The sequence below is a fragment of the Drosophila albomicans genome, chromosome 2L, assembly GCF_009650485.2.
Source record: "Drosophila albomicans strain 15112-1751.03 chromosome 2L, ASM965048v2, whole genome shotgun sequence".
NCBI lineage: Eukaryota > Metazoa > Arthropoda > Insecta > Diptera > Drosophilidae > Drosophila > Drosophila albomicans.
The window spans coordinates 3,084,266-3,154,094 of NC_047628.2; the positions used below are offsets into that span (position 1 = coordinate 3,084,266).

A 69,829-nucleotide genomic window follows, 5' to 3' on the forward strand; every position below is an offset into this window, starting at 1 on the left:
CCCATCTTTCATCGCAAACTGCAAACTAATGTGAAAGGAGAATTCAATTTTTCAATTATTCTCTTGTGAGACTTTTATTTCGCAGACAATAAATAAGCAGTAAAGCTATTTTTCGAAGCCAACTAATGAAACCTTTGGGAATCTTACTTGCTGAAATAATGAATTATTATAAATATGTAATTAAGAAAGCTTCTTTAAGATTGTTTCACTGTTACTTAAATTGTAGACTTTTTTCGTACTAACTTCTTGTAACATTAATTTGATTCGTAAAATCGGATGACAGAAACGTCAAAAACTATACAGATATATTTAACATTAACAACTATAACTGCACTTATATTATATTATTTATGATGATCTTCTTGTTGCGAAGAAAAAATTATTGACAGCAATCCTTTTCATTCATTTCCTAACGCCACTAACTTGTAATAAGCTTATGTTAAATATAACATTTGTAATTTTTAGTTAAGTTAAGTTTGTGTAACAGGTAGAATAATGCATTCCGACCCCAAAAAGTATATATATTTTTGATCAGAGTTAATAGTGCGCCCGTGTGATCTCAGATACTAGAAGAGATTGAACTATTATTATTTTTTCGACAACAATTGTTATATTAATATTTGCACGCGCATCAAGTTTGTTTCAAATTTGTGCCGCGCCCACTCCCGCCTCCACAAATCGAAAATTATCGAATAGAAATACTTTTGTATGGCAAAGAACACCTACTGCAGTCGGGCCTAAGTTGCTTTATTTGACAATCTGGTATATTTTATAGTATATATATATATATTTTGAATGTAGTACAGAATTGTAAGAGTGCTTACATAAATTTCTCGTATATCCTTAGGTTCAATTTGTATAATCTTTATTTACTTTATATTTATGTGCTGCTGACATAATTAATTTTCTGTTTATAATTTCTGATTTACTTAAGTTGCCCAGTTAGGTAACAGTGCACCTATCTTTGTTAGCATTTCGTTAGTATTTTAATAAAAAAAATAAAAAAGAAATAAAAAAAGAGTGCTCAAAAGGACTTATCCCAACTCCTTGCTCCGGTGCTAGTTTCAAAATTCTCTAATTGTACAATATAGATTTACACTTGCTTTATTGTAATAACTTGTATAATTAAAGATAAAATCATTTAAGCAGTTCCTCCTACTCAAATAGGGAATAAACCATTAATTAAGCCGATTAAATTGAACAGCATTTCATATTTTAGCCAATTAGGAAAACGAGCGTAGCAGATCATTGAAGCAGACAACGGGCGGCACTAATTGGCAGGCATTTAACACTTTCCCCTCCTCGATTGTCGAGTGGAAATTGGAGGCACTTTGCTTAATCATTGGCAGCTATATGATGCCAGCTGCGCTACTGCGACTGCGACTGCGACTACGACTGGAAGTGGAAATGGGACTCGGCCATGGAGATCATCATCATCAACATGAGCAGCGATCAACGAAAGGTGGAGGGAAAGGGGCAAGGAAAGAGTCAAGGAGGAGGAGGAGGAGAGGGGCAATGCTGTTCCCCCACGCGGCAGCCAATGCCTGATGATTAATTGCTCTGGAAATGTTTTGTTTTCATAAACAATTTTTTAATAGGCCCGCTCAGTTGTGTGTGCTAGAACCGGGGGTTGAGGGTCGGGGTTCACAACGGTGTGCGTGTGTGTGAGAGTGTGTGTGGGTGGGGTCAAAGAGTTAAATCGTTTCGAGTGTATCTATGCGCTTGTTTGGCTTAATGTGAATGACTCCGTTGACTCCTCGGCAGTTGTAGATGTAGATGTTGCTGTTGTGAAAGATGCTTTCATGTTTGGAATTTAAAAAGAGTTGATAAATCAAAATGTTTTGGAATAACATTAGACCGCCCCCCAAGACCAATTCAAGGCCCTGACAAATGTGCATTGCTTGAGGGCAAAAGGAAGGTGTTAATTGCCAGCAATCGACTGCAGAGAGCCAAAACTAACTCGACGCACTTTTGGTAATCATATTTCCTAGACACAAAGATAGACAATGAGAGAGAGAGATCGAATGAGAGCAAAGAAATTCTATAAATAAGAAAAAATAAAAATAACAGATCAGAGAAGGAAAAACATTTGAAGACATTCATTCAGGAGGGAGCAGAACGATGGAGGGGGAAGATTCGTTGCAGTGTCGCGTGGCGTGACAATAAAATTTATGAAATTTTCTGCTGCTCGACACATTTTCACATATTTTCAATTAGAAATAAAAAATGGTTTCAACAGGTGACAAAACAATTTTACGGCCGAGATCCATGGAAACCGCACGAATGCCGTTTAAGTGGATTAAGTACGGCACAACTAAAACGAAAACTAAAACTCAAACTGAAACGAAAAGGAAAATGAAAATGAAAACTAAAACGTTTATATCGCATATAGGTTGTAGATACATCGTTTGATGGCTTTTAAATTGCTGCTTCTAAAAAGCAGTCTGTGTATTTAGCTCGTAAATCTTTCGCTTTGCCGAGCTGCTCAAAATATTGTTGGCCATAAAAAACTATGCAAGTCAGGGTAATATAGCAAGGTATGTTTTCACAGCGATTGCATGCATCACAAGGACAAATGCACACTTATCTTTTGCAGAGGAACATCAGCGTTATGAATATGAAACAATTATATATTTATGAACATCATAACGATGCGATTTATGAGGTCATCTGCTTTTGTCTCTGCTCCTCGGCATAGCGGGATATTGTCTTTGTTTTCTTTCTTCTCTTCTAACAATAATACCTTTAGCAAAGTCTCTATCCAGGGGATAAGAATCTGTTTCACAGGCAACTGCATCTGACAGCTGTGTGGCAAGTCGCAGTTGATATCTGGGGTAGACACTTGAAATTCGAAATGAAATGTATTTTTTATACTTTTTCAATGAAAATATTTTAAATTTTTGAAACATTTTAAATAAATAAGCGTCCATAATAATAATTTAAATATTCAATATGGAATGCTATGTGTAATTTTGCATAATATTCTAATAACGCTATTTATTATCAGGTCCTAAAATAGAAATCTGGTGATATCCAAATAGTATAGAATATAGTTTGATGAATTAAAACTGAAATCTAGGCATGTTTTTGAATACCTCAAATTTTCGTGTCAATTGTATTGAAAATATTGAAAAATTCTTGCAAGATATAAAGTACTGTTAAGTTTACGTTATTTTAAAACAAAATAAAAAATATTTTCTAACTTATATAAAATTATTAGACTTGATTCTATGTTTTTAAATAAAAAATCTATATTAGACACATTCAATTTTAATTCAAATTCTAAATAATAATGTCCATTTATAGTCTAAGGCTAAAACAAATACTACTTGGATTAAATTGATCATTTAGTAGACACAGCATTGACTGTCTTTGAAGTTTCCACATGTAATGCAAAGAAACAGAAACGAATTCATTCGTATTCTAACATTTCAGTAGTTTATGTTTTGGTAGGATTTAAAATATTTTTTAAGAGCTATAAATTTGTCGATCACATTTTTGGCCTATTTGAAAGAAAGTCACGATGGACTATGGTAATTCAGGTGGTGCAGAATTCAACTGGAACTACAGCATGGGAGGGAATGGAGGAAGCGGCCAAGGCATGCCCATCTATCCCCAGGTGAGTTTATAGAAGTGATATTCGAGTTGGGAAATGATCACTAAGCTCCTCACGTGCAGATGGGTCAAATGGGGCAGATGGGTCAGGGACAGGGCTTCGATGGAGGACAACAGTGGTTGCACTCAAACCAGGCGAATCAGGGACAGAGCTATCAATCTGCAATGCCTCAAGGTCAGGCCTCGCCCAGTCCCTTCGATGATTACAACCAGTCAATGATGCGGTATACGAATCTCCCCAAGACAGAGGGGTAAGTGCAAACACACATTAGACTTATTTATACTTTTGCTTTGCTTCTTAGTGGCTCCATGGGCCAGCAGCAGCAGCACGGAGGTCAGGCGATGGGTATGAATGCCATGGGCAATAGCTATGGAGGCTATCCCGGCGGCATGTCTCGCAATGGTGAGTATCGGAATCTCGAGTATTACTTGCGATCTCATCTGGTCTCTGCAGGTCTTGGAAATCCTGGCGCTGGCATGGGGCAAGGTAGTACCAACAGCGGCTACGGTGGAAACTGGCAGTAATTACTTTCCCTGCCCCTTTTTTCTTTCCGTTTTCCAGTCGATATCCTAGATATTTCCACATCATATAGTCCCAATGGAATGCACCTCTATATTAAATAAAGACTCCTTCAATGGCAACTGTGTTTTCGCAATCGTTATTCAAACGCTGCCCTGTCCGGGTCGGAGGTCAGCTATTAACCTATAGTTTGCTGGGTGTTGTGACCCCTGTCAACGCGGATCTTGATAATCTGGGATGGCCAGAGGGAGGGATGGAGGGTGGGTGCAGAGGTGCATAAATTACATGCGCAATGCATTTGCATGTATAAATTATGATGATTCTATTAGTTAGCATGTCGTTTGGCAGCGCTGCCATAAATTACAGCGTTGCAACAACTGCATGAGCCACCGCCTGGGGCGCTATTAGCATGGAAGATGGTAGAGGGAGGGTAGAGGAGGGCCTGCTCTACTACACGTGTTCCCTGCCTCGCTCCACCACATCCACATCCACATCCTATGTACATCCGCCTCGCTTTTCCTAGCTCCCAAGAATTTTTTATTAATAAATTTCAAAAGCGCGAGAGCGCGCGTGTGTAATGATCTGTCGCTCTGGATCATGGTTGTGGATTAATGGTAAACCGAACGCATTTTTCATCGAACATTCGACTGCATTTCGTTTCATGGTTTTCGTTTTTCGTTTTTTTAGAACTCTTGTTTCAAATTTATGTCGCCCGCCATGCGGCATGCTCCATGTTCCATGTTTCACGCGCCTCGAGCTGCGCGCCGTGCGTCGAGTTCAGTCAACTGTCTGGTGGTTGCTCCAGTTATGAGACCATTTCGTTGTGCTCCAAAAATCATCGGCACCTCTCTCGCACCTCCTCCGGCCTTCTGTTGGTTCAGTTGGTTCCGCAAAACGTGCCTCACACCTTGTCTCACCTCGTCCCATTAATGCAAGTCACGTCCCCGGCAATTACATCCGTCAGATATGCAGAGGAATAGAGCAGTGTGAGTTGCTCCAAACTCTATTTTATACTCTAACAAAGGATTGGAATTCTAGTTAGACTCTTTATCGCAACTGGTTAAATATATTACAAATTTCTAATTTATAAGAGACAAATATATATGTATATATATGTATATCACATATTTTCCTAGGTAAATTTAATTGATCAAATTTTTTTTTAAATTATCTTTTGTACAAGAAAGATTTTTAAACAGCACAATGTTTTGAAATTTAGAATAGAAATATGTGCACAAACAGCAAAAATCTAGATTAAAAAGTAGACGGGAAAAATGGATTTATTTAATTAAAAAAAAATCTTGAATTACAATTTGTAGGTTGAAAAAAATCTTAAATCAAGATTTTTATTCTAAATTGGCAATTTAAGATTAAAATCTTTCTTCAAAAATGTTGTATTGTATATTGAAAAGAAGATGGTAAATCATTAAGGTTGTAAAAGTATTGAAATGCATTTTCAAAGTTTTCAACTCTTTTTCGAATCCTAAAAAAATTGTTTTTTGTTTTTCATAAATCCAAATTATATTAATAAACTAATACTTACATTTCATAAATTTCTACTATGTAAGAAATATTTTTCATAATAACTATATTGTCATGAAAAAATATAGAATAGATATGAATGACAAATAATAGAATAAAAATAAATAAATACCATTACCGTTTCCTACGGTAAGACTTTCCATGTAGAGTGTACAAATTCGTTAAGAGCTCTGAAGCTCTTGGACAACTACATAATTTGGTGTTGTCTTTGAACCCAAGTTTCCCGGTTGAATCAATGGGGCAAGGCGTGCAGCGGGGGCCTGAAAAAATCGTTGATTGTGTTGTTGGGTTCGTCTTGCCCTTTCACGTTGAAGTACTTGAAATCGCTTGGTGTTATTTTAATTTGTGTGTTTTTATATAGTATTTGTTGTGTTGGACTGTTTCTCAGGTTGTGCGTGTGCTTCTTTTAACGAATTTGGTTTCTATGCACTTATTTAATTGTGTTTTTATTTTTATTTTATATTTATTATGTGCTCTTCTCAGGTTTTGCCTTTCAAAGTGCCACATTTAAGGTAAAATGTATTTTTAATTTATTTTGTAGTCGCCTTTTGTCGCTTTATCGAGCTCATCGGGTTCGGGTTCAGGTTCGGATTCGGGTTCAGAGTCAGAGTCAGAGTCGTCATCGACGATAAGCACGCACCGCACATTTTTTTCTGTATTCAGTTTTCTGCTGGTTTTTGGCTTTTGAATTTTAATTGAGTTTTTATATTATTCGGTTTTAGTTTTGTTGAGCTGCCTCCATTGCGGCTACTTTTAGTGCCGTGTAATGAAGTTGGTTTTATGGGGCGGTACATTAACATTTTGAGCCAATGTAAGCGTAAGTAAACCTGAAGTAAACTGACCGTTAAACGGCGACTACTCGCATTGTCCTTACTTTAGGTACTTGGCTATAAAACTTCACTGATTTGCATCTAAGCCAAACAAACCTCTTCGAATCTGTTTTATAAATGAATAAATCTGAAATACATAAATACTATACACTATGTACATCTGTATACTTGACTGATGTAATTCGGTTTGATGATTTTCTGGCAAAAAAAAAGAAACGCGTCGGTGGTCTACAACATCAACACTTTGGTTAGCAAAACAAACAGTCGACAACAACTAGTAGTTATACAGCAGGGCAACAACAATGATTACTGCAACACCTGCCTCCCTGTTGCATGGATATAGTGTTGAAAAGGGCGTGGCACTTGGGACACCAACATCTACACGCTCACACACAACAAATGGCAAAAATGTGCAGCATTTGTAAAACATTTTTGTTAAAAACCGCAAAAATCAATTGACAATTCAAGCATCACCTGATATTCTATGTTAGAGTGTGTGTGTGTCATGAGTGTGTGTGTGTGTAATTGTGGCATAAATATGCAACTATTCTGGGTGGCAATTCTATTGAATGTAATTGTATCATAAAACATTCGACAAACCAACAATTCAGAACATTTGATCTATATTGTCTGCTAATGGCCAAGGAGAGGTATACTAAGGTCAACATTTTGGAGTTCTAACGAAGTCATTAACTATATATACCTATATTTTGAATAACTTCTTGCTTAAGCCCCGATAATATTTGGGGAAATTATTTTCTATCTTTTTTGCCACAGGGTAGCTTTCCAATGGGTTTCCCTTTTTATCCATGTATTTTTTTGTTGCCAAGTCTAAATTTACAAGTTGAAAATTGTTGAAAACTATAGCGCTAGCGCATTGACAACTCTATTGGCTGCCCACCCGTCACGACAAACTGCATTTATCACTCGGAAAAAAAGGCGGGTTCCGTCAAATCCCGTTGATAACGGCGGGTGGTTCCCTTTTGGCCAGCGATTAACCCGCAACTGCCGACGGAGTGGTGTCATTTTAAAGTTGCCATTAACACGCTATTGTTCGGGTTTTATGACCCAGTCCTAGTCCCAGTTGCAGTCGAAGTTCCACACCCGCAATGGGAGTCCCAATTCCTCCCCGCCCCTCACTCTCTCTGCTATTGTCCCTATCACTGACCCCTGACCGATCCAATTTCTTAACACCCGATTGATATGTCCGGTGGCTATTCTGAAATTAGATCCATCTCACGAATCAGAGGGTTGCAGTTTGCTTGCAGATAATGGTGGTCAGTGCGAAGGTTTTACTTTAAAATATCATTCGAATGCATCGATTGACAAAAATTCAATGAACCTAAATCACGGAAGAAACCTTTAAATCAACTTAATCATCTTAAAAAAGAATACTGCTTTGTCTAAGCTTGAGAAGTTAACGGCCAGATATTAATAATATCTAGTCCATAACTTTTATAAGTACAAGTAAAAAGTTTCCAAAATATATAATAATGTTGGAATTAATATAGTCAACTTTCCATAAGTTCAAAGGTACCTATAGATATGATAGGTCATAATATAATAACAATACAAGAAAATATAAAAATGTAAGTTTATAGTGGACAATATAAAATCTAAAATATTGATTTACATAGTTCGTGAATTCTTAATGTATTTATTTAAGTTCTATTTATTTGATATTTTTCATAGATGACTATTTTTGGAATTTCAATTATTGAAACTAGAAGTAATCTTAGTGTCTATCATTTCGAGTACCAGTTCTCTAGCCACATTTATGAAATCACCCTCTATGGACTTTTTTTGAAATTAGAAATTAAAAGCCAAATGCGTTCGTTACGCGAGTTCGTAGAAAACAATCAAGAAATATTTCAAATCATTTGCAGTCATTCACAATTTGAACAGGGTAAGAAGCGCATCAACATTATTTGTATTTTATCTTACGTATTGTTTTATTTTTTCCCAAAAAGGAAGCAATAACTGGGCGAAAAGGGAGCAATGCCAACAATTGAGCTAATTTCAAAATAAATTTTTAATCTCAGCCATCGGACAATGCGAACAACTGCAATCATCCTCCATCTGAGTATTTCCACCCACATGGATGTGTCAGTCTTGACGTGTCAACCCCGTCTGCGGGTCAGTGGTCAATAGTCAGGAGTCAGGGGTCAGCTGGCCATTGGTCTTCAGTTCATCCCCCTCTACTGGGCTCCCTTCCAGAAGCAAACAATAGAGAAATGTCAAAATTAACGAACGATTTTGGCGATTTAACGCTCAAAAATTCGAATGGAAAATGAAATGCGATGCGCCACAAGTAAGTGACGTCTGTGAGTGTGTGTGTATGTGTGTGTGTATGTGTGTGTGTATGTGTGTGTGTATGTGTGTGTGTGGAGAAAGGCGAGTCGTAAGCGGATTTGGAACGCCCACAACAATTTGTAACGGGGCAGTCAATGCGTGAGTGTGTGAGTGAGTGTTAGGTGCCATAGTTGAGGGACTAACTGCTGCAGCAGCCGCAGCAACAACAGCAGCAGCAGGCGGTCAACCCGAAGGGTTCAGACTCACAATTCATGTTCTGAGTTCCCATTTCCCAGTTTTCAGTTTCCAGTTCGACACGCGCCACTTTTCGAGCCTTTTTCAGAGTGATTCGCTTTGTTTGCCACTTTTATTGACGCCCAAATCCCAGACATAGTCATCAGTAGCCAGCCGGTCAGACAGTCTGTCGCTCTGTCCCTCAGTCCATTGAGGCTACTCCCGTCGGTCCGGTCAGCAAGGTGTTGCCATTGTGCCGATTCATTAGCACCTACGCCCCAGACATTGAACTAAGTTCTCTAAAGATCTGCGTCAGGGGAATAGGGATCACAAGGTTTTGTCACGCGCCAGGAACGTTCTTTCGTCCATTCGTCAGATGCATTGATAACAATTGGTTATTGTGTCGGTTTTACAGTCTGCACCAATTGTGAATTGCTTTAATTACTCTTGATTGAGTTTTATTTGGTTTTCACCATTTGCCACAAGCCATAGAAATAGCGTTCTCTGACATTGGATTCTAATTAAAAAGAGACAAGCTTAGTAGGCTATAAAGAATCAATTCCCACCCAAAGATAGACTGTACATAGATTTATAGGTAAAATTAGTATTTATTTTTTTGTATTAAATATGTATATCAAAATTTATGAAAAGTCTTATATATAATACTATTGAACATTAAAACAAAAGATAAATCCATAAAGAAAAAATAAATAAAAAATATAATTATACTTGAAATTTTGTTTAAAAAGAAATACTTTACTTAGATAAAACAAGTGAGAAATCTACAGTTTAGTGTGCTCGATTGGGAAATATCCGCTACCCATTTTCAATAAAAACAAATCATTGAGGTATTATATGTTATATTATTGTAAAGCAAAATAATATACGAAAATTACAAAAATATATAGAAGGCTACAATTGGTATTATTAATAAGAGTATATTAAGAGTATATTTAAAATATACCCTAAAGTGCACAATATGCTTGATAGTAAACTTTAATAGGGAGTCACCTAAACCATATTAAATTAAATGAAAATAATAAATAAATAAAACTAATTTAATGTTAGATTTAAATTTCAAATATAAGTTAAATAAATGTAACAATAATGAATATCGGTTGTAAACAATTAGAAGGACTGTGCTTAAACTGTTAATAAATTATTTGTAAAAAATTAAATGAACGGCGGAAACTCCAATTCACATAATCTTCAAGTTTCGCATGCAAGAAGCATGTTAATATTGCTTTTCCTATCCCGCCACAAGTTGTGAATACTCGATAACGGCTGATGGGCTCAGACAACCCTTTCGAGTCGTAAAGCAGAAAAGTGCATAAAGACGTCAAGCAATCTCATAAACAGAAAATAAAATCGAATCGAATCGAAACGAAACGAAACATATTCCGACTGGCCATATCTATGCATAAATTGTGTCACGTGGCATGAGTGCTCCAAACGAGGGCTGAGAATCGCATTGGGATTGAGATTGAGACGACACCGCAGAAGCTGCGCCAGCAAGGCATATCTTATTTCATAAGCAAATAAGATATAAAGTAAACTCAGAACTGAACCCTTCAAGCATGTTATTCTCTTCGGTTCCAAAAGGCAAATACTTGCATTGTACACATGTAGACAGAGTCAGGTATAGTTTAAGCCATGAATCGAAGAGAGACGCAGATAGCCTCGAAAATATACGAGTATATATATAAAGTAACATGCACGCAAAGTTTACGCAGATTTTGCCGCAACATCCTTTTGGCTGTGAAAAGCCAGCGCGGTTCGTCTGCCCAAAACCCCATCAAAATTCTGGCCGCAGAGCAAGCCGCATGGAACTTCGCCCCATCCACCCCACCATGTCCGCCTCCATTTCACGTACACATCCCTCGGGGGATTTTCCGCAGCCAAAGGGTTGCGCCTGCACCTTGACAAGACAGTTAGACGGTGGCGCGTTAGAAGGTTTAGGTTCGTACAGGGGGGACAGGGGCAGGGGAGACACGAGTTGACAAAAGATTTTGACTTTCGCCTTGTCGCAAGTTGCGCTAAAACTTCAACCAAAAATATTTTGACGGTAAACCGCCAAATTAAGGAGGGGTTCATGGCGACCCCGCCAACAATTCACTTTCTTGGTTTTCGTGATAATAAATACACGGAGCGAAAAAATTCTAGGGCTATGTTAAATCAGAGTTGACAGAGGAATATATACAAGGCACCTGATTTGCAGTCTTTGCACATACAACTAAAGTAATTGAAACAATAGGAAAGTATTGGCAAATCAATGTCAATAAGAGAAATAATTTTCTTTGTTACTTTGTTATGCTTAACTACTTAACTTTTATCACGGTTATATGAAGTAGGAGATGCTTCAGATATTTATCAAAATTAAAATAAACTCTGCGCGGGTAAATATTCCAGAATATATCTTGTATTTTACATATTGAAATTTGCAGATTGCTTGAAAAAGTTGATAAATAATATGAAGCATAAATAGCATAAATGACTTGTGTCATATCCATTGACATTAAAGCGATGCATACTTAGTAGCCTTTTTTTCAGTGTATGAGCCTTTCGTTGAACGAGCTTTGCTGCTGCTGCTGTTAAAGACATACATACATATGTATCTGTGCGTGCAACGCCATACAAGTTAATAAACTTGTCAAAAGCCACGAGGCAACGATGCGTGCGGCAGTCGCTATTGAAACTGTTGCAGCTACTTATTATTATTGCTATTGTTTGTTATTGTTTTTGTTGTTGTTGTAGTTGTGCTCTCTGTCAATGTTGTTGTTGTTGTTGTTGTTTTCCTTTCGCTGACCAGGGGCTGTGCACCTTTTGACCTCAGCCAGCTGTTAATCGATTTCCATGACCGGCGGCTGTCACCTGCGCAGTCAACAAAGGATTACACCGATGCAGACGTGAGCGAGAACGTAGACATCGATGTGGACGTGGATGTTGAAGTGCATCTGCGCAAAGGGGGAACTAAGGACTGGCCGACTAGTCTTCGCTGGAGGCGTTGGCTGTGACGCCTGCGCAGAGAGGAGAGTTGAGAGTCGCATAAAATTCAAATAAATTTCCAACTCGTTCGCTGGCATTGTGCGAGTTCCATTTTTCATTTGTTAGTTGGACATGGGTTTAGTATTCGGCAAACGAGGGGGTGAATGAGCATTAACATTCACGCTCACAGTTACAATCACACTCACACTTACTTACACAGACTTCAGTGGAGGGCTTCCTCTTCCTTTAGCAATTCACAATTTTATTTTCATTTTATTACACGAAACAAAGACAAATTACATAAAATATGTGCCCCGCACTGTTGCACCAACAGTTTCGCTGTATCTGTAGATCAGCCAATGTATTGTGTGCATCTGTGTGTGAGTATGTGTGTGTGTCTGTGTGAGTATCTGGCCCACACCTTGAGCTGCGTCTGCGTTTTTATGTAAATTGTGCCGTCGGCAAGCCAAAAACATCAGGCAAATACCCATTAACCAAGTCGAGAAAGAGTCAGAGACGCAGTCGAAGACGGAGACGGAGACGGAGACAGATATGGAGTCGGAGACGAAGACAGAGTTGGAGTCGTGTTGAGTTCATCGCGCCTGAAATTGCTAAAGGAAGTTGTTACTTTGTAATTAAAATTTGAGATTGATTAACTTATTGTTCGTGTGAGTTTTACAACCCGAAACTATTACCGACTATTTGATGGTTTGATTCAACTTCAGCCTTTGATGGCCTCTCAGTCAACGTGTCAGTCTTACTCCCAGTTCCAGTTCCCTTTCCAGACCCAGCCCAGCCCAGACGAGCCCCATTCACAGTCTCAGTCTCAGTACAAATAATTTCCCTCCTTCTATGCCCCTCAGAGATACTAAACATTTGCTCTCTTTGGGTTATTGAACTTTTCTTCGAATAGCCCAGATATCTAAGCTCAACTCAATCACTCCTGCGTCTAAGTTTCACCTTTAATTGTGCACAATTTATTGCTGGGCATTCGAATTTTAATTTGAATTAGAATTGAGTTGCTCACGTGAAAAGGTTGGTTCAACATCCCAGCTAACTATTTGTGTTTAACTGTCAATGAAAATAACTTTAGCTTATAAATAAACAAATGTATTAAATATCATAGCCAAGTCCTTAACTATTATTTTAATTTAACTTGAGGACGCTCCTTCAAAGCCTAAATTTAGCACAAAACTTAAAAGTTACATGAAAACACAATGCCGAATATTTAAATTTAAAGAAAATGTTTTTTTCAGCAAATTATAAATAAAATTAAATATAAAAATATAAATAGAATGGCAACATTTTCTCTTTTCGAAAATCATTTGTCTAAAAAGGACATTAGAGTTTCGGATCAGATTTCATTTCACAAACAGCAAAATGATGACCTTCAGTTCAAATGTTTGCGGTGTTTTTTTGAATGCATAACATAAAATCACTTAAGTTAAGAGCCTGAAGAGTGGGCGAGAAGCAGGGCATAAATCTCTAGATTTATTATTCATATGGTTGTATTTTTGTGGGATATGCTGCTCTCTTTTTGATGCGTTGCGTATTGATGTTAAAATTCAACTTCAATTCAATATTTCTTGACGACCTGTGGATGGGGTGAAATGGTGGAGGGAGGGTGTCAAGGGTGTCACGTACTGGCAGTATTATGGCAAATAAATGCTATTTCGACTGGCTGCCATTTGGGGGGAATATTATTGCAAAAAGGAAAACTTAAAAATTGATTTTCATCTGGAGAATGCCAAAGGAGCGGAATATAAAAGGATTCTTCATATCCTGCCTGCTGCTCAGAGTACACAAGAGTACCAACGGATTCAATTGGAATTGATTTTTGTACGTAAACATAAATAAAATATGAACACTACACACTCTCGATAGCGTGTGCATCTATGCCAAGTGTAATGGACGAACGTCCAGTTGGCACAGCAAATATTTTCACAGCGAACACTCCAAGGTGCCACCCCTTATCCCTCAGTCATCCTTCTCCCCTTCCTTGTGAGTGTTTGACTGTCCTCATCAGCAGTCCAGTGGCGAGCTGGTCAAATAAAGCCGTTAGTAAGTATTTCATAAGTCGCCAGCATAGAGATAGACATCGCAATGCGCGAGCGAAAGAGATGAAGTTAGTTCTGTGGGAGAATGAGAGAGAAAAATACCGACAGACGTTCATCCTGGCAGATAAGCAATAAGCCCTGAGCTGATGGACAGCCCAACTTTCATCCCGAGACGCGAACCTGGAATCTTGAGTCTTGAGTTGAGAGTCCAGAGCCTGGAGCATCCAGTTCCAAATTCATTGGCACACGTACACCTAATACAAACAAGGACATGAGCCCCGTTCGTGACTGAAAAGTTTTTCTGCACTCGATCCGGATGCGGATGAACTCCTCGTACTTTTTCTATTTTATTTCCATCATTTTTATTTTAACTGTGCGCTCTGGCGAGCACCGTCCGAAACTTTGCTTCAGATAAAAATTTCTTATTTATGGCTTAAGGTTCTCAACTCGAGAGCTTTCCTCCAAATTTGTTGTCCCACCCCAAATCTTCTTCACTTGGCGCTGCGCTTAAATGTAACCACAGTTGCTTAAAGCAAGGACTTCTAAATGAACTCCCACTTGGGATGGTCTGGCATTATTTTTGTAGAAGCATTAATTAACAAAAGCACACAAATATCAATATGTAGCTATTAAAGATAAAAGTTGAAAACAATAAAAAACTTTGATTGATTTGAAGCAATCAATTAAACATTTATATTTTAGTTTAATATTAGTTCTATATAAATAGCAATAGTGAAAGATATACCTTTCAACTTATAATAGAAACCGTTATGAAGAGGTTATATATAAAAATATTATACTAACATTTTAAAACAAAATTTAAGAAAGTAGCGCGCTTTGAAAATAAAAAAAGAAAAGAGCAATAAGAAAACTTCAGTTGAAACCATATTCCACAAAATATAATATATCGGAAAAATACTAAAATATACCAAAAGCTGGTACATCGATATTATATTGCCGGACTTGTATCCTATTCGTTTCGGGTATGTTCTATATTCTAGATAATATCTCAAAAAATACTAAAATATACCAAAAGCTATATTTGGTATATTGATATTGTATTGTCGTCCTTCTACCCTATGAGTTGCATGTATATAAATTTTACATTTGAATTGTAAAACATCATTTGAGAAAGTAGTATAATTATTAAAAAAAAAAATACATTCCAATGGATCTAAAAGTTCTCAATTAATGAATAGACATCTGAAAGGCCGCACTGTGATGGCTTATTTTTATTTCAATTTGTCACTATTAAAATACATATGTGTAAGTATATAAATGCCAGCACTTATTTTTGCGGGTATTTGTATATTGAATGTTGTGTGTAATTTTTGAAAGCGACTATAAAATACTTTCTTATAATTGCTTTTCGATTGCACTATTGAATAAATTCTTCAGCTCTTTTTTCAAGTTTTATTATAATTGAAATTGCCGGGCATCGATTAATGCCAACAAAAATAATTCAAATAAATTAAAATGCAATTAAATAAATCGAACCAACCAACCAACGAACGAACGAACGATCGACCGAACGACACCCGATGAGGTGGGATTTGCTGATGGCTGTCGTGAAAGTGGAGGGAGAGACGCTCGACGAAGGGTGAAGAATTGCAAAATTGTAGACGTGCAATATTTTTTATGTGCTGATTAAAAAACATTCCTTGGATATTGGCCAAAATATTCAGCAGCAGACAACGGTTCGAGCCATTTCATTTGCATTTGCATTTACAATGCATTTTTTTGGTTTTTTATAGCCGCAGCTGCTGCAAAAGTATCTGTATCTGTATCTGTATCTGTATCTGTATCTGTATCTGTATCTGTAAATGTATCTTTCACTGCGTCTGTATCTCTGCTCGTATCTGTATCATCGATTGGGATTGATGGCGCGGCAATTGTTCTTGTTTTGCTGTTTTCATTTAATGACAGCTCATTGGTCTCTGCGAAAATCAGTGAATCGAAAGGACGATAGCAGAGACGCAAGAGGGAAAATAGGGTGACGGAATCGAAAACGAAATCGCAATCGGAATCAGAATCGGGAGGGCCCTCAGCGCATCAGCTAGTGAGTCTGCAATTAAGTGTTAAAAATATAATTATTGCAACTACAGAATACAACAAAAGGCAATTGCACTCGTATGTGAGATTCTGTCAACAATTGATGAGTGAATCGAGAGTGTTACTTCGACTTACACTCTTAAGTGTGGATGCCACAAGAGCTGAGTGCTTTGGCATGCCCCAATGATTAAGCAGGCAAATTTCTGTGCGCATAAATCACTTGAAAGTGCGATTGGAAAAAATGTCTCACAGCACACACACACATACACAGTTTTCTCCCCATCGCGGCCAAAGAATTTTGTATTTTATTTTGTTCACATTGTATTCATCGACGCTGCCAGTAGCTAAATGTCATGAAGCAAATGCAATTACAACTAAATAATACATCTTATATTCGTTTCTAGGCAAAACTCATTGTTTTGTTTTGTTTTGTTTTTATATGTGTCCACTTTCATCAATTTCTATTCTAAATCATTGCCTTTTTTACATGTTGTTGACATTTTGGCATTTGGTAAACAAATGTCACACTTTGACAAGGTTCGTCTTTCGTCGAAATATTTTGAATAAAAAACATTGTATGCATTGATTAAACATAAGACCATTTTCCCTTTCTGTCTCTACATTAGGAATTTATTATTCAAATAGGTTCCAGCAAATAATGCACAATTTTCATTATTATTCATTATTCAAAGCGTTCCAATGGCTATGAAATTTAACAATTTTCGTATTCATAAACCTAAAAAAATGCATTTGAATTGTTTCACATTTTTGTGATTCATCAATTGCAATATAATTTTGACGATTCAACGTTTTTTTTACTGCATACAGAGTGAAAAAATTTAGATTAGAAAGTAAATTGGAAATCTTAAAGCCTGGAAATAAGATTTTTAAGTTGAAACAATCTTAAAAATATTTTTGTTAAATTTACGTTTTACGATTAAAAAATTGTATCTCAAGATTAGAATATTGCTTCAAGAATGTTTTATTATGAATAAAGCGAAATAATAACCTTCGAAAAACTAACGGAATGAAAATTTTGAGTTAAGTACTTCTGGTTATTTCTTGTGATATTGCTGTTAGTTTAGTAAGTAGAGATTTCGGGTTCTGGGTGTATCTAATAGTAAAAAGAAATTGGACAAACATAAATATTTTTGTTATAAATTATAAATAAAATAGTGTATAAATTATGTATCTAAATGTATAAAGAAATAGAGTATTTAGCCTTCTTGTTTGAATTTCTAGATTTTTCCATATATGAAACAAGTACTAAATAATTTTGATTTTCAAGAATGGCAATTGAGTTTTTTTTTTAATTTCGATCTGGATTTAAGAAAATAGTTTTGTTGATAGGGTAACAAAACGAAATATAAGATTAGGACTATAAAAATCAATAAAGTAAGAAAAGACTTTTTTCGAGCTTTGTTTTTTAAACTAGAGAATAAGTAATTGACATAAATTAAGATGAATCGTAGTTGCAAGTAGTATGCAAATGTATGGGTTTGGGAAGAGGTTGGGTTGAGGATGTAAAAAGAGGCAGCGAGAGGTGTCGACGTAACCACGTGTGTACCAAAAATGCGAGCTATCGAAATCGTTTACAGCTTTATGATGCATATTTGTGTACGAACAACTACTTAAGTGGTATAAGTACAGTGTACACATGCAAGTGTGCGTGTGAGTTTTTGTGCATGTGTGCTTGGGTAATATATTTTAATTTCGTTTTTTATTTCATTTTAGTTGGCAATAATCAACGAAGGCGCGCTTTGCATAACAATTACGAGCAGCAATGAAGCCGACGCGTCGCCTTCTCTCGCCTCGCAGCCCCCTCGCAGCCCAAACATTATTCTAATACCAAGTTGACTTACTCAAATACATTCATAGATACATATGTCAGACGCACGTTCGAATTAGCCCAATTTCGTGCGGGCAACAAAATATGTAAAAATGTTCATAAATGAAATGTGAACAAGTTTACTGTGTGCATGTGTGGGACTGAAGTGAGTACGAGCTATATACATTGCTTAGGTCTGGGTTCGGGTCTGGTATCTAGGTCTGACCATGGTGGGAATGGTGGCAATGCGCTCAACCGCTAACCGTCGCGATTAGCTACTCGAATTCGCGCACACGTACGGGCCATAAAAAGGCGTTTCTAATCTACTATCAAAATTTTGACGAAAATTGAATTAATCGCCGTTTTGCCCAAGCTCAAGCTAAACCGAAGCCGAAGCGAAAACGAAGCCGAAGACGATCTCCCGTAATCTCTAGCTAAATATCGTGTGAACTAAGTGCAGAGTGCTCCAAATCGACACTTTGAGAAAGACAATCAAGTATAATAGTAAGTGTGTACTTTGAATTTCACAATGCAGGCAGGCTCTGTTCCCACTCGAGACAAGACGAGTTGTGACTTTCGTTTTAAAGAAATTGAAAACTGTGAAGGCAAACCATTTCCGCTCAAAACTCTCAACTCTTACGACTCTTTCGACAGAAATGAGGGCTGTCTTGATCACCTGCAATTCGTCATGGTATATAAAGATCGCAGCTCTGACTACGAAGCATAAAAATCATGTGCGAAACATAAAAGAACAGGCTTCTGCTTTCAACAATACAGAAATACAGGGATGCAAACCAACATCTTTTAAATAAATTGTAATAGAAATTTTAGAAGTATTAGTTTTAGAAGAAACAGATGTGAACTTTAGATCATAATTAAAGCTTTGCTAATGAAACATTACCCAACCCTGGTTCAATGCGAAGATTTGATAAGTCATAACTAGGCGTAACTGCAGACCCGCATGGAGGTGTTTAATGTTCACACTCAAGTCAAGTCAAAAGTCGAAAGACCACAAGCAACGACCAGCTCTCACACCGAGTGGGTGGCTGTGGTCAAATGTGTGAAGAAGGATGGGCTCGACTTTAGCATTGGCAACAAAAAACTTAGGTAGTCTTCAAGAAGTGAAGCTAATTGCAGACATGGTGGCAAACCTGATCCGCAACATCAAAACGAAACGGAGGAGAACAATTGACGAGCACTTAAACTGACCAGGAGGCAATTAACCGATTTTTAAATATGGTTGGAAATGTTTTATGACTGAGGAACAGCTGCTCAAAATAAATACAAGGACAGTCAGCTATTAACTCCAGCCCAGGGCCTTACTTTAAGATTTCCAGTGCCTTCTTCTGGAGGCAATTTATTCCGATTATGGCCACTTGCTCATTTGGAACTAATTAGTTAACAAAACTCCGCCACATTCCGTGAATTGCAATACTTATGGTTTATGCTTGGCCTTACACATTCATATATAAAGAGTAATAATGTAACAAGTCTTAAAAGCTTTTACATGTTCATTCGTCCCCATTTGTTTACTAGTTCCGATAATACTCACAGTATCTAATTATACTATAGATGAATATGCCTTTGTGCTTGGCATAAACAAGAATTTACGTTTCCCTAATAACAAAACCAAATCGAATGTTACCCACATTTCCCTAGTCATCAAACTACAATGACAACTAGCGTAGTATATACCCCGCTAATCATATATTCCAATTGACAGACTCTTTTCCTATTGAGCGGCAATTTCCCTTGGACATCAACCTATCAGTCTTGTATTCTGTTGAACCTCGATCTTAGAAGATATATTCTGAATTATGTATGCATATGAGAGACTATTTATTTTAGCATAGCATACATTTAAAATTATACAAATCAAGTTTAATTATTATTTAAAATTATTTTGGAATTATAAATCATTTATACGCTATATGTCACTTGAACACAGAAAATTGAGGTATTGCATTGTACTTAAAAAGTTACAAATTTCCAAATTATTGAAATATTACAATATAAATTCACTTATTGTAAATACTACATAATAGAAAATCTGTAAATTTTGTAAAGATATAAAACAATGACGACCTAATGCTCGTTTTTATTATTTATATTAAAAGTTCAAAATAATTTTCAATAGCACTTTAAGTCTAATTTTTAGTCAACAAAATAACCTAATTTATTATATTTTCTATAAAATTGTCGAATTATACCCGAAAAGATATTATAAATATAATTATAATTGTGGAGTCATTTACAACCTCATAAAGTCTGCTTGACTATAAGAGATTGAGACACATTTTTTTGTCAACACTTGTTCCACGCCCCGCGAATACGTATAATAATAACAATAATATTTATCATTACTGAAAATTTGGTTGCCATTACGGACAGACTAGATCGTCTCGGCTGTTATCGCTAATCAAGAATATATATACTTTATAGGGTCGGAGATGCATCCCTCTATTTGTTACATTTCCTGCCGGCACAAAGTTATAATACCCTTCTATCCTGTGGGTAGCGGGTATAAAAATGACTACTGCAAATGGGTTTTAATTGTGTTTTCTAACAATCCGGTATATTTTGAATGTGTTCGGTGTTTTATTAAAAATGGTTTTAAAGCGCATTTCGATTTCTCAATTGTTTTGCAATATGATTACTATATAAGAGTTGAAAATGTTTTCATTTTTTCTGTTGGCTTTTCTTAAAATCTAGAATATATCTTATATATTTTAAATAGTATAGATACTTCGTAGTTGTTAGTGACCTAACACAAATTCTCATTAATTATGTCGATTCAAAAACAATGCGCATTGACATCTTATAAATAGTTATTACTATTATACTGAAATTATTACTATTAGAACGCGCTTGGCATTTATGCATTTGTAATTTCAACGACACACAATGTTATAGATAGATAGATACGATGCATATATACATAAACTCGAATCGTAAACGGATTGTCATAACTCTTGATGCCGGGGCATAACTCACAGCAAGTTGACAACAGATGGGCTGGAAGGGGAGCTGAGGGGCTGGAGCTCAGATGGTTTCAAGGCGATTTCTCACATGCATGTTGTTGCCAATTTATTGGCGAGCTGCATCGATTGCCGCTCGATAAACGAGACTCAAAGCGGGTAGCGACAAGTTATGAATATAAAATATGCACAACTAAGCCAGTCGAACGTGAACACGAGCGCAAACACGAATAAAGCATGTCAATGTAATAATAAAATATAATATGGAAAATTATTAAACAAATGCAAAAAGCTAAATGCAAATTAACAAATAGTAAACAACGACCGATTGCTGACCATCGACTTATCTATAATCAAAGACGAGAAGCAATCGTTTTAAAAGCTCCCTACCTAGCATTCTCCCAGTCCCAGTCCCATGTCAGACTGGGTTCCAGTCTCTATCGCAGCCCACACGAACATTTTGTTGTTTTCGAGCTGAGTTCCAGTTTCCAGTTCGTAGTCGAGTTTGAGTTTCAGTTCGATATGCCCCATGTACAAAACTTTTTTTTGTCTGGGGTGCCGCTTAATTTGTTTGTTCTACAAATCGTTGATGCTGGAGCTGCGATAGACCCACCTCAAATGAATGTGTGTGTGTGAGTGTGTGGGTGTGTAAATCTGCATGTGTGTGGCTTTTAGGCTTGGGGCCTGTTCAATATGGAGGTTCAATTTAATAAGCTGCCATTGCTTGTGGGTGGAGCAACAACTGATAGAAATCGATTTGTTTTATATGAATACGGCAACAAGTTATGTTTATCAAATTATCAGTTCAGAGGACTTCATTACACTAATTTTTATTTAAAATATTCTTTTCGTCTCTTTTTCAACCACATAGAGGGCAGTAGAAATCCAATTTTAAATATAATTTCTTTGAAACATCACATTTTAAACTTTCAACACGGAATTCCATTGATGAATGTTTCTTGCGGACTTGCAGAATTCATTTTTTGTATTTGTTGAGTCTTGGAAATGGCTTTGCTGGCGCCTCAACTTATCGATGTCGTGTCTTGATTTGGAAAGCAAGTGGGTTTCGCTGGCCATCAGGTGGGTTCAGTCTACTTTTTTGCCATTCGTGCGCATTCCGCAGAATTCCGCGACCAAATTGATGGCGCCAAAATTCAGAAGCTATTGTCGTCTTGGCCTTTGCTTAACTCAACTTCAGTCTTCAGTTGAATCGGTCATTCATACACATACTCGTGCTCGTATTCGTTCTCGCACTCAAACTCAAAGTCACTCATAGTGGGACCGAAGGAGTGGAGTGCCGCATTTGTCCCATAAATGTCATTGGCGAGGCATTCGCATACGCATTTCGTCTGAGTTTTTCACGTCTACATTGGACTTTGGGACATTGAAGGGGGCCGTAATTTATTCTAAGCACAGCCATGACCATAATATGATTTTTGAATATTTGATTGAAAAAGTGTCGCAAAAAAAGAAATGAAAACTATGTTCTGGGAGTGCTTTCTCGGTTATTGGGTTTTCTGTATCGTTTCAATACTTCAAATACTTTCAGCGGACTGAATCGGTTTTAGATTAAAATAATAAATGAACATAAAGCATTCCGAGCTCAACTATCTATCAAACCCTTTCAAAGAACCAGGCAACTAATTATCTCAGCCAATGTTTGCAAAGTTCAGGAATCTGCCATTTGAATGTCATCATTAGGCGCTTGGTCTCGTCATGCGTTTTGCTCTTGGTTTTAGTTTCGGCTTCGTTTTCGGTTTCGGTTTCAGTGACATTGATCCGATTCCGATTGTAGCTACGATCATTAATTACTTTATTACGGAAATCAAAATGTCAGTTACTTTTCAACACGTCGCGACGCATTCAAAATGTTTGCGTTTCTCTTTTTTTCTACATCCTCTTTTTTGATGTTTGATAATGTTTCCACTGTTTACATAATGTGGAAAATTAATGATGAATTTCGTTGCCTTCTGACGGGGTAATGTTCTATGCAAAGTTCAAAAATGAAAAATTGTCCTGCCAATTCTGTCTATTGTGTAGGGTAGATAAGTTTGAAATAGTCTACATTTGACTTAATTTAAGTATGTAAATTAATGTAATACCATTCAGACAGAAACAGCTTTATTCATGGCATTTTCTTCAATTCACAATTAAATAAAAAATATAAACTTTATAAGTACAAGTACAATAAAGATCAAAATTATACAAAAAATCTAGATTGCCCATTCTTGATTCAATATTGTATTCATGTTTAAACAAGTAAGAAAGCTACAGTCGAGTGTACTCGACTGTGAGATACCCGCTACCCATTTTGAATAAAAGAAATATATTTTGCGGAGATGTACTGCAAAAATACTGAAAATATACCAAATGGTATATTTGGTATATCGATATAGTATCGCATTCAAAATATACCATAGACGGCACAATATACCAGATTGTCAGCCAAAGCAACTAAGAGCCCTAGTAAGTAGGCGTTTTTGTCCATACAAAAGTATTTCTTTAATAACTTCCACAATTTTTATCTGATCGCAACCAAATTTTGAGGAATCATAACTACTATAGTAATTATTTTACATACCAAAAATTTGAAACAAACTTGATCTGCGTGCAAACATAACAAGTGCTGTCGAAAAAAAATTATAGCTGTATCTCTTATAGTCTCTGAGATCCAGTGTTTCATACGGACGGACGGACAGACGGACAGACAGAAAGACGGACATGGCTAGATCGTCTCGGCAATTGATGCTGATCAAGAATATATATGCTTTATAGAGCCTCCTTCACCTGTTACATACATTTCCTGCCGGCACAAAGTTATAATACCCTTCTACCCTATGGGTATAAAAATGGCAAAATGGAAAAATTGAGCCAAGAAGGAGAAATCTGCCATCAAGATCAAACGTTTCACAATTTAGATTGTTTTAACTAAAAGAAAAAAGTGTTTTATGTGTTATTTTTTCATATGTATAACATATATTTAATTCAATTTATAGACTAGAATTTTCAGTTGATAAGCTGCTAATAATAAACTTCCCAATATTCAAACAGACTTATGATATTAGTGTTTCTAATATAATAATTAAAAAAAAATTGATTTTTATTTGATTTTTATTTTGATTTTATTTGTATAATATTTTTTATGGTTTGAATAATAAAAAAATAGTGTAGCTACTGAGCAATGTTGACACTGGATTTATTTCTGAACAAGTAATCTGAATTTGCATAAATGTCGCGCACAAATCCACGCTCCAAATTCAACACGCAATGCGATGCGACTCCACAACTGAAGCTGAAGACGTTTCAGTGGAGCTCGAAGGAGCTCGAAGTGAAAGTTGGAGATGAAGTCAAAGTGATGCCAGAGCCATGGTCGATATCTCATGTCGGCAACATTCAATGTGCAGGCATAACAAATGAATTATTGACGTTTTTAAGCAATATTCGCCAATATTCAGACTTCCTTGGTGAGAGTGTAGACTAGGGATGAGGAGGAAGGAGGCAGAGGGGAAAGATATGAAAATTGTCAACGTGGGCTTTCATTTGCTTAATTTAATTTCGCATTTCGTTTGTCGCCTTTTTGTATTTCGCGTCTCTCATTTGTTTTAACGAGGATGTGGCCCAAAACGGACCGTCTGACTGAGACAGACAGACAGCCAAACATACAGTCAGACAGACGGACAGACAGACAGGCAGACGGATAAAACAGCTCTCGGTCGTTGTTCATTTTCTGGATTGGGTCTTTAGTCTGAGTCTGAGTTGGAGACTGAGGCTGAGACTGAGACTGAGCATCGGTTCGTGAGCGGGAGCGGGTAGGAGCTTGGGTCTGGTCGTAAAATGACGCTTCGCACAGGTAAACAGTGAACAGCTTCCATAGTATAGTATGTAAATTCAGTTGGATGTTGAAAGAGCTCGGCTCATTAATGAATTTAAATGGTCTCCTTAATAATATTTAACGGCTTCTTTGCATCGCTTTATGATGACAATATTTTTTTAAATCCCCCCTCAACATTCATCCTCCTCGTGCATCTTGGTAGTTACTTAACATATATGGGTTTCTCTTTCTTAATGGCTCTGCATCAGCATTTGACAGTTGACAAGTTCTTTTTGTGTTGAACCAGACAGGCTGTGGCAGGTATATACGAGTATACTCATATGTATGCCACGAATTGGGCGGGGAGCTGCACTAAAGCATTGAACTTGTGATGAACGCAGGAGCAGATAGCAAACGCAACAGCAAAATAATACTCAGTGTTCAATCCGAGTATTAATAATTCCCTTTCATAAGGGCGTTCGGAAAGTTTTTGGTCAATTGGTAGAGAAATCTGTTTGGCAATTTATCCCATAAATTCCATTTGATGTGCTGGCCCATGATGAGTGGCAAGTTGCAACATATCCTGTTATCCTGTGGTACAAATCGATTTTTGATTGAGTTCATTAGATGGCAACTCGCAGAGGCAGCTAAGTCTGATATTATCGCCATGTGGCATAGAAAGACACATACACTCACTAACACACACACACACATATGCGATAATGCCTCCCAAGAGGCGAGAGAGAAGAGTGGGAACTGGGGACTGGGACTGTGACTGGCCACTTGGCAAAATCATTTTTGTTATTAGCGAAAATCGCGCTGAGTGATTTACTTTTACTTTTACTTTTGTCTTACTCGTCTGAGGCGGACACGTGGAGAATGTGCTTTGATTTCTGCACTTGTCTATCACATTCAATGGAAAGAGGAGGATATTGAGCAGGGGGTGCGCTATCTAGTCCGGAGCAGACATCACTTCTTCATCCTTCGCCCTTAGTCCATCTTCCATAGAGCAAGTGCCAAGTATTTGCGCAAATCTTAATTGGATTTATGTGTAGAAATGGATTACAGCTGATGTTTTCCAACTTGTTCTGCGTTCTTACTATTAATTGAAGCTGAGCCCAACATATTTTTTTGGCAAATGCAATAGGGAAAATGAATGCTGATCCCTAGACACATGTCCTTAATATTTCTTTAAATGAATGAAAGTTGACTACTGAAATTATCTAGAAGGTTACACAATTTATTGACCTCTAGTTCTTATCTTATTAAATTGAAAACTTGTTTGAATACATTCCATAAATGATGCTGAGAACCTTTCTGATACTTGCACATAAATAAGATTCATGTTATTCTACGGGTATTATTAGCATCTACGAGCATTTATCGAAGAGGGACCAAAAGCAGCCCAACTAATATAAACGCTCAGATATTTATGACATGATATCATCTAAGGCCACTCACAAGTTAAAGTTCAATGAGATTCCCAGAGACTGCCAGAATGTCTGCCATACACAAAAAATGTATGCCTATTAAAACGAGAAAAGATTCAAAATCCAAATCCAAATCCGAATCACAAACAGAATGAGAATGAGAGTCGTGGAGATGCAAGAGTTATGCCTTTGCATGAAATGAGTATATAAATATTTTATCAGTGGCCAGAAATCAGATATCTGTTTGATTCATAGAGCTAATTTATGGCTTCCTTTTGTTTCTCTTGCCCAACTAGTCAAATATACTCAGACCAACAGACACTATTCCCATCCACAGCTACAGCCTCATTATGAACACACGAAAATCAATAAAAATATATGCCACAAAATTTTGAAGACCAGAAACCAAGTCGAGAACGGAACCCAGCGCATTCCAATCGAGTCAAAAGCATAAACAACCAATCCCAAAATGATCCAAATGATTTTCAAACTGAGTGTTTGTTTTTGTGTCTGTGTCTGTCGGTGCAGATCTATTTCTATAAATGAGTTATTTAGAAGCAAGTATTATGAATCGATGAATGCTAAGCATAGGCAAAACGAACTTGATATCGACTATCGATGCCATCTCCTAACATCTTTATAAATCAGGAAGTCAGCTGCCAAAAAGAAAGCGAATATTCAATTAGCATTAAGAATTGTCCATCTTGGCAATCTTTCTATAATGCAGTGCAGTCGAAGGCGCATCTCATTGATTTGTAATTCTCATGCACAGCATAAATTTAACACGTGAAATCTGAAATGTGATAGCCAAACCAAGTTCAAGTCGGGAAGATGCTGCATACCCTACAAACTTTCGTTTGGCGAAGAAGAGAGTTTCAAACCTAAAACCAATATTTGATATATTTTCGTCTAAAGTAGTTGAAGTAATTAGGCTGAAGGCCTACACAGTTCATGCTATCCATACTTATTTTATTGTTTTAACTATATGATAAGTGCATAATTGAATCGATAAGGAAATAGTATAAATATAATATTTAAACCATACTCGTTGTAACAGAGTTCAATGATAACTTTATATACAAGTATATACGACCTTAGGATATGAGGTATGATATAAGTTTTCCCTTGAATATGTTGTTATGGTACTCAATTGCTGTACTGATTAAATCACTTAATCAGTAAAAAATCTAAAAAGAAGTATACAAGTAGTTTTAAAGTATTTTGAAAATTCATTAGCCTTGAAATAAGAGTATTTGTTTAGTTGGTTGTAGGGTGTCAGGTAGTCAATATTTTCATTCTATTCTTCTTACTTTTGTTGTTCTCTGCATCAGAGTCAGAGTCGAAATCGGGAGACACGCTGGAAGATCATTTGCACCTCGGTTGCTGGCAACAAATCTTTGCCTTTATTCAATCTGTGCCCATGCGTAGGTCGGACTCGCATTTGCATAAGGTTTTGCGAGTGGCATTCGGTCTGGGCCACATTTATGAATCAACGCCATGCAACGCCGTTTCATTCAATAAAACACGTTACGCTCCCCGCACATAGCGTCCCCTCATTTTGAGCAATGCTCAATGCACGACGGCGACAACGAGATGTCGTTGTTTGCTTGTTGTTGTTGCTAATTCTCAGTGGAACATAAATATTTCGACACTTTTGCATGCGCGACGAACATGTGCGAAAATGGCATAAAAATATGGCAGCTTTGGACCTGGACCTGGATCTGGACCTGAACCTGAACCTGGATCTGGCCCCTCTTTGAGTTGTCGCGGATGGCCATTTAGTAGTCAGTTTCAGTTGAACGAGCGCAACTCTTGTCGCCCGTATGCTTATGCTCATAATTCATGCAACAAATAAATGGCAAAACATTTAGGGGCCGTACCCACGACCATTCAGACCTGGGCCCACGCAAACCAACCTTCCAGGCAACCAGCTAGCCAGTCAGACCGGATACAGATGAAATCTATTCTGTAAATGCATTCGATGAACGATTCACTGAAGAAGTTTACTTTAGTTTGACTTTTAATGTGCATTATTAGTATTTTATCGCATAAAAACTATAGTTTAAATAGATGTGCAACGGTCTCTGTGGGTTCTAAGCTTACTTTTAAAAATCGTTAGATTATGGCGTAAGATTAAGCTATCAAGCATTTGCTCTAAAGTTTCAGATGAGCAAAGCTAGCGCATGCAAGTTGTTATACCCGCTACCAAGAGTCTGGAAAAGTATTATAATTATGTGGTCATCTAGTTGTTTTATTGTTGCAAGCAAATTAAATTTAGTGTAAATAAATAAAAACAAATAACAAGCCTCTTTTATATCAGAAAAAATAAATATTTTATATTGCAAAAGCCGGTATATCTGGTAAATTTTATACTTTATGATGTTTTATTATTGAATATAACTGTTAATATTTTCCAGAATTTTTTGGAATACTTATTGTATATTACACTATTTTGTTATTTGATTTTTTTTTTTAAATGGGTACCTGGTATTTCAAAGTCAAGCCCACTCGACTTTAGATTTATGAATGTTTTGTGATTGAATAACTCTATTCAATTCGTATACATTATGATATTATTATATAAATAAGCACTTAAGTTTTCTTTATCTTGGTAAGATAGTAATGACAAGCACTGTAATTAGTATCTTATATTCTATATATTGATGTAAACAGTTTAATCTTCGAATATCCGTTTCTTACTCATTATGTGGGGGATCAGATCAGAGCTACCTAAAATAAATCAGTAGCATGTGTCAAGCAACAGAGAATGCCACCAAAGGCTATTGCTAACAGGCTAACAAATGTAATAACCGATTAAAACATCTCGGAACGGAAGATTATCACAGCAGGCGGTATGGCAACTGTGGCTGAGGCACAGCATTCGATACATCGACGTCTTCGATGTTGACTGCGACTCCGGTAGCTCTCGTTGGCGCCTCCGGGCGTTTACACCTTTGACTTGCCTTTGCTCTGCATGTGGTCTAAATGCTGCCAGTTTCAGGTTTTCCCTTTCGAATTTCGAATGCGATACGAAGCAAATCAGTTGCGGATTATTTCATAATTCACAAGCAGGTTTATAAATCTCTTTAATATTATTTTGATAGGCCGCCTAATTGATGTAAATATTATTTCTGTGGTTCTTAATGTGCTATTCGGATATGGGGAAAACATCTTAAAAACACTCGTATATTATATGTACAAGTATTCAAAGCATTCACAATAGCAGACGGCGCCCGGAACTAATTGTTTATTATTCAAGTTGTTGGCAGTGTTTATTTGAAAAGCAATTAGAATTATTATGAGCCATATATTTATTGCCATCCGACTGCTCAATTGTTATTCCCCGAAAATAAATATACAGCGAAGCGAAAGAGAACCAAATGAAACAATAAGCAGAAGGCTCAGCAGGCAACTAACAAAAAAAAAAAACCAAAACAGAACTCGACTCCACACTTATTATAAATCCGCTAAAATTGCAGGTGCTTGACTGAAATGACTGTTCCTCAAATTATTTACCAGTTCCCCCTGTCAGTTGAGCTTCAGTTTTATCTAGAGATTGGACGATCCTGTGATCTTTGCTTCCCATAATTTAAATGTCAAGTTTGGTCTATATTCAAAATTGTTTCAGTCTCCGTTTTCTGCTTCAGTCCCACGGATTGTCTGACAATTCTCTTAGGCCATTCTTGTAGCTTTTGATTTTCGGTGTTATACTTAGTATGAAATGAAAATTGCTCTGATTTTATTTGACGCAAACAATGTAGTGCTGCTCCCAGAGATTTCTCTTTCTTTTTTGTTCCAATTTTTTTTTTGGTTATCACAATTTTTTATGCGAATATTTTTAAATAACTAAGTCCTAAAGTTTCACGAAAATATTGTAAGTGACGCTATTCTTAAATTCCAAAATTTGTCCGCTTAAGAACAAAACAAAAAGCTAAAAAAAAAGTCAAAATATGATTCCAATTTAAGTTTTAATACATTCGAAGACAACTAAAGTATTTAAAACAAGTATGAAAGCTACATTCGAGTGAGCCCTGTTTGAATAAAAGCAAAATATTACTGTATTGTTTTCCAAATATACCAAAATAATATATATTTTGTATATTTGTATGGTACTACATCCACGATATACTATAGAGCGCTAAAAATACCAGATAGTCAGCCAAAGCAACTAAGACCCCTAGTAAGTGGCGTTTTTTCCCATACAAAAGTAGTTCTTTAATATCTTCGACAAAAAATCACACAGATATTTTCCTAGCTTTTTATTAGATATCTCGCATTTAATAAAAAAATTAATAGTTGTAATGTAAGACCCATTTACGAATTTCTGGCAACCCTTTATGATTGGCATTTTTATTCTGACATTAAGGCAGAATTGAGCGTAAGCTATTTCTGTGACACCCTTGAATAAATAATAAAACAATAATTATAAAAAAATGTCGCGCTATTCTTAATTTCGTTTCTAACATATATGTATATGTCAATATTAAATTTAATGATTTTAAATAATTTTTAAACTGTTCCCATAATAGTACGTATGATACAACATTTGTCAATTAATTTATGGTATAATCTCCTAGTTATTACATTAAATGATTAACATTTTAATGATGATTATTTAGTCTAAAAATTCGGCTTATTAATGATCAGACAACATCTAATATTAATGGTTGCAGTTGACAAATTATCTGATAATTTATATAATCAGAAATTAAGCATTACCACAAGATATGAAAGCAAGATAATAATGATGATTTATTTTGTTTTGTAATTTTGAATTTGGAAGTGAAATAATGCTGCTGAGCTGAGTATGAATTCAGCTTTGAGCTTTTCTAACTAACATATCTAATAAAGAGTTCGTGCTCTTAGCAATTTGCAAATGTAATTTCGATCAACCTATCAGATTGGGTCCCACACAACGGCACTAACAACTGAGGAACGATTTCGTAGTACTTACAACTTGGTTATTACTGATATTCGCGGGCGCTTTAATGGGTACCATTGTAATTTTCATGTAACTGCTCTGTGACTGGGAAGAGGAAAGTGGAGAATGGAGAATGAAGAATGGCGAATGGAGTGTAAAGTGCAGAGTATAGAGGAACGAATGAGGAAAGTCGGAGGAGCAGAGAGGGGCACATGAACACGAATTGTGCACCAGGCCACGATGATAATGACAAATCAAACGATGACACACAAAACGGTCGAGCTGGAAAATTGTCGAGGGGCTGGGGAACGGATGATTGGCCATTTGGCTGTAAGTCTGTTTGGACGGAATAAAACGGATGGAAGACACGACGATCATGGAGATCATGACGATATAATTCAACAGACACGCTCACGATGGAGGGGGAAGCGTGAAGGTGTATTGCAATGTGCCCCAAACCCAAAAGGAAGTGCAACATTTGTTTTGAATTACAGACATGCCAAAACATAACAGAATACTTTTTGTATATTTGGAGTTAAGCTCGATGTCGAGGGTGCCAGTTGTTTGCCAAATAATTATTTGCTTATAAGCCATACATGTCCACGGAATTTAGCCAGCATTCGTGGAAAGGACCATTGAGCTGATCCAACTGTGGCAGGAAGAACATGTGCCGCAACTGCAACAAACTGCAGGTTAAACAGAGGACCCTGGGAACCATATTCATATCGTGCATCATCTACAGTCGAACATTCCATTTTGCGACAGTTTCCACTGTTGCCCCAGGAACCGGGATCGGGAATGGGTCCGACTACCGACGACCGACGACCGTCGGGGCCGGGGTCGGGGTTGGGTATGGAAGTGATCGTGGCGCGGTCTGCTGCCTCACGCTTAACGATATTCAAAATTCATTACAATTGATATTGTTTCGAATGCATAAATACAAACAAATGGGCATGCCGAAGACCGTAGTTGACCACTCAGCTCACCTCAGCTCAACTCAGAGCAGCTCAGTCCACATCTCCAAGCTGCAGCTTTGGCTTCGACTCCTGCTTGATATCAGCAAGCAAGCATCAGCGAACTATACAAGAAATAACAATCTTACTAATTGGGCGATTTTAGCATAAACAAATGTATTTTAGCTCTAACTAAAGCCCAGCACAACAACAATCGCAGCAGCAACAAAAGCCAATCGATTTGTACTCATCCTTGAATATTTTGCATACGAGGCTCAGGCTGAAACCGAAGTTGAAGTGGAACCTAAAGCTGAAGAAACAAAGTCTCAGACTCCTCTGTGCTCAAACGTAACGATTATAGGAACGACAATGGGAAACATAAACGCGACTACAGCAAAAAAGCAAATAAATGCAAGAAAATGTTGGTTAGCTGCCTTAACATATAATATATTAGAAGCGTTTGAGAAAGTTACCATTTTATGAAATAGTTGTGGACTCGTAAATAAGAGTATTTCTTTTCTTAATTATTTTAAGTTGTTGTAATTATTTATTTGATTTAACACTTTAATTGTTTAGTTTAACTTTGTCAGCAAAAGCCATACAAAAATAAACATTTGGATATTGAAATATTCTAAGTTTGTCCATAAAAGACAGTCAAAAAGATAAATATATATAATTTTTACTGCATAATACAAAGTTATTGAAACCTAAAGATTCCTAATCGAGAGTCAATTATTTCTCATTAGTAGAGAGTATCGTTGAAATGGAACCATTCATAGTGCGGCAATCAGTTATTACAACAGCTTCTGGGAGTCATGATGAACTCTTGATTTTCTCTTATAAATATTTATATAGGCAATGTAAATGCACCCATCGCCGGTAGACGCGGTAGCGCCACAACTTGTGGGGCCACGTAAATTACAAATTCTGAAAGAGTTGAACGAAGGCAAAAGTACCATACAAAAAGAGCTCGATCTCCTCATTTGGTAAGCCACCAACTAGGCGCTCCACTGCAGCGTGAGTCGCCATGCCACAAGCACAAACAAGCCACTCGCTATGGTGGGGAGAGGCGTAGGTAGAGGTAGAGGTAGAGGTAGAGGTAGAGGTAGAGGTAGAGACAGAGGCAGAGGATGGGGCATGAGTCCGAGCGCTGCGGGTCAAAACGGTGGCAGGTGGGAGCGGCAGCTTATGACGGCTTCAAACGGCAGCCGAACGCTTTTCGTGTCGCATAAATTGCAAAACGCTTTAATAATTCACCTCTCATCGCCGATATGGTCAAACGGCGGCTCCATTGGTGGCACCACAGCACATTGGAGTATTGTGGCATTGGCAACAGAGTCATACAAATCACAGTTATGATTATTGCTACGATTAAAAACTGTCGCCCGCTTCGAAGTCGCGACATTGTCTGATGTTGCTGCTGCTTATGTTGCACCGCTGCTGGTGGTCACTACGCGTGCAGCACTCAATCTGTGGCAAGTCTGTGCGGCCCCTGGCAATGAGTCTATTCGGACATTCATGTCGCCGCTGTCAAAGTTGCCATAAATATCATCTTTTTCGCAAATCTCCAGCTGAGACCTGAGCACTTGCTGCAGTTGCAGCCACTGTTGCAGCTACAGCAACTTCGACAACAAGCTTTACCAACTGCGTCTGCGTCTGCGTCTGTGCCCCAGCGGTGATTAATTAAACCGAAGCGATCTGTGCGGCTCCGTAGCAGCTCATGATTTATAATGACGAATTTATTTAGGCTTTGCTGCCTCCTTGCGAATGGCGACTTCTGACTCTGACTCTGACTCCAAATGGTTCGATTACAATTATTGCCATAGTCGTCGGCGTCTTTTAATGCACTTTTTCAGTCTCAATTCAGTTCAATTCAATTCAATCAAAGTTGACAACAGGAACGTCAGATACAATCCAAGTGCGTCGATTGAAACTGCAGTTAATCAAATTGTTTAATTCAAATTCAAAATTAAAGTATTAACATAGGATTTTGATCTAAAAAATATTCTGTATTACCCATTTAGTTGCCTTATCCTTAAATTCCGTTTTAGAACCAAAACTCACTTAGCAACAGTTTAGTTTAACACTATTTCTTACATAATAGTCACTTCGCGTCTCTCTTTTTAAATGCAATGAAAACAGAGAAAATATCAGTTGATTAATTTTCTTGTGCTAATGTGGTAGCTAAGCGCGGCTTAGATATATTTTTTACATTTTCTGTAATGTTTGACGAGTACAGATTTGCTAATAGGTCTTTAAAAAATGTATTTGGATAATTCTCTGATGGATGTCACGTGCGACCATCTTTACAATGAAAAAAAAAACATAAACTGAAACAATTTTAAAAATAAGAAAAAGAAATTCTTATAGCTCTAGACTTTAATTAGAGCTAAAAATGGTTTGGAATTTTTTTTTTTTTGTTTTCTTTTCTTTTCTTTTCTGATAATTGCAATAAAAATGAATCGAAAAATAAAGCCGTTGACGTTAATGAAAAGTTTTCGTATAAAATCGCAAGACTCTGCTAATTAAGCTACACTTTTTGTGTCACTTTATTATAGCTGCTACCAATAGGAAGAAGAAGGGTATAATATCTACGTGCCTGTAGAAATGTATGTAATAGACAGAAGAAGACCTCCGAAAATAACCAGAATCATTTATGATTTCTGAAAATTTGCAGCGATCAGTTCAAAATTGTAGACTTTATTTACTTACTACAGGTTTTAGTTTTTTGGTTGACAATCTGGTATATTTTGTAATCTATGGTATATTTTGAGTGTAGCACTAATTCAATATACCTAACATAGCTATCGGTATTTTTTGTATTTTGTATTTTTATGGTAGATTAATTTGGTATATTTTAAGAATATTACCGCAGTGTTTCTAAGGAATCTCATAGCCGAGCACACTCGACTGTAATTTTCTTACTTGTTTCTACCAATCCGAAGGATCGTAGTCAGCTACAAAAACATACACATTAAAAAATAATTTCAAATATTTTCTTTTAAGTTTTGCTTTACGTTACTGTCGTTATTCGCAATAACGACTCTAAGTGAATGTAGTTAGTAAGCTTAAACTAAAAACCTCCTCTGGCTCAAATAAAATACTTTTGACTACACAAAATGGAATATACATACATATGTACATATCGAATATATATATTTACATTTATAATAAAATAAAATATAAAACATTACGGGTCTATCAAATAAGCACATGAGTATTAGCAAAGCCTGCTATTGCCAAATGGCTGAAAATGTCCATATTTTTATTTTATATTAGAATGCAGGAAATTACCTATGTAACAAATAGAGACAAGTAAAGCTAGTGACCGATTGAAGATGTAAGTGAGCTTCAGGAAGGAGTGGAGAAGAAGGTGTTATGTCATATTGAGTGAGCACGAACAAAGCGGAGCAAATAAAATTAGTTAGCAACAAAATTACAAAAAGAAAGAAAACAAATTGCACAGTCCCCCATAGGCAATTGGACTACAGCTAAATTTTAACAGGCATCTTACATAAGGAACATTATACGAGTGCACTCACACATACACATACATATATACATATTAAACTCCATTTTAATGCGATCATGTTGCCTGGCGTAGCAAGGGAGAGGGGAAGTGGAGGAAGTAGGTGCTCTGGGGGGTATGCGACCCGCTGAGCAGGCGTTCAAAGGCCCCGAAAAGAGTTAATTTGCATAATTACGTTTGCAACGTTGACGGAGAGTCAGCCATAGGTACAGTGGTGAGTGGGTGTGGGGGAGGAGGGAATTGAAGTGGGACCTCCACAAGGTACAAAATGAAACTTGAAATAAACAAAAAAAGAAAAAAATGAAGCCGCTTTATCATTTTTAGCTTGCGGCGCTGCTTGCCCAAAGTGTGGAAAATAAATGTATGGAAATTTGCATACGAACTTCGAATGGGAATGGAAGAAAAACCCCTGCCCTCCTCCCCTCCTCTTGCCCATTCGAATGGCGGATGGTAGTCCGTTATGCCGTGCCATGACTGGTCAGGGCCACTTAGAGTTCGGCAACGCCCCCTCGCTTGCGTTACGAGCAGGCCAGCAGACCGACGGATAAAAAGTCAGACGGACAGAGTTTCAGCATTGACGTCATTAAATTTATTTATTTATTATTGTTACCTTACCCGATTGTGTTTTATTCGTAGACAATATACAAGTTTTCTTCCAGTCCCGTCATGTGTAGACACAAGATGCGAAAAGACTTTATCACCTCGTTTTGCCGTATATGCGGAACTGATTATCTACAAGACTCGTCGAGTATAAATTCTGTTCGAGAAAAGTAGGCGTTAGGGAAATTTCGCGTTGCGCTAAGAGGGCGCGTCTGGTGTATACACCAGACTCAATGCAAGAAGCATTCTACAAGACGAGTCATCTAACGATCTACAGAAAATTCTTGCAGTCTCGGTCTTGGCATGACACGAAACACAATTGGGTATTATTCGCAAAGACATGATTGTGGGCGGGGAGAGCGAAGAGGGTGGGACACATCCGTTTATTGTTGCTGGTGTTGGATTATTGCGGTCTTTGTTGATTTAATTAATTAAATCGCAGTTGTTTTTTTAATTGATTGACAGATTAAAAACAAAACCAATTAACAATTTTAATACAAAATGACAACCGCATAATATGCTGTAATAAAAGCGCCATGCAACAGACACAGAAGGTGGGATGAGAGAGGTACGAGTGGCAAGTGACCACATAAATGTGCCGTATATGAGATGAACACACTCATTCACACTTGCAATGGTATGTCATAATCCGTAATACGCATTAAAAGCGATTTTAATTAATGAAATTGCTCAAGGGAGCGCCAAATGGTGGTCAGCATATGGCGGCTTTAATTATTTCACTAAAATTAAAAAATGTACCGTACAAATCATATCATATTAACCTGTTCATTAAGGTTTTTAATAATAGCCAGAACTGCAGACAAACATACTGAATTATCTTAAAGATTCAAAAACTGAGCATGGGCTGTTTTTGTTTAGATTTATGTTGTACATAGAAATTATACCAATCTGAAATTGAAAATTGTATACCATATTTTCTATATTCTTTATCTATATTAAGTTAAGCATTCTCAAATCTTAAAATAAGATATATTGATTAAGATTCTAAAATCGAGAGAACAAATTCTTACAGGTTAGAACATTAGTCTGAAGAATACCAAAGCTGCTCGAATCTATGATAAGAAACATATGTACATATTTCGTAAGTAGAGTGATTAACATACAACTGAATAACTGAATGCGCCAAATAAATAAGATAATAAATAAATAGTAAATTTTTTAATATTCGTTATATTTTTTTATCTTATAAATTGATTTTTGTTTTCTAAAATTATAAGATTTTGTCCTATATTAATAAGAATTTATATCAAATGTTGTTAAAATCAAGATGTGTTTCCTAACTCCAAGATTTGTATATTGTTCTACCCTCTAAGTGAACCAACTCATTTGAAGCTAAGCTTAAAGAAATCGAAACAAATGCCAAATCAAGGGATAATCCACATCACCTGGGGTCAAATCAGATCATCTAAAAGCATGATTCATTGGGAATTCCCCATTATACACCTAGCACAAAACTACTAATCTTCATACAAAATTGTGATATCATTGAAACTTTTAAAGCAGTAATCATTTGTCAAATTGTCATCGATTTGCAATAAGCGAATTTGAAATTCGCACAGCAAATTGGCAATAAATATTAGAGTGAAATGACTATCGGTTAATTAAAATCGATAAATTTGTTGAAATGACATGGGAATCAGCATTATTGCAGAAGAAGAGTTTAAAATTCATATAGATTTTAACATACAAATAACTACTTTCAATTAATAGAAACAAAAGCGAATAGAGGCGAATCGAAATTGGCAAACTGCGACAAAAGAGTTATGCATAACAGATGTTTGAAGCAATTTGAATAAACAAATTCCCACGAATAACTTGACTCAGCCCGTCAGTCATTCAGTCAGTCAGTCAGTTAAACAGTCGAGTCTGTAGAGTCAGGTTGTATTCACACAAAAACGCAAGTATAATCAGAGCTCATTTAGAATTCATAATTTCTAGTTAGAGATTGTGTGATGTGATTTAGAAACAGAAAAGCCGAAATTGAGACTGAGTCATGAACCAGTTCCAGAAGAGAACCGAACAAGTTCCATGAGATTCTGAGGTCTGAAATGTGGTTCTCGTTTCGGCACCGAGCGTGCCAATAACTCAGATGCCCTCTGATATCCATGAGAATGGATATATTTAGTGTTCTTAGTCTGGCCATTTCATATGCAAAGCAGTGCCAACTGAGCAGCAGCAGCCGGCGCAGCATCAGCAGTCGCATCCAACATCGAAGATGTCAATAAATCTGCCGATTTGGCCTTGTTTTGCATTTCCGCTAACAGAAACCAAAAGCCAGTTGTAGACTCGCACGCAAACTGTGCCGACGAAGAAAGAGACGGGGGAAGAGTACGAGGAAGAGCGACAAAGCTGGCTCAAACTGGTCAACCTGGCCAACAGGAGATACAGTAGCCCCACGTCAAAACGAGGTGATTTAGAATTGTCGAATTTTATTTAAATTGGATGCAAGCATGCGAAATTTATTGTAGAAAATCAATAAATAAGAAAATCACAAGCGATGCGAAGCGATGCCAAACAAACTCGACTGCTCGGATGGAGCTTCGAAATTCGAACCTCGCAATCTGAGAAACGCAGCTTACGTGTATGCGTACTTATGATGATCACTGTGTGTGCCTTTCGCTGGTTCTCTTTTTTCTTGCATTCACGATTTGCATGCGAGCTCAGGACATCGATAGCACCTACAAACATACGTATGTTATACTACAGAGCTGTAGGGATACTACCTCCCTACCTGAGCACGAACTTGCTTTTGATAATTTTCTGTCTCTTCATTATTTTATTTCTTCTCTTTAGAGTTTATTTTATTTGGATGTCGATTTTATTTTATTGAAAACTTTTCAGTTCATTAAAATTTTTTTTCGGCTAATAAATATTTCGTTGGTATTCAAACAGTTTTACTACTTGTCTGCTTTGGGCAGAACAACTAAGAGAGTCAATATGTAACGCACTTATGAAATGAGACATTGATTCAAATTCAAAATAACAAATAAAATCAATTATTATGTTTTAGTTAATTTTAAACGAAATGTGCATTTAAAATAATCTGTTAATATTGAAAATACTTTATTAAATCTTTTAAGGAGCATGGGGAATTCGGTTCTTATTTGTATTTTGTGCATTTGGGCCAAGAACACTCGACATACTCAAAATCGATGGTTGCGATAAGAGAATCAAGTCTGCGTTGCTCCTTGAAGCTCTTGGTTCGTGTCTTGTATCTGATTGTTGTTGACATTTAAGAGACGCTCTTTAATTAAATTGAATTAGAATTTAAGAAACAAAAAAACATCGTAAGCAGCTTACTAATGCAATGAAATATACAAAGTTTGTGAATTTTTGGAAAAATTTTCATATGTATGATAATTATAACTTGGACTTTTACAAAGAATTGGTCATTATACGAACACAATATTCATCTGTAGCATTGAGTAGATTTGATAAACAGATCAAATGTGTTTCTTAAATGATATTATTTTATTTTTTCCCTACGTTTTATTTGAATCCCTAATTATTTATTTGCTCCAAATATTGTATTCTTTATAATGACATTAGGGTTTTATCAAATTTGGAACAGCATGAGCATTCGCCAGCGACGGACGTAACTGCGCACAGTTGGAGATCTAGATAGATTTCGTTTACGAGTTCTAAACAGAGCCTTCTAACATAAGTATTCGTGGAGAATTGTCGCGCAGGTTCGTTGCGTTTATAATTAATGTGCACACCTAGAAAGGTGTTAAATGACAAACAAACCATGAAATTCTGATACCGCTATAACAATGGCATAGAAATAAGTATGTAGGTATATGTAGAATATGCCGAAGTAAACATGACAACAAACAGCAGGCTGAAAGCAATGACAGAACCCTGTAAATGATATACGATATAAGAATGCGATACGTGAATTTTCGGACAGCGAGTTCAATGTGTTCACCCACGAGCGAAAGAGGGGAAAACAGGTGCATGATGTCGAGGGATCGCACTGGGGATCACAATGTGCTTATCGAGTTGTCATTGTCCTGGCCAAGACAACCCTTGCAGAGTGGCACCAATTAATACCAAAACGATAAAGTCGAATGGCAGCATAAGAAATGCGCAACATGCACTTAATTAATATAAGCCTGTGGCACATTCACCACAACTTCAAGCTGCCCTCGCTCGATGTCCTTTCCCTGCGCATGCTCAAGTGTAATGCCGACTTCCGCTTGAACGCACTTGAGGCTGCGGGCCACAAGGATCACAAGCTGGTTCTGGTTGCCAGCCAATCAGCCAAAGAAAAGATACTTATCATGAGTATTTGCAATTCTCGCGCTTGTTTCGCTTGGCAGGAACGCGCTTAAGGACGGTGTCCTGCTACTGCTACCAGCATTTAAGACCCGATTAAGCTGACCATCTGATTTATGGGTGACAGTGCCTGCTAGATGGAACATCGCTTAGGCAGGTGGTAAATTGTCAAGTGGGTAACATTTGGAGATCGTCACGACGGCCCACGCCACCAACGCCCAAGCCAAAAGATAAATCGCAACCATTGCACTGAGCAGCATCATCGGGTTCATCATTTAGAGACATTTTCACATTGCGTCGCCTACTCAGACTATCGCCATCAGTGGCTTCATAAATCAAGCGCCTAATTAATGGCAATGCTTCGCCTGATAAAGCGCCAGAATTAGAACTCACCCATGTTTATCAATTATATTTTCTCGTACTTCATTTGCGGGTCTTTCATTTGCCGCCTGCCTGGCAAACCAGCGCTGCTCTCCAGCACAGTTTCCAGGTAATCTGCATGAGTTATTCCCGCAAATATTTCCATATCTGCATTGCTTCATTGCTCCAATGCTCCATTGCCTCATTGCATTTTCAACAAGTTTCTTCCCGGCTCAGTCTATGCCCAGTCCGAAATTCCACACTTGTTGCCTCGATTAAAGCTTCCCCAAGCAGCCCAAGAATGAGATTGCGTGACAAATGCGAATGTAAATGCATTTCTTTCTTCAACTAATGAATTCAAGAGAGTAATATATTTTTCTGATTTACCAAACTCAAAGCATTTGACTTAAATAAGTAGAAAATGCTTGGCGCATTAGATATAAACTCAAAATAATAAGTGTTAAAGAAGTGAAAAAAGATAATTATTCTAGACGTTGGACTATGTAAAGTAAAGATTAATATTATTGTTAATTTAGACTAGATCAAAAATTGAACTCTTTCAAGGTATAATATGTAAACGAGAAAATAATGATGTTCATTCAGTTTCCGATATGTTTTTAACTACAGATTACAAAAAAAAACAAGTAAGAAAGCTACAGTCGAGAGTACTCGACTGTGAGATACCCGCTACCCATTTTAAATAAAAGAAATATTTTTTGCGTTATTATTCTCAAAATATACCAAATATACAGCAAAAATACTGAAAATATACCAAATAGTATATGTGGTATATCGATATGGTACCACATTCAAAATGTACCATAGACGGCACAATATACCAGATTGCCGGATAAAGCAACTCAGACCCACAGTAAGAAGGCGTTTTTGCCCACACAAAACTACAAGTATTTCTTTAATAACTTTGACAATTTTTATCTGATCGCAACCAAATTTTAAGGAATCATAACTACTATAGTTAATATTATATATGTATACCAAAATTCGCAACTCTAGCTTTAAACGCTTGTTATTCGATTTTTTTGATTTGCGGGGGCAGAGGTGGGCGGGGCAAAAATTTGAAACAAACTTGATCTGCGTGCAAACATAACAAATAAATGAATGAAATTTGGATATGTTGTGCATATTTTCAAAAGTACAAATCAAATTTTTTCATATAAAAAAAAAAAAAAACAAAATGCGGCAGTTGGTGCCCGCACTGAGACGTGCTTCGATGGAAGGCCGCGGCACGCAACACAAGTGATATAAATTTGAATATCGGTATATCTAGAGAACTTCGTACGAATTTTTGAAAATATATTGATTTTTGTGATTTTGGTGGTGTTACCTCTTAAGACGGTTAGATTATGCAATATTATTCTATAATTTAGTTTATTGCGTCAGCATCTTAGCTCTCAATGTTGGGCTTTCCGTCAATACTTCATTTTTAGTCAGAGAATCCTACAATCATTATAATCCGTAATATTCGTTTCAAGTAATAAAGCAGGCGACTATTGTTCATGTTTTGGGTAAGATCTAGACATAGTACATGGAATAGTTTAGTATACTTCTGAAATTTGTGCTGAAAGTATCTAATTTTAAATATTTTTTTTATCATAATCACAACATTTTTTTTTTAAAATTTTAATTGTGAAATATTTTTGTACTACGGGAGGAAAAGACTGTAAGTAGACACCAGTTGTTATTATTTTTAAATCTATTGCTGGTAACCAATTTTCTGGCTTTAGTTTTCGTTTATCTTTTTTGATAGAGTTAGGATCTAATTAATTTTTGAGCTTTAATCTTTTTCTTATAACATATCCAAACAAATTTTATTAACAGCGCACTCTGATTCCATGACTGAGTTCATGTTCTACATGAAAATATCTGCAATATACTTCTAACTGTATCCACACTTTTCTTCCCTCAGAAAACAATGGCTGATATGCAAAGAGTCTCGCCCAGCACAAACAAAGCCTTTGAAACTTTTATTAACGCCTATGCATCACAATATGGAAACGATACACTCTCTCTGATCCAAGGTGGAAAATTGTGGAATCGATTGTCTGAAACTCAAAAAAATAAATATCGACGTATGGGCAGGGTGCAACTTGTTAACATGGAAGGGGACGACTGTATGAGCTGCCCTCAAAAGCGTAGACGAAAGCCGAGATGCGCGCCAAAACCACGATGTGCTCCAAAAATGAGATGCGCTCGAAAGCCGCGATGTGCTCCAAAGCCGCAATGTGCCCCAAAGCCACGATGTGCCCCAAAGCCACGATGTGCCCCAAAGCCACGATGTGCCCCAAAGCCACGATGTGCTCGAAAGCCACGATGTGCTCCAAAATGCCAAAAACCAGGTCCTGTTACCAACAACGGCTATCTAAATTTTCTTCGTGTCTATAGACGTAAGCACTGTGGTTTGAATCCAAATGATTTAGTAACCAAAGGAGCTAGGGCTTGGGTCAGACTCCCAGAGTGTAAAAAGGATCGTTATCGTCGACAAGTAAATTAAAATTAAATATTCTAATACTCTTACAATTATCACTTTTCCCCTAAGGCTTGCAAGGTAACATGCAATCCACGCCATCAGCGTCGCAAAGAATGTCGATGATTAATTCATTTTTATGAAATGGTCAAAATTTAATGCAATTTGTAATCTAAATATATTTGTTCATAAATCGGGTAAACAGTTGTTTTTTTTGGTATATTTTTTCAGGTGAAATCGAAGCTGTGCTCATCACCAGCTAGTGGTGACCGATTTCTAATAAAGAATGCATTCATTTGACATAAACACTTATATTCTTATAAATCTAGCTTTTAACATAAATACGGTTATTATAGATTAGTGCCCTGCATCACCAAAAACTCTCTCCATATATTTTAAATGTCGCATTTCCCCATAGAAAACAAAAATATTGTAATTAAGGTATAATAATGGGATTTAAAATTTGCTACTTTCAGCTTCGTTTTCAAAAGTATACTGAAGTATGATATTACATGTACTTGGTCAACATGCTAACCACACAATAGTCGCCATCTCAATTACTTGCATCAAAAATTACAAAGTCCAAGCCGTCAGAACTACAATGCTGAAAATTCTACATACTCGTATTAGGGTTTCCTGCTCTAATCGCATTTTAAACATTCATTTTTCATATAGACACCCAAGTATGCTTTATACTTATTTAAAGAAAATAAGTAAATCAGTAATATGTTTGAAATATTTTTTTAATTTTGTATCTGACTGCAGCCAGGATCACTGTAGTGACTGGATGTAGTTCTAATTATAAGCATAAAAATCGAGTCTCTGGCATCAAATTACGCTGATCAGAAGGCAACAACCAATGCCGTACATCTAGTTAGGATCTCTCTTAAAATCTCTCAGACCTAAGTATGCATACGGACATACACGTAGGCGTATCAAGATCAAAAATACATATTCCGAGACGGAGATGGCTTCTTCTGCCTGTTACATAAGTATATATTATACATTTCCTACAGGCGCAAGGTAATAATGCCCTTTTCTCTCCATAAGTATGTGGAATCATTCAATTCATCATCAGCCCTTGTCATTGTCACATTCGTACGTGCTTTTATTCATATTAACTGGTGAAAAGGCAAAAATAGACTTTCTTAGTGTAAACTACGAATATACTCGTATCTACTTAGATATTCTTAGTGGAGCAAGTTCCTTATCGAAGACGAGATCGGAACACTTGTCAGAAACTATACCGCCTTTGACCATTTGGGCCATTAAAGTGGTCGTTCCACCGCGAATACCCAAATATCTGAATATCTGATTAACCAAATTGCTGTATACCCGGTACACACTGAGCTGCTTGACGTGCAAGACGTGATGTGAGCAAAGGCGTTGCCATAATTTGTCAACACCCCAATATTTTACGAGCAGTCATTGCGATATAATTGGGCCTCTACGTACGATCGTATGAGTGTATACAAGTAGTACTCAAGCTTTTTGTTTTGCGATTCATTTAGCATTTCGAATTATTGCGCATCATAATGGCCGCCGTATGTCTGGTGCGATTTACGGTTAAAGACGAGGGAGCCACCAATCCAACACCTCCCCCTGCACCTCTTGCGTCGGGAATGATCAGGCTTATGTTTTATGTATCAAAGCGAGCTGCTGCCAAAAACTGTTGAGTCGTGTGTAGCTTAAATATACATCTACCTATACAGCCACAGATACAAATACAGATAGTCATATAAATAAAAGAATGTGTACATATATGTATATATGTATATTGTAACACGAAGTCAGACAATCCATTGTGTCAAATATAAATCAGATCATTTTTCCGCGTGAAAAAAACAACTGAGAGGGACTTTTTTTGTTTTTATTTTTAGATACCCGGTTTACACAAAGTAAGAGGGTATTGTAACTTTGTGTCTACCGATAATGTAGGTAACAATCACATCTCTCAAGAATATATAATATATTTACTGCAGTTTAAGCAATTTATAAACCTAATATTTCAAATAATTTGTTGAGTAATTCCTGAATTTGACATTAAAAGAAATCTGCCAATTACTTCATATCTTAACTTAATTTTTATTGTCTGTGCACACATTTTGTTAAATACGAAGCTCTTACCGAGTATTTAAAAGTCGATTACACCCAACGGCAGCTTACTTTATTTTATGAAAGAATTGACATAAATTGGAAGGCGGAGGCAGAGAGAGGCCTTTAAATATTTTTGACAAACATTTCGATGCGTCGTAATACGCTTGATAGCTTTTTGAAAGTGATTCGTTTTCGTGCTGACGAATGACAAAATTAAAATTCAATGCACAATAAAACGACAAAAACGAATCAAAAGTCGACTTGAGTCTATTAAAAAGTCATGCCGTATCAGAGAAGCTGACAAAATTCCCCACCAAAAACTAAAAAACTAAAGCAACTTGAAGAATAACCAATCAAATAAACAACACATAAAAATGTGGATCATTCATCATTGAAGGAAGGTGCAAAGCTCCATAACTTCGATAACCCCTGAGGGTCACTCTGATTTCTTACCTTGTTCACCTATTCATACTATATGTAATTAACTGCAAGTATACACAAAGTATTTAAGAACTTTGAGAATTTTGAGATTAAATTTGTGAATAATTTTAGTATATAGTAGCAAAAAGTGTGATATGGCATACAATTTAAGTAAGTGGTAAATATAAATAGGATTAGTAAGTGATCATCTTGAATATTTATATATGTTCAATATAATAATCCATCTGGTCGATAATTAATTTGTAGCTTGTACTTGCACATTTTTACATTCAACGAAAAGAAGAGACAGAAATCTGTAAAGGCCTTCTATGATTCAATATTTTCAAATCAGGACTTTTCAAAGAGGTGAATAATGGATATATGTTAAGTTAGACATCTTATTTCAATAATTCTTTATGGTCCCCAATAAAAAGACTTAATCTCACTTTCATAAGTTTTCTATATAATAAAAGGCCTGGTTTAATTTGTTTGCTATTAAGAAAATAGTCAAACAAATCCGATTAGTTGCTCTGGCCGTCACTTGAATTTCAATCAATTTTTTGTACAGAAATTTTGTAAACATTTTGATTAATTTTGCAGCAATGAAAAAGTGCGAAAAGCGAATCATTTGCCACACAAACGGCATACAAAATACAAGAACTGATTTCAGGCGGAGACACCTACAGGATAGGAGAAGGGCATGCAAGTCAAAGCCAAAGGCAGTTGCTGCCTACCACAGTCCAAGTCGTAGCCATAGCTTTATCGTGAAGCCAACGAACCTGTGGGTAGGGGGCAGGGGGTCCGCTTTGCGGCGGATCCTTTGACCAAATGACCGGCGCGGGTTGAGGAAGATGGAAGGGACTGCCGATGCCATGAAGCACTTTTCACGTGTCCTCTTTGTATTGCGCAGAAGCAGAATCAGAATCAATGCTTTGCCCGTGGGATACGTAATCCGGATTTTACCATTCAGAAAGTGTAAATGAAAAATCTGTTTTTGGAAGCATTTTAGCGTGAAAATGCAATATTGAATTCATTTAAATTCAATAGCGCCTGATGGGCGTCGGCGGCGGTGCAAAAAGCAATTACATGACAGCCAGCTCTGACTCCCGCTTTTCCGCCCGCATCAGCTTCAGCTCTCTATCAACTCTACCTCTACCGCCAGCTCATGCTCCAGTTGCAGTTGCAGCGTCGTTGGCTGGTAGTCCAATTCGTTACTCATTGGGATTGGTTTGAGAGCCATGTCAGCCGACGAGGATGCGATATAAAAATTGCCACAATTTTTTATGTAAATCGTTGTGAGTGGGACCACGCACAAAAGGATACGAAGAGTTCCGTTCAATGGGTATTAATAATAAACGTGAAATGAAATGTAAATACCTGTAACGAGTGAAGGGAACATCAAGAGGAGGAAGGAAGAGCAGGATATGTCCTCGACAAGAGTAACAACGACGACGAACAACAAGAGTGAACAACTCATAAATTCAGCCCACAAATAGCCGAGCGAGCGCAAAATCTGTCACCTATCAAAAATACCCTAAAAGGGCATAAGTCTACTTCCCCCTCCACCGATCCTCCTGTGTCCCCATTGACTTGGTGAATGTTGCGCGTGCGCCGACGTCGGGACAGGCATCGCGACTGACAATCGATGACAATCAATGTTTGCATTGCATTATTATTATTGGAATAAATGAATAAAGTATCATGCTTCGAGTGGCATGCAGTGACAATGGCCACAGCTCCGACACTGACTGCGATCCCTGCTTCAACTTCAGGTCCATACTGTTCCGGTTCCCCATGATGCTGTTGTCGTTGGTGTTGGTGTTGTTTTTGTTGTCGTTGTTGTCGGATTCATGGGATTTATATGTGGTTCAACATCCAGTTCAAGCGAATTGTCAACCCATCGCGTAGCAGTCAAAATCGGCATCAAAAATCGAGATCGGTAACAAGATCAGCAGAAGCCGCACATCCCAATACGGAACACAAGCAGCCGGCTGTTCGACCGCTTAAGCAAAACAAAACCAAATCGTTCCACATTCCGCGCTTCTTATTCCTCCTTTCCATCGCATCATCGCCCTCCTCTCCTCATACGTTGGTCCGAAGAGCAATCATATTTCTGATACCCCTCCCTCATCAATAGATTCGTTTATTGAATAACTTGACAGTGGAACTAATCATGCAATTATATTACCTTAAATATTCTGCAATTACGCTGACTTTTTAATTATATGTATTACGTAGCTATGTAATTTCATTTTCGTTCATAGAAATTGTTTTCTGATTCTGATTCTATTTTAGAACTATTTTACAGGACACTTTCTGGAGTGTAGCCGTATTGAATATTTGAATTTCATTTGATTTTAAATATTGTGACCGCTGTTCATCCGAAAAGATTATTAAAAGTAAACGAATTAAAGCCCGCAAATCGATCAAAAACACTTAACCAAATCTGAACTTACAATTTTTTTTAATACACCTTTTCCCACAGTGTTCACACAATTTATCGATATGAGATCAGAGGCAAACAAACTGCATATACGATGACACTGACTTTCGACACTGAATTCCAACGAGCTTCGTTTACCCGCTATCCCCCAATCCGTTTCCAATTCCAGCTCCACAGATTTCTATCATATTTTGCATAGAATGAACAGATTAGAAAACTGCGCTGGGTTTCAGTTTCAAGCGCGCTCGGAGTGAGTTCGTGTATGTCATACATATGTAGGCACACGATGGAAATGGATGCATAACACGCTTGCGGCTCAGATGGCATCTCGACTCTACGCCTCCGATTCGATCAGATGGGATCGAATGGTATCGAATCGGTTAGCCAAACTATTTTAATATTTGCGTCTGAAGTCTGGGACCAGAAATTCAAATCGTTGCTGTTGCTGCTTTAACAAACACTTGGACTAATATTGCGATCGAAGACAATGCGACGCCTGTGCGACCATGCACCTCTCCAAATGTGCGGCAGATCTTCTGCTTCTCTTGCCACAGTGCTCCCCAGACGATGCGGCCCTTTGTCTTTGCCCAGGGGCGACAGTCCCGCCGCATTGCCAGACAGCGTGTCTGTGCCACAATCGAGCTCTGCTTCATTTATGCAACAGCCAACTTGTTGCTCTTTTTGCACTTCTGCTGTTCAACAATTTCTTCAACACCTTCTTTCTGTCAGTTGACGAGCCTCGAAGGACGTGAAAGCCAATGCTGGGAGGGTTGGAGTGGAGTATTTGATCACATTCACAATATGTATCTGTGTGCGAAATGGAAATCCCATTTTGGCAACTTTTGTCGCTTTTAGGAAGCGCTAAGAACGTTTCTCGCGCATTACCAACATGGACAATGTTGAACCCCGTCGCATCGAATCGAATCGAATCGCATCGTATCGCGTCGATGATGAGAACAACCGAGCCGCCAGCTTGCCTTGCATATTTCCACTTACAAGCTGTTGTCCAGACATCAAAACTGAATAATATTTATGATCATTGCGATATTTTTTCGTTTTGTTTTGTTGCTGTTGCTGTTGTGTTCATGTTGTTGCTCTGTCCAGCTGTCAGATGATGTTGAGGTGATTCTACTCCAACTCCGTCTCTACTTGGGCTGCTTGTGCTGCTGCTTGGAATGCGGTTCTTCGTCTGAAGCTCTGATTTACGGATATGTCATTGAGCGATTCAATGCAATTCACATACTCGCACAATAGTATAGGCTTTAGACAGGTATATTCAGTGGCTGAAATTGTCGCCAATTTGAATGATATGCTGTTCAGAGAAAAGCACATCACATTAATAAATCTAAATATAAAGAAAACGCGTTAACAGCATATACAAATATTGCAATCTACATATACTTTATACTTAAGCATGGATGCCCGAATAGACTGACAAACACACAAATTTCATCTGCGCCCTTTTAACTAATCAATGATATTATATTATAAAATCGATAAAGTCATAATATATTCACAATATGATATCACACTTTTACGTTACATCGTCTGATTTTTCTTACTAAATACATTTCTTACATTGTACCACGAATTGAAATCACTGAATTAAATAAATAAAAAGATAAATATATTAAAAAGCTATTTTTATATCTCCTTTAAATTATATAAGTATTTATAATTAATATAATAACAGACCGGAACTTCAAGAAGGTTAGCACATACATTTATTAATTTAAAGCGCGACTCTTAAAAATAGTTTTGTTATTCTACTTCTACTACTACGAAAAACTTCTCCCTTATGGTTATTTCAACGACTTGCAGTTATTCAATTGACTTTTCAGATTCTGAACTGTCATTTGCATCCCATAATGTGGCCTGAAGCGAACTTACCTCGATTTAAAAGGAAGCGCACACTTACAGCAACAGCACACAGAAATTGGGCGTACGCCTCCATCTATTATTTTCAATAAAGTTTTGGATGACGTGGTGTTTTCAGACGCCCCTTTTGATGCAAGCACAAGGACGACGACGAATGTCAAAAACAATAAAGAAGGCAAACGCAAGTGGGCAAATTTTTATTGAAATTTTATAATTGAATGGCAAAACACACCTGAAGCCAGGGGCTATATACCACCCGCCTCGCCTCGCTTCACACAGCCTGCCACCCCTTGCGCCTACTTTGCCACATCAACTTTGGCATTGTAATTGAATTTGACATTCGATTGTCACACAACGAAATGGCAAAATGAATAACGCGTGTAGCGGGTATCCCGCGGTGTCTGTGGGCGTGGCATATATACTCCCACGCAAATATACAATACACATACCCGCTCACATATAGTTATCTACAAGATTGCGAATGTCGCCTGCTAGGCGAGTATTTAACAGACAAAATCTCTGGAAAAGAAAGCAAAAGAGACAGCGCTGAATAGGTCGATGGTAAGGAAGCAAGAGATGGAATAAGTACAGCCCAGAACCAGGCTCATTCTCAGACCCAAGCCCAGGCAATAAGTAACAAAATAATTGAACAATTATGTCCAAATGTCGGCCTGCCACTCATTATGATAGACAAAACAGGGCGACAGGCTGACGAGCTTAAGCGTGGAAGGACATTTATAATTACCTTGGGGTATTTGGAGAATAATTTGCTCGTCTATCTCTCTCTCTATCTATCTATCTATCTATCTGTCTATATCGCTCTCCCTTCCTCCTTTGACCTTTATGTGCATCTGCCCAAGTTTGGGCTAATGGCATAGAGTGAAAGCAAAACAGCAAAGAAAATTTTCTGGCCAAGTGTCGTCGCGTCGAGATTTCCCCGCTTTCAACCACAGCAACACCCACGCGCCATTCAATCCGCTTCCCTTCCCTGCCATTTCTCCTGCTCAGTCTACTCATGGCTGACTTAATGAGCCAGTTTCATCTGGCCCATGACCAGGTCCCCGGGTTTGTTCGAAGAAGCCATCATCAGCAGCTTTTGTCCATTTTTTTGGTCCCTCTCCCTCGCCCTCTCCTTCTGCTGCTTCTGTTTCTGTTTCTCAGTTCGATGTTCTCTTCTTTTGCTTTGTGCGCGTTTTTCTTGCTATGCCAACTGAAAAATGTTATTGGCCGCAATTTATATGAAAACTGCGAACACGTACCACACTTCTCCACTCCCCCTCCTCTTAAGCCATGCTACAATAATTTGGTATCCGCCCCGCAAAGAAAATGAGCAAATTTTCTAAATGAATAAACTTTGCCCACTACCACCAACATCGCCAGGAGCAGCATCTGAATATGGAGCTAAAGCATCTCGAGAAAAACAAAGGGCGCAACTGAATGTCGCCTCGCATCTCATTGTCAAAGTCGTTCTCTTCTCTCTGTTCATCTTTCTGGCTCTGTCTCTTTCCCTCTTTCTCTATTTCTAATTCTCTCTGATAAAGCAAGCTCGGAAGAAGAGACGGAGTTGAAGATAAAGAAATATTACCACCGTCTCTGGTGGTGGACAACAGCACAGCGCCAATGTGGCTTGCCATGGACCGTGGCGTCGCTACGTGGAATGTCGGCGGATACTTGGGACATGAGACATGAACGTGAACGCAGCTAATTCTCATGACCTCGCAAAAATTAAGAAATTAAAAAATTGCCTTTGGCATGTGCTGACAGTGCGGAAAATTCGCAGGGTGTTTTTGGCATTTCACAATTGGATGGCAGGCAGTTGAATAATTGCATTCCCGTTGATGATGATGCTCGTAGTTTTCAGCTGCAGTTGAAATAATAAAGTTGGTGTTTAACTCTCCTGAAACTTGGTGCAAAACAAACACATTTGTTTTCCTTTTTTATACTAATTCTCACTTATTTCAGTTACGGGGAACATATAATGCTAATAATATTTAAACTGATACGAACAAAAAATTCAAAGTCATAGAAAGGTGAGTGATTGATCATCATAGTAGAATAATCTCGAAGGAAAACAATATATACAATATTTAATGATAATAATTGCTTAAATATTTTCAATTATTTGAAAAGTATTAATATAATTAATATAAATCATCAACGGGAACTCTTGATGCCTTAAAATTAACATTGTTTTCCATATTATTACTATGTTAGTATCCCGTGTCCTATGCAAAGAAAGTGAAAACAATTAAGAAAGCTACAGTCGAGTTGAGTCGAGTCGAGTCGAGTTACCCATTTTCAATAAAAGCCAAACATTACATTAATATTATTCTTAAAATATAAAAAACATACTCAAAAATACTGAAATAGACCGAAGACTATATTTAGTATATCGATATACTATTTCGTTGAGTACACCAGGCTGTCAATCAAGTCCACTAAGACTCGACTGCAGCAGTCATATAAAATTAGTTGTTAATTAACTTCTACAATTTTTTTATCTCAAGCAAATTTAGAAATTATAGGACACGACTCTAACAATAACAAGTACTATAAAAAAAAAATTGTAGCTCTATTGATTACAGACTCTCAGATTCAATATTTCGAACGGATAGACGGACTATATCGTCTATGCTATATAGTTACTGCTGTTGGCGCTGATCAAGAAAATATATGTATGTGTAATTCTCTGACGGAATTTTTCGGGTGCGACACTATTTACAGTGCAAAAAAAAAACGAAAACTGAAACAATTTTAGAAATATGTAAAGGTTATTATAATAGCTATGGATTAACACTACATTTAGAGCTAATATTGATTTTACGAACTTTTTCTGCTTTACCATAATATATATAAATACCTTCATTTTTTGTTTTACGTACGAATTGATTCATTTAAAACTTTACACTAAAATCCAAAATCATTTTTAGCTAATTAAAGTACTTTCAATTTATATAGTGTTACACCCGACATTTTCTTCAGAGAATTAATTAAAGTATATATACTTTATGGAGTCGGAATCCCCCTTCTGCCTGTTACATATATTTCCTGCATGTATAAAGTTATAATACCCTTCAACACAATGGGTAGCGGGTATAAAAAGATTTCCGTAAAGAAATAGCTAAGAGCGAGTATGTTGATGTATCGAATTAGTCCATAAGTAAACGACCGTTATTCAGTATATGTAATTATATCAATGAATCGACTATGAGCCATAAGCATAACAATCTGTCAGAGTTCATCATTAAATAATAATCAGGCGATTCCCCGCCTACGGCAGAGTAGTTTAATGGTAATTTGTTTCGCCTGAGCGTGGGCACACGCCGCTAACCTGCTCTTTCTCTCCCCATCGGTCTTTGTATGTCTCTCTCCCACTCTTGGCTCTCCGGCGGCAAACTAACTTACTACTAACCACAGATAGCACGCAATGTCCAAGGACGCAGAAACATTTCGTGACTTTATGGCTGACGTGTCGCGGTTATTGCTAGGGGATGAGACTGGGAACGGGAAAGAGCCCTGTCAGTTCCTTGATTGACTTGCTGCCACGGCATGGGACTAGTCAAGCCACCCCTTGTTTGCATATTATTTAGTAGCGTTTGCATTTGAAGTGTGCCTGAAATTACCTGTCCGCCGGCAATTAACTTTTTAACTCATTTCTCCAAATTGGTGTTCAGCCGCACTACTCCTTTGCTTTCCACCTATGTCCTTTTCCGAACTCCCACCTCAGTAACACGAGCAACTTAAAAGTTTTGCATCATAAAAGTGAATGAGCTGCGGAGTGATAATGGCCAAAGTTGGCGGACTCCAAAAGGTTTTAGAGGAGGCAATGATCAATCAGAAAAGAGTCAAGTTACCCTAAAACCTAAAGCATCGAGTAGTCAACACTTTTCAAGGGGTCGTGATTTGCTTGGTGGCCACCCCAACCTTTAAGCAACCCCAGCCCCCAACCTTATTCTAACTACCCCTACTCCATGCAAAGCAATCGGAGCATATGTTAATTCAAGTGGAATTAATTGTTTCCGGTGTTTAAGTTTTTCCGCAAAGCAAATTTCCATTCATTGCTGTCACTGAATAGCTGCTTCTCGCTACTGCTGCTATTGTGGTTAGCCGCCTCCGCTTTAAAGGCATCCAACAAACCCGTCACGAATAGCGCCATCCTCGGCCCACCCCCCAAAATCACCCACAGCTCACTTCACCTCTTTGGCCTTCGATGAATTTTTGACTTTTATATTTGATTTGAATTGTTGTGGTCGGACTCTGTTTGCATTTAATGAGGTCAGCCATGTGGAAGCAATTTCCTTGGCGCAACTTTTATGTATCACGTCTAGGCTACCCGAGGGCCAGGAACCGGGCAAGTTTTGATTACAAAAACCGTGTCGTAAATCCAGGTAACGATTGCCCCAACTCGCACACACAAACATGTTCTGTACACTCGAAAATTGCAGGTCGAAGCTTAGGAAGGATGTCTATAGCACATTCTAATTCCATGTCGATCGATTGAAAATTCAGGGAAATTTACCGATACCTTGCTTACCGACCATTCCGCTTTAGATAGTTTATACATCATTTTTATTTAACATTTTTTACAAAACGCATTGAATTTTCTCATACTAAACAATGGAAAACTTATTACCTTGGGTATTTTTATTAGCACAGTATTTGTATATCGACCGTTAGTGTGAGTTTGAATACAATTTCTTCAAATCTTATAGTAAAATACTAAATCTAATGTAATAATGTCTATTTTGTGTGAATTTGTATATTATACAAATACAAAAAATCTACGACATTCCTTAACATTCTACTTTCAGTTAATTGTAATTTCAATAAATTGTAATCTTTAAAAATACAATTTCCCTCTATCCATCTCTTTCATAATTTCGCATATCATCAATTTTTCACACACTCCCGAATATGGGAAACCGGACATGGGCTCAGACTCGGAATCAAAGGCGGATTCGATTGAATATGGGGGGAATTGGGAATTGTGATTGATATCAGTGTCTGCAGTTTGATGGGCTTTTAATTAAACTTTTGGTGATATTCTTAAACTCTCTGGAAAACGAGAAACAAGTAGGATACGCAGCACTTACTATCCTGCGATTAATTATATACATACATACGAGTCCTCATACATACAAAATATATGTATGTATATGTACTTATACGAGCACTGTGAAATCCTGTTAAGGGGGACTACTCACCACTTTCAATTTTATATTAATCTTTATTGCTGTTTTTTTGTTTGGTTCATTTTATGCTCATTGGAAATGCTTCAGTTGCGAATTGTGATGAACATCTGAAATGGAATCAAGTTTTTCGTCAAATGAAAAATATACAAATTGTTGTTAATCGTGCATCGCTGCATATTGCCTCGCAGGGTTGAAAATAGATCGCACAAGCAACCCTTTGCCACAGAGCATCCTATCTCCAACCCTACTGATCCTTTGTCTCGTCCGTGTTTGCACACATGTCATACGGCGAATTTTGACAAATCGGTACAAGCGTGTTAATAACTACCAAATACATGAAACCCTGACAAAAAGTAACCCTTACTTCCGTATGTGTCCGTGTACCGGTCTTAAACAAACATTGGTGTAGGGCAAGTTCATCCTTGATGCTTGACTAACTGCAGGCATTGACATTTCAATCGATCATTGCAGATGTGTCGTCGAGATAAACGAAAGTTTTCGTGCTGGCTGTGACAGCACAAACATAATATGCATAGTCCCGAAATATTCTTCACCTACAAAGTGTTATGGAATAATTGTCTCGCATCATATGTGACGAGTCCTGATTATACTCTTTTAGTATGTTAATTTTGAAATAATCATTAAATGATAAAAGAAAGTTAATCATTAGTATTTAAATACATTTTATAATCGGATACATAAACAGATGCTACAAATATGAAAAAATATGAAATAAATAATATGAAATAATCATTTTTGAAGTAAAAATATAAATGTAATTTTACATAGATTGCGGATTGAACTACATATGTATATAAAATTCTGGAATGAATTTCATTGCTGTCGTTTTTTCTGGCTTTCTCTATTTTCCTTTTTTATTTATCAAACACGTCATTCTCTGCTCAGTTTAATTTAATTTCATATCAATTCTAAAAAATGACTTCCCATGAACGAACATTTATTTTAATATTCACAAAAAACTCGTCAAATTTAAAAGAACTTCCACTGGCAGAATAAAACGGAGTGTCATTGGAATTGATTGGGACCATGCATCTGTACAACATTTGCGAGTTTCGCAATTTCGCAATTGAAATGCAACATTGATTTTGAGTTGCAGACTAGAGAGTTATTAAGGTGCACTTCGGCTGCTATTTGTGCAACTGTGAATCGTGTTGCAATGTCGACTTTTTATAGCAGTTATTGACACGTAACAATTGCCCTGTCGCCCGCTGTCTATCCCCTCTCTAGAGGCTCCCAATTCATGACACAATTTGCGCTGACGTAGCTATAAAATGGAAACCAACCAATCGTCCTGCATGTGACTGCCACTGGACAATACTTCACAAACAAATATGCACCTCTCATCACTTACACTTATCTATACTCTTTCCGATGATATCAACAATTTCGAAATAAAGTTTGTGATTATATTAATATTTTTAGTAAATGTTAAAGATTTTAGAATAACTGGTTTTAATTAAAATGCACACGAGTATTTACAATAAACAAATAATTGTATCACAGTTCAACAGCTCATATAATTCAATTAATTTTTAATCAAAATAAACTTTAAGCAAATATATACTTTTCGATATATTTATTGATTTTGTCAAGTGTAATCGATATTCGTCACTGCGAAATCGACACAAAACTCTGTTATTTTTTATTTTTGGTTTTATTGTTGTTTTTGTTCTAGTTGTCGATTTTTTAGCGCATCCATTTCCGTTTCCGCTGATATTCAATTCTGTTTGATTGCTGCTGTTTTTAGTGGAACAATTTGTCGATTTTTCGCACAATGTTAACATTGAAAAGTCCAAAGCGCGACAATATTTCAAATCGATTTTGCTATAACCCGAAAATTGGACTCCGTCTGTCAATCGCAGCTGTAGCCATGACTCTTCAAATCGGCACCCTATTAGAATAATTGGAAAATCGACGAAAGTCACGTGACTTAGCAGTGTCTGTCTCCTTTGATAGAATAACCCTCATTTGAGTTGCTGACATTACAAGTTCTGGGCTTATTAACAAAAATTATGAATGAAACAAAGAGTTTAGAGTTGGGTTGTAAGAGGATTATCACTAAAAGGTTGTGCGAGCACACGCTTCAGTCTCAGTGGTGTTACATTCCTAACTTGTAATCAGAGTCGACACCCGACTTGAATGAAACGTGCCACGCTCATCTCTAATTATGAAATTAAATACAAATTGAAAATGAAATGGAAATGCGAATGGAAATTACTAAGGAAATAAATATCAACTGTTTACATATATTTTAACAACCCAAATTCTATCTCCTAATGTTAGTAATCGTGCTTATTATGCTGAAAAGCTATGTCATTGCTCTCATCATCGCCTGATTGATCTCGAGATTTTGCACATCATTCTTTTGTCAACTAATAGACAGTAAAAGCATTATTCAATATACTATATAAAGGTATCTCTTCCTTTTCCATATTCCAGTTAAACGATAGCGTCATTGCCAACGGAGCTGGTGGCGGCTGGTGCTGGTTATTCCACCCTTAGCTGAGGGTGGGCGACGAAGCCACCACTTTGCATGATAAATTTAATTCCGTTTCTATTTTGATGGCACTTGTCAATTCAAATACTTTTGTTCTTTTTTTATATTCTTCTGTTGTTGAAGTACACTTGAAACAGCCACGCCTCCTGCTTTCTACATACAGCCTCATCTTCTCCTTACATTGTTTGTGCGCGCAAATACTGCGAAAAGTTGAAGGATTTTGACGCTTTAGAGTGACACCATGGGGGAGATTTAAAGGGAAGGTTGTCTGGGACTCAGGCTCAATCATGACATCCATTAGAGTCACGCACACCTGCAAGCGAATTAATGCAATTGTTGTTGTTCTTGCTGTTATTGTTGCTGTGTAAACGGAATCACCAGAATCGACTTTCAAATATGGCAACAGAAATGATAGCTGCTCTCACTGGAGATTCTTTGGATTCGAAATTTCCATATAAATGGAAGGTTTTCTTATTTATCTCTATGATACATTGCGTTTTCATTTTTCTATACAAAGAATTTTCATCTAACACTTTGTGCTAAAGATAACACCCAAACCCTTTCGGCAAGTGATTAAGAATAATAATAATAACTATTCCCAACTGTAAACCTATTTTAATATGCAATAATGATATCTGAAAACTAGTTTTAAAAAAATAAGTCATAACGTTACAATAAATATATGTATATCTACTAAAACTACTAAACTACTAAAATTTACCGAAGGATTTATATTGTATATCAATATCGATTGATCAAAATATACCAGATTGTAAAACAAAACAACTAAGACGCGACTGCAGCAGCCGGTTATCGCCATATAAAATTATTTCTTTAGAAACTTATACAATTTTTATTCTGATCATATTCAAATTAACGAATTATAAAGACTGTAGTTATTATATTCATTTAACTATTCAACAGATTTTATTTTGAATGCGGAAGTAGATGCGGCAAGCAAAAGCAAAACATTTAAGGTTCTGCGATCTAGGAGTTCATACCAGCAAATCGACAGACGAACAGGCAGATTGACAAATGGACATGGCTATATCGTATCGACTAACGCTGATGAAAAATATATATACTTCATATGGTGGGAGGTTTCTCCTTTTGCCCATTACATACATAGTATGTATTATTGTTATGTATGTATTACATACTTGTATACTTCATATAGGTAAGAAGTTATAGTCGTCTTTTACCCTATGGATAGGAAATTAAAATTTTGAAAATATGGTGCATACTTTTAGGTCTGGTAATAATAGGTAATAGGAGAATACTGAATAAACGAATCCAAATTGTATTCAAAGCCGCCAAATTCCTCATTGTGCTGTTTTCAAAGCAGCTAAAAATAAGTTTTTGAAAATTATTATTATTCAAAGTAAAGAAAACGATCAAAAAAACAAAAAAAAATGGCGAAATTTAACTAGAAACGATACCCACCGTTGTTTTTGATCGTGTATTTTACTCTTATACATTGATATACATCTATATTATAATATGGCTCTATTTACAAACAAATAAAAGATAAATTAAGCTGCAGTCTTTATAATTACTGCAAAATTTGATTGCAATCAGTTCAAACCTTAGAAGCTAAAGACTGCTGCTTTTAATTGCTTTGGTTAACATATTTTTAATAGTAAGTCGCTCATACAAAGGGTTTGCTGGGTAGCGTGTACCTTAGAGTCGAGTATACTTGACTATAGTTTCTTACTTGTTTAAGCATGCAAAATCCAACATTATTCTACTTATTTAGGGCGCAAGTGAATAGTTTGCAGATAACGTTTAAACAACTGTCTGCAGACAATATAAATGAATATAGACTTCAAGCCAATCAAGAAACTCAGCTATGATTTAAGCTGACCCCGAACTGAGGACAATTAATTCCCAAGAGTCTGGCTGCTGCTGGATGGGGCGAAGCATAAAAATGATGTCTTAATACAGTAGAAAATCACAAATCTGATGGATTCCTCTAGGGTGTTTTTTATTTGACATGAACACTGAGATATGGCGGAAATATGTCCGCGTTAGTTGCGATTATTTTCCGCTTTCCATGCTGTGTGTTGGGTAAAAGTGACAGCTGCCACTTGGTAGAAGTAAGGACCCGTGGGGCTGTGGAAAAGTGGACAGTGGCGTTTATTAGTTATTAAACGGCGTGATTTATGCCATTGCCATGCTCTGAAATTGGAATCGTGCTGACAATGCAATTGGCCTGCAATGGTGCGTCTTAATGAGGTGAAGGCAGCCCGCAGAGCAGTAAAGTAGGTGGAGCGAGAGGAGAGAAAAGGAGACAGGACATCAGTGGTCTGTGGCACGCATTTCATTAAAACAAGACTGTAAAACAACAAAACCGACAAGTGAAATAAAAATTAAAAGCAGCGACAGCAAGACCAAACCAACAGACAAGAAGACACGATGTCCTTTCGAATTCTCGACACCGCCAACAGTCGCGATGTCAGTTCGGCCACTTTACAATAAATAAAACTGATTTTGCTTCAATTTACATGCCCTGAAAATCTCCCATGCCTCAACCCCAGTCTCAAATCTGACTGCAACAATATGTGTTGTCTTCAGTGTTCCGTGTCAGAAGTTTAAAAAATGAATGAATGCTACCCTCAACAAAAAATCTCACCATAACCCCGATTCTGTATGCCTGCCTGCCCGTTTGACTTTGTTCAAATTGAGCTGCCACTGTGTGCTTCTATTTGTTTATACTTATTTCATTTTCACACTCCCCTTTAGCTATTCGAACTCGAGCTTATGCTTACCCAACTGCTCAATATCTATCTCACTTCTACTTGGACTCCCCTCCGCCATCTCTTCATAGCTCATCATCATTCCCATCATGGGCAACCGTTTTTCGTTTGAACTTCGCTAGTCATTCGGTGTGTCTTCTCAGGTTACTTTGTTTTCCTTCGTCCCATTGTTTGTTTTCATTTCCGTTTCATTTTACGTTCTGTTTTTTGCCCTTTTGAAAAATATACTTTGCAGTTTTTCTCTCATTCCATTTTTAAATTCAATTGCGGAGTGCCACAACCCTCTGAAGTCACCCCTTTTGCCACACCCGCCTTGCGGCTAATAACTACGCCGTCAGTGCCTTAGCACCGTTTGCCTTTTCCGTGCCGACAAATTATGGTTTAAAATTTAAACACAAATTTGTCAGAAACTCGGCAATTGCACGGCGGGAGGTCCTAAAGGGGGTGATAATAGGAATGGCTCTTAAAAAATGCAATATTATCAATATGAAGAGCTTTTAGTTAGTGTAATTAAGATCTGATTTTTTTACTTCCTTTTTTACTTACTTTTTTACCACCATTTAGAATTAATAAAATACAATATATTTTTAAAAAAACTGGAGAATTATCTATAAAAGTCATTTTAGCTTAATAAAGTCTGATTAATATATGAGAAAATCGTTCAGTGAAAGTGTGAAACACATTCAATGAATATAGAAATGATGATCAGTATTAGAATAAATATTTATTAGATAATTAAATTAAGCTAAGTTAAGTTACGGTACGTTAAAAACTTTTAACCATTCGGAACTTTTTCTTTACAACTCATTACTCAACCAGCATTACTATCCAAATCTGATCAACTTTTAACTGCAAAATTCTGGAAAAATATATCCGTTTTTTCACATCCACAGAAAGTAAGTTCGACTTATACTCATTTTACTTTTCAGATTAATCCTTTTTGATGCAATCTAGCACGTGCGCACGGATCTGATCGCAGCCAGGCCCAAAGTAGACAAGACGTAACACGCGACAAAAGCGGAAACCAAAAACGACGCCAAGCGATTTGTGTTACCCCTTCTCCCCTTGCTCCATTCTGTTTACCGAACAAAACGATATCAAAAGGGAGGGACAGTTGTGCCCGATTTGTCATTTTCATAATGGACGCGAAGTCAAGCAGTCGGAGCGTGTCTATGAGGTAATATTTCAGGGATTAACAAATGCGAGGCACGTGCTAAGAGCGATCACTATCGCGTATATTTATATGCATTTAAGACATTGCATTAACAAAAGTGACAACAATCACGCCCTTGCACCCTAAGGTGCGAGCTTAATCCTGAGTCCTGCAAATGACACGTAAACCAAATCTTAAGTTAGGTAAGTCCGATGTCACATTATATTTACTGGAAGTCATCGGAAAAATGCTATATCCTTTTGTAATTTATGCGTAGCACCTACAGCGAGTTAACTGAGGAACGACTAAAAATTAGGAATGAGAGTTGAGTTGACTGTCACTTCTAATTTGGGAGCAACGAAGCCAAATTGATTGATTTATTTGGGCAATTATGTGCATTTGATTAAAAATTCAACTCGTAGTCACGCAGAGCTCGCTAATAATATGCAGAATATTCCCGTCCAGACAGAGACCCAGTCCCGGCCCACTTCCTCGATAGCCCTAGGAATGACAACGGCAAAAAAGCTGAAATAAAAACAACATAAATCCCTGAAATATCCCACGGAGCTGGGGATTACATGGCCATGAATTGAAAACCAATTGCGCTTGGAATGAAAAATCACGCTAACAAACACAACATGGGGTGACCCGTGTTTTGTGGAATGGGAGATCAGGAATGAGATGTAGAACTTCAAAATAGAAAGTGAGAAAGAGGGAGCAGATTTTTTACTTTGGGGCTGGGCTGTGCCTATTTTAAATGTCGCGATTTGGACAAGGGGATTTCTTTGTTTTCGCTTCGTTTTAATTTTGAGTAACAAATAAATTAAATCGACCGACAGTTGAAATAATTACCGGATATTGGTGACGTTGATTTGGCTTATTTAAATACCTAGTAGCTACGAGCTTGAAGGGTATATAAAGCATATATGTATATTAATAAGTACATATAAATAAATAATAAATAAAAATATAAATAATAAAATTGACAAAAATAGAGTTATTGAAAATGCAATGCCTTAGACAACACAATTTTTCATTAACTTTCTGGTTAGCAGAAAAACTGAAGACCATAAACCGTATAGTAAATATTTGCACGAAATCCATTGAAAGTTCGACTCAGATTGGAGTCTTAAATTAATTTTTAAATTTTAATATTAGTGTACGAAGCTCTAACGGTTTCTGATAAAATTATAAATTTCACTATTAAAGTATATACATATGTACTCATGTTTCAGTTGGAGTTCAATACGCTTTTTTTTAACTTCAACTTTCACATAGAGCGAAAATCGATGCTCGAATTCCCAGTTCTTGCCAATATTTTGGTAAATTTCGTTGTTTCATTCCTTTTCTACCCATCTCTCCGACTTAGTTATGGCCACAAATCAAAATTGTCTTGTAATAAATTAAACAATAATAATTACTTTGACTATAGCTTTTCGGCTGTTCAGCTGCCTTCGCTGGAAATCAAAATAGTCCAACTCAACCCCCATATCCCTGGTATATCCTCTCTCGCTTCACTGTCCTTTGGCGAGCAAGAAAAATGTAAATGAGTCTCCAGCGACTAATAAATTCCCAATTACACGTCGACTTGACCGGGAATCGCCAACACATGAGGTCCCGAGACCCGAGCTCGTCCCGTACATCTGTGTAACAGAAACCCTCCCCCACAGTCACCGTCATCACCATAACAGTTGCCCCCAACACAAGCAAAAGGCAATAAACTAAAAAGCATAAATTTCTGACGCACCGAAAACGACAAATTCATTCACTACCCGAACCCTCTACACTTCTCCTTGTCACTTCAAAATTTCACGCAATTTCGTAGTGGGCATTCAAAGAAAATCATCAACTGCAACAGTGAAAAATCAAACAGAAAAACACGAAAAATCACAATTACATGTATGTGGTACTAGAGGGTGGCAGTTCATAGGGCATCGAACCTGGCCAGCCCTGCCCACTTGAACCGATGTCCAATTACTGGTAGCGCTGATGGGCATAAATACAAACATCTGTGACCCCGTCAAGAAGCGTGAAAGTCCTCTGAGCACTCTCCGATTCTATTGCGATCTCCCACCTCTTTCTTTCGAGTGCAAGATTGATATCCATCGATATCAGATGTTCTTACCAGCATGCTTTTAATACTAAACTTAATAGTAATTGATGTCGTTAGACTATGTGAAAATAATTCTACCGTTAAAAGAATTGTACTAAAAACTAACTTTCATTATATTTATTACAAAGTTATATTAAGAAATAAGATTTAGAAGTATTTATCACAAAAACCATTAGTTCTAACATCAACTTAAAAAAGGCAATATGGATTTTTATACCCGCTACCCATAGGGTAGAAGGGTATTCTAACTTTGTGCCGCCAGGAAATGTATATAACAGGCATAAGTAGGCATCTTCGACCCTATAAAATATATGTATTCTTAATCAGCGTCAACAGCCGAGACGATCTAGCCGTGTCCGTCTTTCTGTCTGTCCGTCTGTCCGTAGAAAACCTAGATCTCAAAGACTATAAGAGATATAGCTATAATTTGGTATATACAATAATAACTATCAATAATTAATGAAATACTTTTGTACAGTCAAAAACGCCCATTAACTAGAGGTCATAGTTGTCCTGGCTGGCAATCTGACATATTTTGCCCTCTATAGTATATCTTGAATATATGCATATATGTATATCAATATAGAAAACATATACCATTGCATATTATTTTGGTATATTATGAGAATAATACCGTAATATTTTGATTTTATTAAATACGGGTAGCGGGTTCTTACTTGTTTTTTTAGAGCTGATTATTATGATGCACTAAGGACTTTTATTATTCATATTTAGATACTTATAAATAGCTTGTAATATTTTAATTAATATACCCGTAATCGAAGGCTTTGAAAATGAGAAAAATCTTAATGCATACATAAGTTATATAGTATACCATAAAATATACAAGCGACTCAGTTACCCATTTACTCACAAGAGTACTTGCAGCCTTGTTGTGCCTCGTTAAAATTCCAGCGAAATCACAACAAAATGAAAAAGCAGAAAACTCACACAAAAATCGTTGCGACTTTTCAGACTCTTCCTCATGTTTTACGATTTTTCGTAACCATTTTCAACATGAGAATGAGAATGAGACTATTGGCTGTGGGTGTGGGTGTGGGTCTCAGTGCCAACTCATTTTTGTATGCAACGACCCCAATTGGCAGTTGGAAGTTGGCATCCAGCAGTCGGTTGCCCCAATGCTCAAAACCCACCCCATTCCCATGCATCCCACACTATCCTGTCCAGCCCCCATCTAGCCAACGGATTGCTGGCTTCTTTTGTTCGTTTTATGCCTGTTTGCATACTTTATATATTTGTGCAGAATTTATGTGTGCTATTGTTTTTATGGCATGCACCCATTTTTCCATATGCCTCCAGATCCCATCCCCATTCCCATTCCCCACTTTCTGCTTCCACATTTCGCCAATTCATCCCATTTGCCATTTCACAACGTAGAACGAAAATCCAAGGCTGAAAGGCAACCAAAAAATGTTATCCTTGCTGTGTTCTGACTGTATCGGCGGGTGTGTACATGTATGTGTATGAGATTGTGTGCACGATGTGTATGAGTGTGTGTGTTAGTTCTCTGCTGGCACTTTGCTGCAAATTATGGCACATGCGGCAAACGGCGAGCCTTGTAGTCAGCATTATGTCTGATCCTTTCGTTCTAATATGCATACAAGCCCCAATTCCCTCTCTCTTCCCCACTGTGTCTATCTTTCTCTTTCGCCTTATCTGCATGTGTGTGTCTGTTTTGCCACTTAAGCTGCTTATGTGGCAAATACATAAAATAAAAAGAAAATCCTCGCATAACGAGCATTTCCTTCTGCCATATTTGCGTTATTTTATTATCATTTTTCTTTGTTGTCGTCGTCATTCGTTAACGCACACACATTGATACCCAAACATATACACATGTATACTATATACTCGTACTCACACAAGATGGCGACGTCTTTATGTAAACGTGCGTAAGCCTGTGTGTGTGTGTGTGTGCTTTTATATCTGTCAGATATGAGTTGCCATAAACTGAAATACATATACAAATATAAAACCTATATGTGTACGTTTGTGTGGGTGTATTTGATACAAATCCAATTTCTGTATGCTACAATAAAACTCAGCCCTCCTCAAGAAGAGTGGGCGGAGCAGCTGGCAACGTCGCCACCGTCGCCGCTGCTGCCGATAAGCGGGCCAAAATGGAGGACTGCCTTATGAGGCGATTTAACGGGATTCCATGTGCTGATTATAGGCATAAATACGAACCCCAAAACGAAATTTAAATAAACCGATAAACGAATCCCGAGCTAAGCCCCAAACGTCGTCGTCGCCGTCATTGTTGTTCTTCTGTTTATTTTTGTTGTTGCAGATACAAAACTAAAGACAAGCAAACTGCTTTAATTAAACTCACAAAAAACGAAGGCAAGAAAATAAAATAAAATTAAACAGACAAAAAAAAGTGGAAAAGAGAAGGAAAAACAAGCGAAATAAAAGAAGTCGTCGCCAAGGACTGCGCTCCACATCCGAAGCACACGCATCGCTTGTTTATGACCCGCAGCGGGCGCAACGATCAGATACAATATCTTCACCTGACTTGCGGCCAGAGCTCTTGGCCCCTGATCGCAAGGCAGCTCCGAGTCTGAGTCTGAATCTGCACCACTCGCCACTTGCGGTGACAATTTATGACGTACAACATCTGGCGGAGCTCAAGGAACACCAACACCAACCACAACAGTAACTTCACGATGTGGTAGCCAGGCTGCGTGTTGCAAATGCAAATGCAACCAATGGCTGTGGACCGTATGAAAATCATAAACATTCGCCGACTGCTGACCACCGACCGGACCGGCCAGATGACATCCGAGCAACAAATATGCATTTTAATAAAATATCCTAAAAGCCATATAAATCACACAATGAACATCGCCAGACACCACAACATCTTCCGCCCCCCCCCCCCCAAGCCGCTTGATCATCTCTGGAGTTTATCTGAAGACTGCAACTTGCTTTTCGTTCTCCCCTTCTTCCTGCTCGTCATGCATAGACATCCGTTTTTGACTCGTTGTCTTTTGGCCTAATTGAATTTTTATGACCCATAACGGTTTGTTTCGCAGCATCTTGTCAATTGGTTAACAATAATTGTTGTAAAATCATGGAATATAAATTGAACACTTTATCGAAAATACTAATCGATAAATAATCTAAATAAATTAAGTTACAGCAAAGTTGTAGTGTGCGTAGAAAACATATAAATCACTATGATTATTTGTGTCGTAAAAACTCCTCTTATTAGTTCCTTTGATGATTATCCATTTTGAATATTCCGTTCAAATCAGGGCGACGTAATCGAACATAAGCAAATACTCATAGCCAGACTTTTTTAAACAAAAATCACATCCAAGGGAGCACACTTTATTTAAATACTCAAATAAATTGTGAAGACTCGCATTAAATAAAATTGCCTTGTATTTGAAATTGTATTTCTTTTAGTTAATACTGAAAATAACCCCAAATGCCTAACAGGTTTTTATGTATGTATCTACTGCAAAACAATGCCAACATATTAAGAAAGAAAGATCATAATTATTATATAAGATTATCTGCGCATTTAAAAAGAAAAACTGATAATAATTGAGTATAAATATAATATAATTAATATAATTATAAACTGTCTGATTACAGATATGTGCATCAGTTTTTGATTAGTGACTGAACTTTAGTCTTTTACTCACATTCCACATAATTTCTATACCAATCAAATGTCAACTGTCAAAACTTTCGAAATCTAACTCTTTCGTCTAGACTTCATCAGCCGCCGGCAAAGTTTTAGTCAATTATCAGGAGTTGACCAGCAGTTAGGAGCACAGCCTGCTCAGATGAATGCCAGGAAGGAATCACCATTCTGCTGCAGCTATAATTATGACATATGACGAGCAGTTGAACAGTTGGGGCAACAGGTAGAACCCTTGTCAAAAAGCCAAGATATGCTCGTGTGTCATGTAGAGGAAGCATCATTAAAATTTGGCACTAAACCAGACAAGGCTTCGTGGAATCATCGCAAGTATAATGATCTTGACACATTTGGGATAGTAATTTAAAAGTCAGATGACCCGACTGACAGTAAATTGGGGCAAGTGTTAGGCCACATCCAGTATATGTATATGGAAGGCATACCAAAGATGTCTAGTCTGCAGTACTTTTCACCCAGCCTGCCTGCTCTGACTGCTCTGATGACGATGCCGATGCTGAATTGGGGATTTTTATGGGCATCAAATAAAATGAAAAGTAAATACCAAAATTGAAACCATAATCAACATGGCACATTGTAACGTCTCGCCGCCCCTCGTGCAAACATTTAACGATAACACCCAAAGATATCAAAATCGACATATCGTTAGACATCCCAGTTCTACAATCCTGCCCTTATGCAGGCCCCTTTCGCGTATACAAACTGCTTGACAAGCATAACAAACACAAAGTACACGACTCTGGTGCAACATGACTGGGTGTTTTAGCTCTCGCTCTGGCACGCTTTCTCTGCCTCTACGCGCTGTGCTTTTATGAGACCAACACCCCCAAAGACAACCCCAGACCCTCAATCAGATCCTTACCCAGATCTAAACCCAAACCATCGACCATTCAACATGGCGTCGTCCTCTGTTGTGCTTCCTTTTTGGTCCTTGTGCGATATAACGAAGTTTAGCAAATAAATAAAAGCGTTGCCAACTCCCCCAACCTTCTCTCTTCCCTCTTCCATGAATCCCCACGATTGGGTTGCAATATATCGCGTACGTGCCGGCATGCCATAAATACGTTACGATATGTAGATGTATGGGGGACTATATGTCTGTTTGTAAGGTATGTGTGGCAACAAAATTATATTTTTGCTTGTATTTGCAAAAAAACTGGATTTGTTGTCCCAAATCCAATGAAATATTGTTACACTTGACTTTAAGGATTAACTACTACATAACTTTGGATTTCTTAAGTAATCGAGCCCTTAAAATTTCTCATTTACCACCTGGAAAAATGTAAAATTTGATTTCCATAACAACTGCAAGCAAAGCCAGCCACTAACCGCAGCTGCCACTCAAAAGTTTCAACTGCAACTAGCTGCAAAAGTGCTCAGTCGTTGGAGGGAAGAAGGAGAAGTTAAGGACCCAATGGCAACCACAACAGGACACCCACCTATCAAACTTATCAGCCACAAAAATAAAACACCTTAAAAATTCACAACCTCATCTGAAGAACGATGGTGTCTGAGCACAATTAAATGGAAAACTTGTATTTTTGCAGTCTGTAACGTTTGAATTCCTATGAAATAACTTTGATCTTCAGAATATTTTTGTTTTTTTTTTAATTTAAAACTTAAAACTTCTTTTTGTGATTTACATGCACGAATGTCTTATAAATAATGTAGCCTACTTTTAGGAAGTCAGCGACATATTTTTTCAGCACTTAAAAGTATGCCTCATTTTGTCAACGTTGTCGATAGTTGAATTAATAAAATTAAATTTTTATATTTTAGTATTCTATATTAATTCACCTAAGAATTAAAATTTACTTTGTAGTGTAAATTTACTTTACAGTGTAAAGACTTAGTACTAAGTAAATATAACAACCCTCGACTTAACTGTGTGCAACACGTTGAAACCAAAACAAAAAAAAAACAGGAAAAAATGGGGCGTGGCCAGGAATTCTTAGCCCGAGCTTGCTGCAATCCAACAAATTTAAAATGTGAAAAGTTTTGCCAGCATTTCTGAGAAATTGAGAAAATGGGAGACAGCGAACCAAACGAACCGCAGCTAAAGAGATAGAACAAAGTCGTCTGCGGCAATCCCGTTTCTTTCTTTGTCTATATACTCAAACATACTACAGATAAATATATTTGTAGTATGTATCTATGTGTTCGCCAGAATAAAAGGTGCAAACATGACGCAGATACGAGATACGGGCAAACGAAGAACTCGATGATTTTATGTGTAGCTATCAAACT

At 37.2% G+C, this 69,829-nt stretch overlaps 2 protein-coding genes and 1 long non-coding RNA gene across 4 annotated transcripts; 2 read left to right on the forward strand and 1 right to left on the reverse strand.

Moving 5' to 3' along the window:
* Positions 1-3,412: 3,412 nt before the first annotated feature.
* Positions 3,413-4,257, forward strand: LOC117563734 (heterogeneous nuclear ribonucleoprotein A3 homolog 2). Of its 2 annotated transcripts, none has more exons than XM_052002505.1 (4): positions 3,413-3,619; positions 3,679-3,839; positions 3,918-4,018; positions 4,070-4,257. In XM_052002505.1, exons 1-4 carry the CDS (start codon positions 3,524-3,526, stop codon positions 4,138-4,140), a joined length of 429 nt encoding a protein of 142 aa, XP_051858465.1. In that variant the 5' UTR covers positions 3,413-3,523; the 3' UTR covers positions 4,141-4,257. The 2 variants fall into 2 exon arrangements, with proteins under 2 accessions (XP_051858465.1, XP_034098106.1); XM_034242215.2 differs by having other exon boundaries at positions 3,415-3,619; positions 3,679-3,866.
* Positions 4,258-42,376: 38,119 nt separating this feature from the next.
* LOC117563733 (uncharacterized) lies at positions 42,377-43,523 on the forward strand. The gene is made up of 3 exons (XM_034242214.2): positions 42,377-42,517; positions 42,764-43,339; positions 43,394-43,523. The coding sequence occupies exons 2-3, from the start codon at positions 42,770-42,772 to the stop codon at positions 43,445-43,447; spliced, it is 624 nt and encodes a 207-aa protein (XP_034098105.1). The 5' UTR covers positions 42,377-42,517; positions 42,764-42,769; the 3' UTR covers positions 43,448-43,523.
* Positions 43,524-54,983: 11,460 nt separating this feature from the next.
* On the reverse strand, positions 54,984-55,859 carry LOC127565170 (uncharacterized). Its single transcript, XR_007954554.1, has 3 exons — positions 55,716-55,859; positions 55,364-55,458; positions 54,984-55,214 (listed from the first exon to the last, which is right to left on the reverse strand). It is a non-coding gene; the product is annotated as an uncharacterized LOC127565170 (long non-coding RNA).
* Positions 55,860-69,829: the final 13,970 nt, after the last annotated feature.

Excerpts from the sequence above, each read along its gene's own strand:
- LOC117563733 (XM_034242214.2), top strand. The coding sequence starts at position 42,770 with ATGGCTGATATGCAAAGAGTCTCGCCCAGCACAAACAAAGCCTTTGAA. Across the intron at positions 43,340-43,393 it reads AGGATCGTTATCGTCGACAA|GCTTGCAAGGTAACATGCAA; the intron begins GTAAATTAAAAT and ends TTTTCCCCTAAG.
- LOC117563734 (XM_034242215.2), top strand. The coding sequence starts at position 3,524 with ATGGACTATGGTAATTCAGGTGGTGCAGAATTCAACTGGAACTACAGC. Across the intron at positions 3,620-3,678 it reads GCATGCCCATCTATCCCCAG|ATGGGTCAAATGGGGCAGAT; the intron begins GTGAGTTTATAG and ends CCTCACGTGCAG. Across the intron at positions 3,867-3,917 it reads AATCTCCCCAAGACAGAGGG|TGGCTCCATGGGCCAGCAGC; the intron begins GTAAGTGCAAAC and ends TTTGCTTCTTAG.